Here is a 72089-nt window from a genome sequence, read left to right as displayed (position 1 = left end):
TGAAGTAGAGATTGAACCTGCTGTTTATCTTGATAACCCACAATCAAAGAATCAATGTTATGATAAGAGAGACTTTGTTGCTAGGAAGCACGGTAAAGAAAGAGAACCATGGGTTCAGAAACCCATACCCTTTCCTCCTAAACCATCCAAGACAAAGGATGATGAGGATTTTGAGCGCTTTGCTGAAATGATTAGACCTGTCTTCTTACATATGCGCTTAACTAATATGCTTAAAGTAATTCCTTATGCTAAATATATGAAGGATATCATTACAAATAAAAGATAGATACCGGAAGCTGAAATTTCCACCATGCTTGCTAATTATACTTTTAAAGGTGGAATATCAAAGAAAATTGGAGATCCAGGGGTACCGACTATACCATGCTCCATTAAAAGAAATTATGTTAAAACTGCTTTTTGTGATCTTGGAGCCGGTGTTATTGTTATGCCTCTCTCTTTATATCGTAGACTTGAATTGAATAGTTAACACCTACTGAAATATCTTTGCAAATGGCTGATAAATCAACTGCCATACCTGTCGGTATTTGTGAGGATGTGCCTGTTGTGGTTGCAAATGTCACTATCTTAACAGACTTTGTTATTCTTGATATTCCCGAGGACGATAGTATGTCGATTATCCTTGGTAGACCCTTTTTGAATACTATAGGAGATGTTATTGATTGCGACAAAGGCAACGTCACTTTTCATGTTAATGGTATTGAGCATACGGTACACTTTCCGAGGAAACAACCTCAAGTTCATAGCATCAATTCTATTGGAAAAGTTCAAACTATTATTATTGGAGGTTTTGAATTTCCTCTTCCTGTTGTCAAGAAAAAATATGATGTTCTTATTGTTGGGGATGTTCATATCCCCGTTGAGGTAACCTAGTGTTATTCGAAATTTCTCCGGTTCCATGTTATTCGGAATGAGTTTGTTAACAAGACTTGATCAACCTTGTTAGTGGATTCATTTTGAAGATCATGAGATGGATGAAACTAGAAGGCACAACCTTCTGTACCCTCTTTTTACTTTTTGTTATTTAGAATAAATAAAGCAAAAATAGTATTATCTGTCTATTTTCTGAATTATCCGTGCAATAAAAAATATCCCAAAAATAAAAGTGCTCCAAATGCCCGGCAAATTTAGTATGCTTTTTTATGAAATATTTGAGGATATTAGGCACTGAGAACATAGCAGGAGGGGCAAGCACCTGGCCACGAGGGTGGAGGGCGTGCCCACTCCCCCTGGGGGCGCCCCCCTGTCTCGTGGGCCCATAGTGGGCCCCCTCCACTTATTCCTGCACCCACACACTCCATCTTCCTGCCAAAGAAAATCCCCATCCAGCTCAAGCACGAGTTCTAGCTCATTTTGTTGCGATTTTAGATCTCCTTGCTCAAAGCTCCATTCACAAAACTGCTTTGGGAGATTGTTGCTTGGTATGTGACTCCTCCATTGGTCCAATTAGTTTTTGTTCTAGTGCTTTATTCATTGCAAATTTTTGCTGCATAGGTGACCCTGTTCTTGAGCTTGCATGTCAAATTATGAGGTCCCAAGTAATTCTAATGCATGATATAGGCTCTAGGAACTTGTGGGAGTAGTTGCTATCAATCTTGTTTAGTTTGATTCACTTTTATTTTGATGTTACTAAAAATTTCGGAAATTTTTCAGCGGAAGAAATATGTCCAGGAAAATGTACCAAGGTGGGTCCTCAACAAGGAGAGGACCCAGGCGTGCTATGTGTGAGCAAGACGATGAACCACCAAGGGAAGCTGAGGTGCGGTCTTGTGTGTGGCCGTCAGAAGAGTTCATGGTTAATGCAGGCATCAAGGATGAATTTGACGCATATGTGCGTAATGCCGAGCTTGAGGACTTCATACAAGATAAGTGTCCTTAGTACTACAAATCGACTGATTCATTTGTGAGAAGATTTAAATATACATCTTCGTGTAATTCTCAGAATGTCCTGTTTGATATTTATGATCAATCTTATACCATGGACTTAGAAGATTTTACTACTGCTTGCAAACTTCCATAGTGGGGTAATGTTAATGAACCCCACAAATCTGAATATAAAGACTTCCTTGCTAGTATCAGTGTGGGAGAATCTAGGGATATAGCACAAGCTACCATAGGGAGCATTCATTTTCCTGCTATACATTATTTTGCTCTCTTCATTGGTAGATGCATTAACGGTAAAGATGAAGCATGTCACATGTCTGTCCCTGATCTTTGTGTCCTCAAGAGTGTTGTGTTAGGTAATAAAGATTACACCTTGGGGGCAATAGTTGCGCATAGGTTGCATAATAATGGTATATCTAGAGATTTATTTGGAGGGATTTATGCGACCCGTGTTGCTAATTATCTTGGTATATCCCCAGGTGAGGGTGATATTGAGTTGCCTGCTGCTTATTTAGATTTTGATGCGATGGTCAGGCACCATTTTCTTGTGAGGAACGAAAAATTCCTCCAGTATCGACTAATCTTTGACAGACGTTGCGTTGTCCATGTTACTCTTCCTGCTCCTTCCGTTTTTGATTACCAGGCAAAACAAAGATATGTTGTTACCAGGGAGGAGGCAGCCGAACACGAGAGGAGAGTAGAGGCAGCTCGCCAACATGCCGCAGCTCAGGAGGCATTGGCTGCTGCATCTCAGTACGACCCCGGTTATAACTTTGGATATCAGTCAGGCTATCCTTGGCATTAGACCAACGTAGGCCAAAAGCCTAAGCTTGGGGGAGTACGTATTTCTCACCGACTTTACATTCATGTTCCCACACTATTCTAGTTGTCTGTGCTCATACTCTTTCATTGTACTATCCATGATAGTTTAATATATTTTTCTATCTTTCTTCTTGTGTGTTTGATAAACCTTATGAAAAACCAAAAAAATTTAGTTAGTTTAATTTCCACGCTTGTAGTAGTAATTAAAAGAAAACCCAAAAATATTTCTTGTTCTTCTTTTGCTTGTTGGGAGCTTTCCTGTGTAAATAGTTTTATTTTCTTTTCTTTCCTTTGGGGGTCAAGAGTAGAATACCATAATGAAAATATTTAGTGGCTCTCATATGCATGATTGTTGATTTAACCTAGAGCCCATATTACTTTGTCTTCTCTCTTGAATTGAATGCTTGCAGATTCCAGCTTAGTCCAATGCACGTGCACTATTATTATTATACACACCGTTCGGTCGTGCAAGTGAAAGGCAATAATGACGATATATGGTGGACTGATTGAGATGAGAGAAGCTGGTATGAACTCGACCTCTTTTGTTTTTGTAAATATGATGAGTTCATCGTTCCTGATTCAGCCTATTATGAATAAACATGTTTGCAGTGACATTTAGAGATTATAGTTGCTTATGCCATGCTTAATTAGCTACGAGCTTATAATGGTTTACCTTGCGTGCCAACATGCTATTAAAATGGTTATGATGTGGTATAATGGGATGGTATCCTCCTGTGAATGATTCGAGTGACTTGACTTGCCACATGTTCACGCATGTAGTTGAAACAAAATCAACATAGCCTTCATGATATTTATGTTCATGGTAGATTATATCCTACTCATGCTTGCACTCGGTGTTGATTAATTTTAATGCATGTTCATGATTGCTGTCGCTCTCTCAGTTGGTTGCTTCCCAGTCTTTTGCTAGCCTTCACCTGTACTAAGCGGGAATACTGCTTGTGCATCCAAACTCCATAAACCCCAAAGTTATTCCATATGAGCCCACCATACCTTCCTATATGCGGTATCTACCTGCCGTTCCAAGTAAATTTGTATGTGCCAAACTCTAAACATTCAAAAGAAATTCTGTTTTGTATGCTCGAGCAGCTCCTGTTTCAACTAGGGATGTCTGTATCTTCCATGCTAGGTGGGTTATTCTCAAGGGGAGTGGACTCCGCTCCTCATTCACGAGAAAATGGCTGGTAATCGGGATGCCCAGTCCCAGGATCAAAAAGATCAAAGCAAATCAAAATAATTAAAACAAAACTCCCCCAGGACTGTTGTTGGTATGGACGGTACCCCGTTGTTTCGGATGGCCGTGGAGTGTGCTTGTTGGTGGTGGGGGAGTATAAACTTTACCATTCTGTTTGGGAACCGCCTATAATGTAGATAGCATGGAAGATATCCCCATGTCATAGTTGTTGCATTGACAGTGAAAGTATACCGCTCAAAATGTTATTTATGTCTATTTCAAAATCGAGGTCTGGCACCTCTACAAATCCATGCTTCCCTCTGCGAAGGGCCTATCCATTTACTTTTATGTTGAGTCATCACCTTCTTATGAAAAAGCACCCGCTGGAGAGCACACTGTCATTTGCATTCATTACTAGTAGTTTATATTGGGTATGACTTGACTGGATCTCTTTTACCATGAATTACAATGTTTAGTCAGTCCTTGATCTTTAAAGGTGCTCTACATTTATGTTTTGCAGTCTCAGAAAGGGCTAGCGAGATACCATCTTGTTATATCATATTATGATTGTTTTGAGAAAGTGTTGTCATCCGAGATTTATTATTATTGCTCGCTAGTTGACTATGCCATTGATATGTGTAAACATGAGACCTAAGTGTTATTGTGAATATGGTTAGTTCATAATCTTTGCTGAAAACTTGAATGCTCGCTTTACATATTTACAACAACAAGATCAAACAGAGTTTGTAAAATTTTTTCTTTATCACTTTTAGTTTATCAACTGAATTGCTTGAGGACAAGCAAAGGTTTAAGCTTGGGGGAGTTGATACGTCTCCAACGTATCTACTTTTCCAAACACTTTTGCCCTTGTTTTGGACACTAACTTGCATGATTTGAATGAAACTAACCCGGACTGACGTTGTTTTTAGCAGAACTGCCATGGTGTTCTTTATTGTGCAGAAAACAAAAGTTCTCGGAACGACCTAAAAATCCACGGAGATAACTTTTGCAAAATATAAAAAATACTGGCGAAAGAATCAAGGCCAGGGGGCCCACACCCTGTCCACGAGGGTGGGGGCGCGCCACCTCCCCCTGGGTGCGCCCCCTGTCTCGTGGGCCCCCTAATGCTCCACCGACCTCAACTCCAACTCTATATATTCCGTTTCATGGAGAAAAAAATCAGAGAGAAAGTTTCATCATGTTTTACGATACGGAGCCACCGCCAGGCCCTAATCTCTCTTGGGAGGGCTGATCATGAGTCCATTTGGGGCTCCGGAGAGGGGGATTCATCGTCATCATCATCATCAACCATCCTCCATCACCAATTTCATGATGCTCACCGCCGTGCGTGAGTAATTCCATCGTAGGCTTGCTGGACGGTGATGGGTTGGATGAGATTTACTATGTAATCAAGTTAGTTTTGTTAGGGTTTGATCCCTAGTATTCACTATGTTTTGAGATTGATGTTGTTATGACTTTGCTATGCTTAATGCTTGTCACTAGGGCCAGAGTGCCCTGATTTCAGATGTGAACCTATTATGTTTTCATCAATATGTGTGAGTTCTGGATCCTATCTTGCAAGTCTATAGTCACCTACTATGTGTTATGATCCGACAACCCCGAAGTGACAATAATCGGGATACTTCTCAGTGATGACCGTAGTTTGAGGAGTTCATGTATTCACTATGTGTTAATGCTTTGGTTCAGTACTCCATTAAAGGAGGCCTTAATATCCGTTAGTTTCCACTAGGACCCGGCTGCCACGGGAGGGTAGGACAAAAGATGTCATGCAAGTTCTTTTTCATAAGCATGTATGACTATATTCGAAATAAATGCCTACATTACATTGATGAACTAGAGCTAGTTCTGTGTCACCCTATGTTATAACTATTACATGAGGAATCGCATCCGACATAATTATCCATCACTGATCCAATGCCTATGAGCTTTTCATATATTGTGCTTCGCTTATTTACTTTTCCGTTGCTATTGTTACAATTACAACAAAACTTCTATCTTTACTTTTGCCACGGTTACCATTACTATCATACTACTTTGCTACTAAACACTTTGCTACATATACTAAGTTATCCAAGTGTGGTTGAATTGACAACTCAACTTCTAATACTTGAGAATATTCTTTGGCTCCCCTTGTGTCGAATCAATAAATTTGGGTTGAATACTCTACCCTCAAAAACTGTTGCGATCCCCTATACTTGTGGGTTATCACTACCATACTCTCATAATCTAGAAAAATAGTGGGCAGCAACTTTTCCTCTTTCTCATAATGCCTAATAGGTATCCTACAGTGTTTAGCAAGGCATGAAGGAAAGATGCTTCCGAAGATGGGGCCCTTTGTACGATTCAGACTTAATCATTTAGCAATAATAGCGCCTAAACTAACAGTGTTATCGCAAAACAAAGCATGGCACATAATAACAATATCAGGGGCACTAAGATTTCCATAGTTCCCGCGACCAATTAAGCATCTACTAGCAAATATTGCAAAGTAACGCAGGACAGGAAAGTGTATGCTAGTAATTCTTGCATTGGAAACCTTCCTCGTTTCCCCTATAGTAATCATATCAATAAATCCATCCACATCACTACGATATGGTTCCTCTAAGCTGCCCTCAAAGGGTATCTTGCAAACCCCACAAAAATCATCTAATGACATCTCCCTAACCTCATCATATAAATGAAACTCCATCGAAGGTGGTGATTTCCTAGCATGAAAGTAAATTTTTTGCACGAAAGTATTAGTGAGTAGGAGATACTGTTCGAGCTGGTCGTGGAGGAAGTCTGTGAGGCCTGCATTGTCAGCCAAATGGTAAAAGTCATCATGAATCCCGGCTGCTCCTCAGGAACTCATCACAAGGCCATTCACACGGCCGAACCTGCGCAACGCAAGGGAGATTGTACTTGGGCTTTTTATTCTCCTTATTTTGTTTATCCTTCGAGCTTTGGCTCGAAGAGCCCCTCAAAAATCTCTTCATCATTTTCTGAAATTTTTAGTAACTCAAAATAAAAGTGAACCAAGCTCAACAAAATTGATAGCAACTACTCTCACAAGTGCCTGGAGACTATATCATGCATTAGAACTACTTGGGACCATATAAATTTGACATGCAAGCTCAAGAATAGGGTCACCTTGGCAGCAAAAATTTGCAATAAATAAAGCACTAGAACAAAAACTAATTCGACTATTGGAGGAGTCACATACCAAAGAACAATCCCCCAAAGTAGTTTTGTGAGTGGAGCTTTGAGCAAGGAGATCGAAAATGGCAGCAAGATGAGCTAGAACTCGTTCTTGAGCTGGATGGTGATTTTTGTTGGAGGAAGAAGAAGTGTGTGGGTGCAGGAATGACTGCAAGGGGGCTACCAGGGGGCCACGAGGTAGGGGCGTGCCCTAGGGGGTGGGCGCGCCCTGGACCCTCGTCGCCAGGTGCTTGCCCTCTCTGCTCTGTTCTCAGTGCCAGATATTCTCAAATATTCTAGAAAATATCATATTTCATTTTCAGGGTATTTGGAGAACTTTTATTTTCCGGGTATTTTTTATATTGCAAGGATAATTCAGAAAACAGACAGAAAATACTATTTTTGCTTTATTTAATCTAAAAGACAGAAAGTAAAAGGAGGGTACAGAAGGTTGTGCCTTCTAACTTCATCCATCTCATACTCATCAAAAGGAATCCACTAACAAGGTTGATCAAGTCTTGTTAACAAACTCATCCCGAATCGCATGAAACCGGAGAAATTTCGAATATCACTAGGTTACCTCAACGAGGATATGTACATCCCCAATAATAAGAATATCAAATTTCTTATTAACAGTTGGAAGAGGAAATCAAAACCTCCAATAATAATCAATGGAATTTTTCCAATAGAATTGATACTGTGAACTTGAGGTTGTTTCCTCGGAAAGTGTACCGTATGCTCATTACCATTAACATGAAAAGTGACATTGCCTTTTTTGCAATCAATAACAGTCCCTGCAGTATTTAAAAAGTGTCTACCAAGGATAATCGACATACTATCGTCCTCGGGAATATCAAGAATAACAAAGTCCGTTAAAATAGTAACGTTTGCAACCACAACAGGCACATCCTCACAAATACCGATAGGTATAGCGGTTGGTTTATCGTCCATTTGCAAAGATATTTCAGTAGGTGTCAACTTATTCAATTCAAGTCTACGATATAAAGAGAGAGGCATAACACTAACACTAGCTCCAAGGTCACATAATGCAATTTTAACATAGTTTCTTTTAATGGAACATGGTATAGTTGGTACTCCTGGATCTCCATGTTTCTTAGGTATTCCACCTTTAAAAGAATAATAAGCAAGCATGGTGGAAATCTCATCTTCCGGTATCTTTCTTTTATGTACTTAGCATAAGGATTCATTTTAAGCATATCAGTCAAACGCATACGCAAAAAGATAGGTCTAATCATTTCAACAAAGCGCTCAAAATCCTCATCATCCTTTTTCTTGGATGGTTTATGAGGAAAAGGCATGGGTTTCTGAACCCATGGTTCTCTTTCTTTACCGTGCTTCCTAGCAACAAAGTCTCTCTTTTCATAACGTTGATTCTTTGATTATGGGTTATCAAGATTTAACAGCAGGTTCAATCTCTACATCATTGTTTTTGCTAGGTTGAGCATCAACATGAACATTATCATTAACATTATCACTAGGTTCATGTTCATCACCAGATTGTGTTTCAGCATCAGAAATAGAAATATCATTGGGACTCTCAGGTGTGTCTACAATAGGTTCACTAGAAGCATGCAAAGTCCTATCATTTTTCTTCTTCTTCTTTTTAGAAGGACTATGTGCATCAACATTATTTCTCTAATCTTGCTCAATCCTCTTAGGGTGGCGTTCAGGATACAAAGGTTCCTGAGTCATTTTACCCCCTCTAGTCATAACTCTAACAGCATTATCATTTTTCTTATTATTTAATTCATTGAGCAAATCATTTTGTGCTTTAAGCACTTGTTCTACTTGAGTGGTAACCATAGAAGCATGTTTACCAATGATTTTAAGTTCACTCTTAACTCTAGACATATAATCACTCAAGTGTTCAATTATATAAGCATTACTTTTCAATTGTCTACCAACTCAAGCACTGAAGTTTTCTTGTTTAGTCATAAAGTCATCAAATTCATCCAAGCATTGGCTACCAAACTTAGTAGACGGGATTTCAACTTTATCATATCTACAGAGAGAATTTACCTTTACTACCTGTGTCGGGTTATCAAGACCATGTATTTCTTCAATAGGTGGTATATTAAGGCCATGTATTTCTTCAACGGGAGGTAAATTCTTAGCATCTTCAGCTTTAATACCTTTTTCTTTCATAGATTCCTTTGCCTCTTGCATATCTTCTAGACTGAGAAATAGAACACATCTTTTCTTCGGAGTTGGCTTAGGAGTTGGTTCAGGAAGTGTCCAATTGTTTTCATTAGTCAACATATTATTCAATAGCAATTCAGCTTGATCGACAGTTCTTTCCCTGAAAACACAACCATCACAACTATCCAGGTGGTCTCTGGAAGCATCAGTTTGTCCATTATAAAATATATCAAGTATTTCATTTTTCTTGAGAGGATGATCAAGCAAAGCATTAAGTAATTGGAGAAGCCTCCCCAAAGCTTGTGGGAGACTCTCTTCTTCAATTTGCACAAAATTATATATTTCCCTCAAAGCAGCTTGTTTCTTATGAGCAGGGAAATATTTAGCAGAGAAGTAATAAATCATATCTTGGGGACAACGCACACAACCATGATCAAGAGAATTAAACCATGTTTTAGCATCACCCTTTAATGAGAACGAAAATAACTTAAGGATATAGTAGTAACGAGTTTTCTCATCATTAGTGAATAGGGTGGCTATATCATTTAACTTAGTAAGATGTGCCACAACATTTTTAGATTCATAGCCATAAAAAGGATCAGATTCAACCAAAGTAATTATCTCAGGATCGATAGAGAAATCATAATCCTTATCAGTAACATAGATAGCTGAAGTAGCAAAAGCAGGGTCATATTTCATTCTAGCATTCAGAGACTTTTCTTTCAGGTTAGCTAATAATTTCTTAAGATCAGATCTATCATTGCAAGCAAGAAAATCTCTAGCAGTTTCTCCATCCATAACATAACCCTTAGGTACAACATGCAATTCATATCTAGGGGGAGAATCTTCATCATCACTTTCATCAATATTATTAGTTTCAAAAATTTCATTCTCTCTAGCCCTAGCAAGTTGTTCATCAAGAAATTCACCTAATGGCACAATATTATCAAGCATAGAAGTAGTTTCATCATAAGTACCATGCATAGCAGAAGTGGCATCATCAATAACATCCGACATATCAGAATTAATAGCAGAAGCAGGTTTAGGTGTCACAAGCTTACTTAAAACAGAAGGTGAATCAAGTGCAGAGCTAGACGGCAGTTCCTTACCTCCCCTCGTAGTTCAGGGAAAAATCTTAGTTCTTTCGTCTTTCAAGTTCCTCATAGTGATCAGCAGATATAAATCCCAAGTGACTCAAAGAATAGAGCTATGCTCCCCGACAACGGCACCAGAAAAAAGTCTTGATAGCCCACGAGAATAGGGGATCGCAACAGTTTATGAGGGTAGAGTATTCAACCCAAATTTATTGATTCGACACAAGGGGAGCCAAAGAATATTCTCAAGTATTAGCAGTTGAGTTGTCAATTCAATCACACCTAGATAACTTAGTATCTATAGCAAAGTATTTAGTAGCAAAGTAGTATGGAAGTAATGGTAACAGCAGCCAAAGTAACAGTAGCAGTTTTGTAGTAATTCTAGCAGTGACAACGGTAAAGTAACTAAGCAAAGAGCAATATGTGAAAAGCTCGGAGGCATTGGCTCAGTGATGGATAATTATGTTGGATGTGATTCCGTATGTAATAGTTATAACATAGGGTGGCACAGAACTAGCTGCAATTCATCAATGTAATGTAGGCATGTATTCCGAATATAGTCATACATGCTTATGGAAAAGAACTTGCATGACATCTTTTTCCTACCCTCCTGTGGCAGCGGGGTCCTATTGGAAACTGAGGGGTATTAAGGCCTCCTTTTAATAGAGTACCGGACCAAAGCATTAACACTTAGTGAATACATGAACTACTCAAACTACGGTCATCACCGGTAAGTATCCCGATTATTGTCACTTCGGGGTTGTCGGATCATAACACATAATAGGTGACTATAGACTTGCAAGATAGAATCAAGAACTCACATATATTCATGAAAACATAATAGGTTCAGATCTGAAATCGTGGCACTCGGGCCCTAGTGACAAGATTTAAGCATAGCAAAGTCATAGCAACATCAATCTCAGAACATAGTGGATACTAGGGATCAAAACCCTAACAAAACTAACTCGATTACATGGTAAATCTCATCCAACCCATCACCGTCCAGCAAGCCTATGATGGAATTACTCACCCATGGTGGTGAGGATCATGAAATTGGTGATGGAGGATGGTTGATGATGATGACGGCGACGGATCCCCCTCTCCGGAGCCCCGAACGGACTCCAGATCAGCCCTCCTGAGAGAGTTTAGGGCTAGGTGGCGGCTCCGTATCATAAAACGCGATGAATCCTTCTCTCTGATTTTTTTCTCCCCGAATGTGAATCTATGGAGTTGGAGTTAAGGTTGGTGGAGCTCCAGGGGGCCCACGAGGCAGGAGGGTGCGCCCTGGGGGGCGCCCCCACCCTTGTGGATAGGGTGTGGGCCCCCTGACGTTGATTCTTTCACCAATATTTTTTATTAATTCCAAAAAGTTGCTCCGTGGATTTTCAGGTCATTCCGAGAACTTTTATTTCTGCACAAAAATAACACCATGGCAGTTCTGCTGAAAACAACATCAGTCCAGGTTAGTTCCATTCAAATCATGCAAGTTAGAGTCCAAAACAAGGGCAAAAGTGTTTGGAAAAGTAGATGCGATGGTGATGTATCAAGGTAATACCCTACTTCCTGCTTGATTGACTTTGATGAGCATAGGGGTTACAAGAGTTGATCTACCTCGAGATCGTAATGTCTAAACCCTAGATGTCTAGCCTGTATGATAATGATTGCCTCTATGGACTAAACCCTTCAGTTTATATAGGCACTGGAGGGAACTAGGGGTGTACAAAGTCGGTTTACAAAGGAAGGAAACTAGACATCCAGATGCCAAGCTTGCTATTGTAGCGACCAGACCTCAAACAGTCTGATCTCCGTGCATAAGTGGTACTTGAAGGATTTATAATAGAGTAGCAATCACATACTTATTACACCGAATGTCTCGAAAGAGAACTTATTGAAATAAATATGGCTTAAGGCCATCTAACGACGATAACAGCGGAAGGCTTGGAAGATAAAGTGAGTCCATCAACTCCAACGGCATCACCGAGTAAAAGATCACGACCTAAGGCACCTTACTCGTCGTCTCAAAAGTCTGCAACATGAATGTTGCAGCCCGAAACAGGTCAGCACATGGAATATGCTGGCAATGTAACACATAGAGAGTAATGAACAGAATAATGCTATCACTACATGCATATATGGCTGGTGGAAAGCTCTATGGTTACAGTTTTGCATAAAGCCAATTTTTCCCTACCACAAAGGAATGAATTTATTTAACTATCATGGTGGTTGTTAAACATTGAGAAGGTTCCTCCAACTCAATCCCAATTAAGCATCATCATTAAACCCAATCAAAATTAAATTAAATAACATGATGAGATCCACATGATAATCAAGAACTAGATACTCAAAACGTCCATAACCGGGGACACAGCTAACCATGATTAGTTTGTACACTCTGCAGAGGTTTGCACACTTTTCCCCACAAGACTCGATCTCCTCCGTTGGATTTCTCACACTACATGATGTTTGAGAAACGGATGACCGAGACACAGTCTTTCAGAAACAATAACTCTTTACTTTGGATGGACAGTTACACCTACTTTCCCCTACATCTGCTAGCCCACCACTAAAAGAGGTATTGCAATGTACTCAACTATGCTAGAGCCCATAATAGCTTGTGGCTACACACAGAAGTTTCTAGCATGAATAATCTTATGATCCCTTTGAGCCTGGGTGGCGGTCCATAGGAGAATCACACGGTACCCCGGGATTTCCAAAAATACAGGCAACACTGGGTTCCCCAGGTGCCTCAGTCCACCCAGATGTGAATTAAAGTAGCCACCTTAAGTTAACCATTAATTAACAACACTCACATCCATTATAGATACACTCACCCAATCCATGTCTACAAGCATAGCATAGCAAAATAAGCAAAGGTAGAAGTAACTCCCAAAGGTTTGATAACTAAATAGGACAATAGGTACTACCTCATCTACTTCCCAAAACCCACATATTAATCAGATCCTAATCATGCAATTGTTTGAGGATTGATCTAATGCAATAAAACTAGGTAGTACAGAGATATGATCGAAGTGTTACTTGCCTTGCTGATGATCCGTGAAACCTAGAGACTCGTGGTAGCACGCTTCGCACTCCGGATACTCTATCGCAAACAAACAAGCATACAATAAACACTCAACTAGAACCACAGGTAAAACTCAAATAAGAGATCTAACCAGAAAGTTCAACTTAAAAACTCCGGTTTGCAAAAAGAATCAAACCGAACGAAACAACGAAACTCAAATTGCGGAAGAAACAAGCTTCATTTACTAATCTGTACTTAAGTCAAATTTTACAGTAGCAAAATCATGTTTAAATTGGTTAAAAAGAAAGAGGGTTTCGAGACGAAACTCTAGGCATTTGAATCGCCTGATTCCGATAAACGAGCGAAGAGAAAAACTAAAACGAAAATCAGGGCAGAAATCGCGATCGAAAATTAATCGCGGAAAACCGTGGAAAAAGAAAAACTGACGAACAGGCTAACGAACGGACGTTTGCTGTCTGCGGCTAAACGGTGAAACTCGTTCGTTAAAACGAATGAATGAGCGGCCGCTCACTAAGTAAATAAACCAGAAAAAATAAACTGATCTAAAAATAAAACCTAGGGTTTTCAAAAAAAAACGAATCAGTTTTCTCTAGAAAACCGCAGCGGCGGGCGGCTACCACGGCGGGGCTCCGGCGAGATCCGGCGGCTTCGGCAGGGTCTGGTGGGGCGCCTGGCGATGGCGGGGCGGCAGCGGCGAGCGGCAGCGGCGCTGGGCGCGCGGGGTGGTTCGGGTGGTGGTGGGGCTCGACGGCGGCGGTATTTAAGAGGGGGAGGGGGCGGCGCTGGCTTGGAGGAGCGGGCGCCCGGTCGGGATCGGACTCGGGAGGCATGCCCCGGCCGGACTCGGCATCGGCGGCGAGGTGGACTCCCTCCCGCGGGGGAAGGCGGCGGCGGCGCGGGCTTGGCCTGGCTCGGTTGGGCCTTCGGCCCAGTCGGACGCGCGGAGATTTTTTTAAACATTCCTCCATAAATAAATCCTAGAAAAATAAATAAAAATCTAAAAATGCCAAAACAAATTTTCATCGTCTAAATAAAATATTTATAACAAGATGAACATTTTCTTGGCCCTAAAATGCAATTTTAAAATACGTGCAATTTTTCTAATTCGAATAAAATTGGAATAAAAACCAAATAAAATAAATAAATTGATTTTAACATTTTTTCCTCTAATATTTCATTTATTTTGGAGAAGTCATTTTATCCCCACTCATATATTTTTGTTTTAGAAATATTAGGAAGAAAAATAATCAAAACCAATTGATCCCCTTTTCAAAATTTGAGAAAAACTCAAATATGAAAATAACAAAATCCCCAACTCTCTCCGTAGGTCCTTGAGTTGCTTAGAATTTCTAGGATCAAGCCAAAATGCAATTAAAATATGACATGCAATGATGATCTAATGTATAACATTCCAAATTGAAAATTTGGGATGTTACAAACCTACACCCCTTAAGATGAATCTCGCCCTCGAGATTCTGGTTGGCTAGAAAATAGGTGAGAGTGGTCCTTCCATAGGTCTTCCTCTCATTCCCAAGTGGCTTCATATTCGGTATGGTGGCTCCACTGAACTTTGCAGAACTTGATAACCTTGCTGCATGTGACTCGGCTGGCAAACTCGAGAATCTTCACTTGTTTCTCTTCATAGGTCAAGTCGATATCCAACTGAATCGCTTCCAGTGGCACTGTATCTCTTAAAGGAACTTTGGCCATCTCTGTGTGGCACTTCTTCAGCTGTGAAACGTAGAACATATCGTGAACTCCTGACAGTCCTTTAGGTAATTCCAACTTGTAAGAAACTTCTCCCATACGTTCCAAAACTTTGTATGGTCCCACAAAACGTGGTGCTAACTTTCCCTTAACTCCAAAACGCTTAACTCCTCGAAGTGGGGACACACGAAGATAAACTCTGTCTCCAGCTTTATACACTGTCTCCTTGCATTTAGACTCCGCATAGCTCTTCTGCCGGGACTGGGCTACCTTGAGTCTATCGTGAATTAGCTTAACCTTCTCTTCAGACTCTCTGATCAAATCTTGTCCAAAAAACTGACGGTCTCCAACTTCGTCCCACAACAATGAGGTCCTACACCTCCTTCCGTACAAAGCTTCGAAAGGGGACATCTTCAAACTGGATTGATAACTGTTGTTGTAAGAGAACTCTGCATATGGCAAATTGTCGTCCGAACTAGATCCATAATCTAGCGCACAAGTTCTCAACATGTCCTCCAGAATCTAATTGACTCTCTCGGTCTGTCCATCTGTCTGTGCATGAAAGGTTGTACTGAACTCTAGCCTGGTACCCAAAGTTTCGTGCAACTGATTCCAGAACTATGGGGGTAAATTGGGTTCCTCTATCTGATACAATGGTCCTCGGAACTCCATGCAGACATACGATCCTGGTCATTGATACGTCCCCAACGTATCTATAATTTTTTGATTGTTCCATGCTTTTATATTACCCTTTTTGGATGTTTATGGGCTTTATTTTACACATTTATATCATTTTTGGGACTAACCTACTAATCGGAGGCCCAACCCATATTGCTGCTTTTTTGCCTATTTCAGTATTTCGAAGAAAAGGAATATCAAACGGAGTCCAAATGGAATGAAACCTTCAGGAGTGTCATTTTTGGAACGAACGTGATCCAGAGGACTTGGAGTGCAAGCCAAGAAGCAGCCGAGGCAGCCACGAGGGTGGAGGATCCGCCCACCCCTACAAGGCGTGCCCCCTATCTCGTGGGCCCCTCGGGCGGCTACCGACATGCTTCTTCCTCCTATATATACCCACATACCCTGAAAACATCCAGGGAGCCAACGGAAAACAATTTCCACCACCATAACCTTCTGTATCCGCGAGATCCCATCTTGGAGCCTTTGCCGGCACTCTGTCAGAGGGGGAATCGACTCGATAGCCCCTCCGATGAGTTGTGAGTAGTTTTACCACAGACCTTCGGGTCCATAGTTATTAGCTAGATGGCTTCTTCTCTCCTTTTGGATCTCAATACCATGTTCTCCCCTCTCTTGTGGAGATCTATTCGATGTAACTCTTTTTGCGGCGTGTTTGTCGAGATCCGATGAATTGTGGGTTTATGATCAAGTTTATCTATGAGAAATATTTGAATCTCCTCTGAATTCGTTTATGTAAGATTGAGTTATCTTTGCAAGTCTCTTCAAATTATCAGTTTGGTTTGGCCTACTAGATTGATCTTTCTTGCCATGGGAGAAGTGCTTAGATTTGGGTTCAATCTTCCGGTGTCCTTTCCCAGTGACAGCAGGGGCAACAAGGCACGTATTGTATTGTTGCCATCGAGGAGAAAAAGATGGGGTTTATATCATATTGCATGAGTTTATCCCTCTACATCATGTCATCTTTCTTAATGTGTTACTTTGTTCTTATGAACTTAATACTCTAGATGCATGCTGGATAACGGTCGATGTGTGGAGTAATAGTAGTAGATGCAGGCAGGAGTCGGTCTACTTGTCACGAACGTGATGCCTATATACATGATCATGCCTAGATAATCTCATAATTAATCGCTTTTGTAACAATTGCTCGACAGTAATTTGTTCACCCACCGTAATACTTATGCTATCTTGAGAGAAGCCAGTAGTGAAACTGGTGCGGAGCATCCCATGATCATCCCCACGGACGCAACTAAATCCCCTACAACACCACTTGGACCCATGACTCGAGCACGTGCAAGAGCTCTTGAAACCGAGGTGACATCACTCCTCTCACAATTCCCTTTTGATTCCCATGAGACATGGTTACTACCTCAAAAGGAAACGCTATGCATACTCAGGTACCAAGGAGTTAACCATGAAGAAGCTAGGAAGCAAGGAGAACCGGAAGCGGAAGACGTGCGTGAAGATGGAGAGGAAAAGCACCAAGTCCCAGACTGACTGGACGATCCGGACAGCGGCTCGGACGATTCGGACAGAGCCCGGACGATCCGGACCACGACTCGGACGATCCGGCTAACTCACCCGAAGGCACCAGAAGCTCCCACCTGAAGCCGGATCATCCGGACCCTGTCCCGGATCATCCGGACCCTGCCCGGACGTCCGGACCCCCAGCCGGACATCCGGCCCTGCACCGCCACCAGCCGCGCGTCCAGCTCATCCGGGCCTCCACCCGGACCATTCGGACCAGCCCGGATCATCCGGCTCCACCCCCGGATCATCCGGCCAGCGCCTGCTCGCGTGAGTTGGGCTGAGCCCATGTACCCCTTCGCCCCCTAGCCTATATATAGGACTCCTCCTCCTCACTTTGAGACTTAGCATTGGATTAGCTCATATTTGTGTGAGAGCCTTTGCTCATCCACTTGGATACTTCTCCTCGGAGTTCACGACCTCTTCGGAGAAGATCCCCCAAGCGGATTCAAGACCCCTTCTAGGGACGAACATCATGGCCTCCTCACGGAGAAGAACGGTTCCTTTGTATCCTTACCTTTGTTGATTGTGGATCTTGAGTTACTCTTTGTGTTTGGTGATCTAGCACTTGTGTGATTGATTCCTTGTCGGTTTAGTGATTCTTTCTCGTTTTCCCCGTGTTTCCCCTTGTGCTTCCGCGTGTTCTTCGTGATTCCCTGTAGGATCCACTCCAAATGTGAAAGATCGGCCCCTAGGGTTCTGCCCTACATCATCTTGGTATCGTGAACCACGTTGATCACGTTTTTGGAGCCCCTACCCTTCGTTTTCTAGCTTGATTTTGTTGTTTTCGTCCTAAATCCGAAAATCCCCACCAAAACTAGCCCCAATTTTTTTTTGTGATTTGTTGGTTTTGATGATGATTTGTTGATTTTGATCCGTGGATTTGGTGTGTAACTTGTGGATCTTGCTTTTCCCCAACTTCTTCCCCTCGAAATCCATCCAAAATCCGCGGATTCGTCGAAATTCTCACCCTTTTCGAGTTCATCCCGAGCAGTTCCCGACCGCGATTGACCTGCCCGGATCTTCCGGACCCTGACCCGGATCATCTGGATGTGCCCGGATCATCCGGCTCCTGGCCCGGATCATCCGGCTTCCTCTGCCGAAACTGCATTTGTGCAGTTCTCCACCACCACCACCTATGTCTACATACTTCCCCACTTGAACCACCACCACCTCCACCTGCCAAAATCCCACGACACAACCTCCGTACCACCATTCGACTTTGGGTGAGAATTTGAGTTGTGACTTCCCGTGTCCTATTGTGTTTTGGCTATCTAGGTACGGTGCAACATCAATATAACCAACGCTCATCTTCATCGACTACTCATCTTCGCTACGGACGGTAACTTCGACGACATATTTGTCATACCTTGCAATTGCATTGATAACCATCATAACCCATCTTTGGCGTAGCTTACCCATCGAGACTAGCCATTGAGTATTGCCGACGACGTGACTTGTGCAGATTAGTGATCATACTCCATAGCATACATACCATACCACCGTGGTGCATATCTTGGAATCAATTTGTGTGTCACAAAGTTGTCATAGCATACAAAATTGCTATCTTGGTTCGTGAAGTATTGCATGAGAAAAGAGCTCAAAATTCAAAGATCCACCCAAGCTTTTAAGCAAAGAGGAAAGATAAGCAAACAGCTTATAAGCAAGAACCATAGCATCATACTACATTAAGATTGTCATATAAGATCATCTTGGATCATAGCACCAAAATACCATACATATAGCATACTTGGGATAGAGATCGTTGCATTTTTGCCTAGTAGGTTGTGCACAAGCTCCGTATCCGCCTATTGTGCAATTGTGCTAGCGTCTCTCTAGTATGGTGCAACAAGAGCATTTTCGTGGATTCCACATTTTTGCTCATTTTTGGTTTGCACAATCCCATTATTCTATTTGCGTGTGTGTTTCCGTGTTCAACTACTTGCTTGGTCTACTTGTTGCATTTGCGAATTTGTGAATCTTTTTCAACATCTTTGAGTCCAACTAACGATTGAAATCAATTTTGTGCCACTATCCTAACCAAGCTCCACCATAAGCTTTTACTTGTGTGGGTGTGAGAACCGACAAGAATTGATACCAATAGTGCTATTTCATTGTCCACATTTGAGTGAACTTGATTCATCATCAACATCGGTCAAAGGTACATTGGTATAAGTTCTTCTCTTTCTACCACTCACATTTTGCTTGAAATGATGGATAGGCCAAGTACTTCTACCAACCCACTCTTCATCGAGCAAGACGACGACATGTCATCATACGTCACCAAGAGCCACCTCTTTGGTGCACAACGAGCGTTGCATCAAGAGCAACAAGCAATGAACGACCGCATCGACAACCTCGCCACTGACTTGAGACTCTCTCAGCAACGTACAACAGACTACTTCGACAACAAGCTCGACGCGCACAAGCAAGAGAACAATGCAAGAATGGACGAGATCCGCGCCTTGTTGGTGAACCGGCCTCCTTCTACATCGTCATACTCAAGACGGAGCCACTCAAGTTGACACTCCGACGACTCCTTCTCTGGCTCAAGTACACCGTCATCGAACACTCTTCGACGAGCCGCGCGTCAAGACTGTCAAGCATCTCGCAACCCACGACACGTCAAGCATTCACAAGAGCAAGTCAATGAGCAAGTCCCTCGTCCTCAATCAAACCAAGTAGCGTTTGCTCAAGCTCAAGAACGACAACGTCTTCGTCGCCAAGAAGAAGAAGAACGAGCGCGTCTACACCAAGAGCAACAAGACGCCGAGGCTCAACGTCTTCAACAACAACAACGAGAAGCACAAGCTCTTGAGGCGAAACGTGACCTTCAAGCATCAAGTCGAGCTATCGCCAACCGCAATCGCGAACGGCGAAATCAAGAGGAAGCCCTTCGAGAAGAAATCCAAGAGAGAACTACCATCCGCGTGTCCAACGTCAAGCTACACAAGCTCCCTCACAAGCTCGTCAAGCTCCACCTCAACCTCAAGGTCAACAAGAGCAATTTGATCATAGAATTCCTCCACGCCAAGAGCAACATGAGGATGATTACCCTCCATGTCAAGGGCGTCATCATCACCATCGGCCACAAAACAATGAAGAGCAATGCTATGGCAAGCTCAAAATCACAATGCCCAAGTTCAATGGAAGCAATGATCCCGAAGAATACCTATCATGGGCATTGAAGGTCGACAAAATCTTTCGTTTGAACAACTATGAGCAAGAGAAGAAGATCGCTATGGCATCACTTGAGTTCCAAGACTATGTGCTCATATGGTGGGAACAAGTCCTTGAGCGCCGACAAGCAAGAGGTGAACCTCCAATCACCACTTGGGCTCAAATGAAGGATGTCATGCGAGCATGTTTTGTGCCAACCTACTACAACAGTGATCTCTTCAAGAAGCTACAACTCCTCAAGCAAGGAACAAAGAGTGTTGAAGAATACTACAAGGAAATGGAGATTGCCATGATTCGAGCCAATGTCACGGAGGATGATGAGCAAACAATGGCACGATTATTGAATGGACTCAATCATCCCATCAAGAAGATTGCCGACTTCCAACCCTACTCCAACCTCATTGAGCTCGTGCATCAAGCTACAAAGGCGGAACGCCAAGTGCAAGATGACTTCAAGTACGCCAAGTACTCCTCCAAGACCTATGGCTTCTCCAATAACCAAGCTTCAACAACTACTCCAACTTCGACATCAACCAAGCCTTCTCCAAGCAACGACGACAAGTCAAGTTACAAGAAAACTTTCACAAGTTCAAGTCGCCTTCCTCCTACTACAAGCAACTTCAAGCCGCATGCTTCGTCATCTACTCCAACCGATGAGACCGTCAAGACAAGCTCCTTCAAGTGTTTCACTTGCGGCGGCTGAGGCCACAAGTCCTATGAATGCATAAACAAGCGCACCATGATCCTCAACGACAATGGCACCTACGACTCAATGAGTGAAGATGAAATGGAAGCTCTTGAGCAAGTGGCCATGCACCGACGCGTGAACGAGGATGAAGATGATCAAGTCTTTTGTGATGAAGAAACGAGCCCCGCTCTTGTTGTCTCCAAGGTCTTGACTCTTCAACATTAACAAGAAGAAGACCAACGATGCCACATCTTCCACACAAAGGTCGGCATCAATGGACGATCCGTCAAGGTCATCATCGACGGAGGTAGTTGCCACAACTTGGCAAGTGAAGAACTATGCTCCAAGCTTCAATTGGTCAAGAAGAAGCACCCGCACCCCTACAAAGTTCAATGGCTAAGTGACTATGGCACTATACGAGTTGAGCATACGGTCCAAGTATCCTTCAAAATTGGTGCATATGAGGACACTTTGGAGTGTGATGTGGTCCCAATGACCGTTTGCCACCTCCTTCTTGGTCGACCATGGCAATTCGACCGTGGTGTCTTCCACAACGGGTGTACCAACCACTATAGCTTCAAGATGAAAGGGAAGGAATATGTGCTACGACCTATGTCTCCTAGTCAAGTGATAGCCGTCAAGCAAGCCACCCACCATAGAGAGAAGAGCGGAAAAGAGATCCACCAAAAAGTGAGTGAGAGCCACAAGACAAACTTGAGCGCCTCTTCGCCTAGAGAGAAAAACCTCATACTATTTGCCACAAAAAGTGAGATGAGAGAAGTGCGTGAGAACCCATCGCGTGTGATGCACTTTATCCTTGTGTGCAAGGATGGAGAACCAAAAACTAACACCATTCACGAGCTACCTTTGGTGTTTCAATCTCTTTTGCAGGAATTTCAAGATGTTTTCCCCGATGAGCTACCTCCGGGTCTACCTCCTCTACGAGGCATTGAGCATCGAATCGACCTCATCCCCGGAGCGCCACTTCCAAACAAAGCTCCATACCGTGTCAATCCCGAAGAAACCAAGGAGATTCAACGGCAAGTACAACAACTAATCGACAACGGTCATGTACGTGAAAGCTTAAGCCCTTGTGCCGTTCCGTTATACTTGTGCCTAAGCCCGATGGAAGTTTCCGCTTGTGTTCCGATTGTAGACCTATAAATGCTATCACCGTTCGCTATAGGCATCCCATTCCTCGCTTAGATGATATGCTTGATGAACTTAGTGGAGCCAACTTTTTCTCAAAAATTGATCTTAAAAGTGGCTATTATCAAATACGCATTCACAAGGGTGATGAATGGAAAACTGCTTTCAAAACCAAATTTGGCTTATATGAGTGGTTAGTTATGCCTATGGGTTTATCGGAGGCTCCCGGTACTTTTGTGCGTCTGATGCATCATGTACTTCGACCTTATATTGGAGTCTTTGTTGTGGTTTACTTCGATGATATTCTTGTGTTTAGCAAAACCATGAAAGAGCATCTTGATCATGTTAAGCTTGTCTTGCAAACACTTCGCAAGGAAAGTCTTTATGCCAACGTGAAAAAGTGCACATTTGGTGTTGACAAAGTGGTTTTCTTGGGTTTCGTTGTCTCTTCCAAGGGTTTCCATGTTGATGAAACTAAAATTGAAGCAATTAAAAGTTGGCCCCAACCCACCAATTTGCAACAAGTGCGTAGTTTTCTTGGTCTTGCGGGTTCTTATCGCCGCTTTGTGAAAGATTTTAGCACAATTGCCGCTCCTTTGCATGCTTTGAGTAAGAAGAATGCTCCTTTTGTTTGGGGATCTTTGCAATCCACCGCTTTTGATGAGCTCAAATCTTTGCTTACTCATGCTTCGATTCTTGCTTTGCCCAATTTTGACAAAACTTTTGAGGTTCATTGTGATGCAAGTGGTACCGGAATTGGCGGAGTTTTGATGCAAGAAAAACGGGCCATTGCATATTTTAGTGAAAAACTCTCCGGTGCTCAACTTAACTATCCCATATATGACAAAGAATTGTATGCTTTAGTGCGTGTACTACATGTTTGGGAACACTATCTTAGACCTCATGAGTTTGTCATCCATACCGATCATGAAATGCTTAAATACTTGAAAGTCCAAACTAAGTTGAATAAGCGTCATGCCAAATGGAGTGAATTTATCTAATCTTTCCCCTATGTGATCAAATACATTAAGGGTAAGGAAAATGTAGTTGCGGATGCGCTTTCACGCATATGTACGCTTGTGACTAAACTTGATTTGAATGTTATTGGCTTTGAGCACATAAAAGACTTGTATGCTAATGATCCATCTTTTGCAACTCCTTATGCTAAATGTTTGATGCATACATCTTGGGAACAAAATTACATCAAGGATGGCTATCTTATGAGAGCTAACAAACTATGCATTCCCGAGTCTTCTCCTCGTTTGCTCCTTTTGCAAGAGGCTCATGGAGGCGGACTCATGGGACATTTCGAACGCGAAAAGACATTCGCCACGCTCTCCAAGAACTACTTTTGGCCCAAGATGTTCCGTGACGTCTCACGCTTCACCACCAGATGCTCTACATGTCGCAAAGCTAACTCTAAAGCTCAATCCCATGGTCTTTACATGCCTCTTCCTATTCCTTATCAACCTTGGGAAGACATTAGCATGGACTTTGTACTTGGTTTGCCTAGAACTCAAAATGGAAAGGATTCCGTGTTTGTTGTTGTGGAAAGATTTTCGAAGATGGCACATTTCATCCCTTGCAACAAGATAGACGATGCTTCACATGTTGCAAATCTCTTTTGTAGGGAAATCTTGCGTCTCCATGGAGTACCAAAGACAATCGTCTCCGACCGCGACGTCAAGTTCTTGAGTTACATTTGGAAGACCCTATGCGCCAAGCTTGGAATCAAGCTCTTGTTCTCATCCGCATACCATCCTCAAACCGACGGCCAAACGGAGGTGACGAACCGGACTCTCTCCACTCTACTTCGCGTGTTGATCAAGAAGAACATCAAGGAGTGGGAAGCATGTCTACCCATCGCCGAGTACGCCTACAACCGTGCAAGACATTCGACGACCGGCAAGTCCCCCTTCGAGGTCGTCTACGGCTTCAACCCGTTGTCACCATTGGACATCCTACCTCTTCCTCTACAAGAGCGCACCAACATGGATGCGATTGCACGAGCAAGCTACATCAAGAAGATACATGAGGATACAAGAAACACCATCGAGCGCCAAGTACAACGACTAGCGACCAAGCTCAAAACATCAACAAGCAACCCATGATCTTCAACATAGGCGATCTCGTGTGGCTACACCTTCGCAAGGACCGCTTCCCCAACGAACGCAAGTCCAAACTTCTCCCTCGAGCCGATGGACCCTTCAAGGTGTTAGCACGCTACAACAACAACGCTTACAAGATCGACCTACCAAGAGACAAGTACAACGTGAGCGACATCTTCAACGTCAAAGACCTCTCACCTTACCATGGTGATGAAGATCTTGATCCGAGGTCGGATCTCTCCCAAGGGGGGGGGAGGGGGAGATAATGTGGAGCATCCCATGATCATCCCCATGGACGCATCTACATCCCCTACAACACCACTTGGACCCATGACTCGAGCACGTGCAAGAGCTCTTGAAACCGAGGTGACATCACTCCTCTCACAATTCCCTTTTGATTCCCATGAGACATGGTTACTACCTCAAACGGAAACGCTATGCATACTCAGGTACCAAGGAGTTAACCATGAAGAAGCTAGGAAGCAAGGAGAACCGGAAGCGGAAAACGTGCGTGAAGATGGAGAGGAAAAGCACCAAGTCCCAGACTGGCCGGACGATCCGAACGGCGGCCCGGACGATCCGGACAGAGCCCGGACGATCTGGACCACGACCCGGACGATCCGGCTAACTCACCCTGAAGGCACCCGAAGCTCCCACCTGAAGCCGGATCATCGGAACCCTGTCCCGGATCATCCGGACCCTGCCCGGACGTCCGGACCCCCAGCCGGACATCCGGCCCTGCACCGCCACCAGCCGCGCCTCCAGCTCATCCGGGCCTCCACCCGGACCATCCGGACCAGCCCGGATCATCCGGCTCCACCCCCGAATCATCTGGCCAGCGGCTGCGCGCGCGTGTTGGGCTGAGCCCATGTACCCCTTCGCCCCCTAGCCTATATATAGGACTCCTGCTCCTCACTTTGAGACTTAGCATTGGATTAGCTCATATTGTGTGAGAGCCTTTGCTCATCCACTTGGATACTTCTCCTCGGAGTTCACGACCTCTTCGGAGAAGATCCCCCAAGCGGATTCAAGACCTCTTCTAGGGAAGAACATCAAGGCCTCCTCATGGAGAAGAACGGTTCCTTTGTATCCTTACCTTTGTTAATTGTGGATCTTGAGTTACTCTTTGTGTTTGGTGATCTAGAACTTGTGTGATTGATTCCTTGTCGGTTTAGTGATTCTCTCTCGTTTTCCCCGTGTTTCCCCTTGTGCTTCCGCGTGTTCTTCGTGATTCCCCGTAGGATCCACTCCAAACGTGAAAGATCGGCCCCTAGGGTTCCGCCCTACATCAGAAACCTATGGCCCCCGGGTCTATCTTTTATCATATAAGCTTTCAATCTACTTTTATTTGCATCTTTACTTTCCCAATCTATATTATGAAATACCAAAAATATATTTATCTTATCATACTATCTCTATCAGATCTCACTTTCACAAGTGTCCGTGAAGGGATTGACAACCCCTTTATTGCGTTGGTTGCGAGTTCTTTGTTTGTTTGTGTAGGTGCGTGGGACTTTTGAGGAGCCTCCTACTGGATTGATACCTTGGTTCTCAAAAACTGAGGGAAATACTTACGCTACTATTGCTGCATCACCCTTTTCCTCTTCAAGGAAAACCCACGCAAGCTCAAGACGTAGAAAGAAGGATTTCTGGCACCGTTATCGGGGAGGTCTTCTCTCAAGTCATGACATACCAAGTACCCATCACAAACTCATCTCCCTCGCATTTACATTATTTGCCATTTGCCTCTCGTTTTCCCCTCCCCCACTTCACCCTTGCCGTTTTATTTGCCCTCTCTTTCCCAATCTTCTCCTCTCTCTTTCGCTTGCCTTTTTCTGTTTGCTTGTGTGTTGGATTACTTGTTGCCATGGCGCAAGATAATACCAAATTGTGTGATTTCTCCAACACCAATAATAATGATTTCCTTAGTACTCCGATTGCTCCTCTTAATGATGTTGAGTCTTGTGAAGTCCATACTGCTTTGCTGAATCTTGTTATGAAAGATCAATTCGCCGGCCTTTCTAGTGAAGATGTCGCTACCCATCTAAACAACTTTGTTGATTTGTGTGATATGCAAAAGAAGAAAGATACAGATAATGATATTGTTAAATTGAAGTTATTTTCATTTTCACTTAGAGATCGTGCTAAAGTTTGGTTTTCGTCTTTGCTAAAAATAGTATTGATTCATGGAATAAGTGCAAAGATGCTTTCAATTCTAAGTATTTTCCTCCCGCTAAGATTATCACTCTTAGAAACGATATTATGAATTTTAAACAACTTGATCATGAGCATGTTTCCCAATCTTGGGAAATAATGAAATTGATGATTCGCAATTGCCCTACTCATGGTTTGAATTTATGGATGATCATACAAATTTTTTATGTCGGATTGAACTTTGCTTGAAATCTTTTAGATTCGGCCGCGGGAGGAATGTTCATGCAAATCACTTTAGGAGATGCTACAAAACTTCTTGATATTATTATGGCTAATTATTCTCAATGGCACACCGAAAGATCTACTAGTAAAAAAGTGCATGCTATAGAAGAAATTAATGTTTTGAGTGGAAAGATGGATGAGCTTATGAAATTGTTTGCTACTAAGAATGCTCCTCTTGATCCCAATGATATGCCTTTGTCTACTTTTATTGAGAATAATAATGAATCTATGGATGTGAATTTTGTTGGTAGGAATAGTTTTGGAAACAATGCTAATAGAGGAAACTTTAATCCTTGACCGTTCCCTAGTAATTCCTCTAATAATTATGGAAATTCCTACAATAATTCTTATGGTAATTTTAATAAGATGCCCTCTAATTTTGAAAATAGTGTGAAAGAATTTATGATCTCTCAAAAGCATTTTAATGCCTTGCTTGAAGAAAAATTGCTCAAAGTTGGTGATTTTGGCTAGGAACATTGATAGACTTTCACTTGATGTTGATTCTTTGAAACTTAGATCTACTCCTCCTAAGCATGATATCAATGAGTCTCTCAAAGCAATGAGAATTTCCATTGATGAGTGCAAGGAAAGAACTGCTAGATTGCGTGCTAAGAAAGATTGCTTTGTAAGGGCGTGTTCTTCTAGTTTCCGTGAAAATAATGATGAAGATCTTAAAGTTATTGATGTGTCTCCTATTAGATCTTTATTTTGCAATATGAATATTAATAATAATAGGACTGGAGATGATTCAACTTTAGTTAGAAGGCGTCCCAATAGTTCGGAGTTTTTTGATCTTGATGCTAAATTTCGTAAAAGTGGGATTGAAGAGGTCATGACTTTAAATAGCATTGAACCCACTATCTCGGATTTCAAGGAATTTAATTATGATAATTGTTCTTTAGAAGGTTGTATTTCCTTGTTGCAATCCATTATGAATTCTCCTCATGCTTATAGTCAGAATAAAGCCTTTACCAAACATATCATTGATGCCTTGATGCAATCTTATGATGAAAAACTTAATTTGGAAGTTTCTATACCTAGAAAACTTAATGATGAGTGGGAACCTACTGTAAAGATTAAAATTAGAGATCATGAGTGTTTTGCTTTGTGTGATTTGGGTGCTAGTGTTTCCACAATTATGAAAACTTTATGTGATATTCTAGGTTTCCATGATCTTGATGATTGCTCTTTAAATTTGCACTTTGCGGATTCCACCATTAAAAAGCCAATGGGAAGGATCAATGATGTTCCCATTGTCGCAAATAGAAATTTGGTGCCCGTAGATTTTATCGTTCTTGATATAGATTGCAATCTTTCTTGCCCTATTATTCTTGGTAGACCTTTCCTTAGAACGATTGGTGCAATTATTGATATGAAGGAAGGGAATATTAGATTCCAATTTCCATTAAGGAAAGGCATGGAACACTTTCCAAGAAAGAAAATTAAATTACCTTATGAATCTATCACGCGGGCTACTTATGAATTGAGTGCCAAAGATGGCACTACGTAGATCTATCTTTGCTTTCATGCCTAACTAGGGGCGTTAAACGATAGCGCTAGTTGGGAGGCAACCCAATTTTATTTATGTTTTTTGTTTTTGTTTCTGTTTAGTAATAAATTTTGCATCTACCTTCTGTTTAGATGTCTTTTATGTTTTAATTAGTGTTTGTGCCAAGTAGAACCTATAGGATAACCTATGGTGATAGTTAATTTGATTCTGCTGAAAAACAGAAACTTTGCACGCACGAAATTAGTTTTGTTAAATCACAGAAACGTGCTTTGGCATTGATTCTTTTTGCTGCTGATCAATAGAAAAATTTCCCAGGACTTCCTATTGTTGTAGGATTTTTAAAGTTCCAGAAGTTTGCATTAGTTACAGATTTCTGCAGACTGTTCTTTTTTGACAGATTCTATTTTTCACGTGTTGTTTGCCTATTTTGATGCATTGGCTAGTATTAAGTGGTATGAACCATAGAGAACTTGGAATACAGTAGGTTTAACACCAAAATAAATAAAGAATGGGTTCATTACAGTACCTTATGTTGTGGTTTTTCTTTCTTTCATTAACGGAGCTTATGAGTTTTCCTGTTGAGTTTTGTGTTGTGAAGTTTTCAAGTTTTGGGTAAAGATTTGATGGACTGTGGAATAAGGAGTGGCAAGAGCCTAAGCTTGGGGATGCCTATGGCACCCCAAGATATTCAAGAATAGCCAAACGCCTAAGCTTGGGGATGCCCCGGGAAGGCATCCGCTCTTTCGTCTTCATTCATTGGTAACTTTACTTGGAGCTATATTTTTATTCACCACATGATATGTGTTTTGCTTGGAGTGTCGTGTATAATATTAGTATTTTAGTTTTAGTTTTCCACAATCATCCTTGCTGTACACACCTTTTGGGAGAAGCCCACTTGATTGGAATTTATTAGAATACTCTATGTGCTTCACTTATATCTTTTGAGCTAGATAGTTTTTGCTCTAGTGCTTCACTTATATCTTTTAGAGCACGGTGTTGGTTTAATTTTGTAGAAATTGCTAGTCTCGCATGCTTCACTTATATTATTTTGAGAGTCTCTTAGAACAGCATGGTATTTGCTATAGTTATAAAATTGGTCCTAGAATGGTAGGCATCCAAGTTGGGTATAATAAAAACTAACATAGGAAGTGAATTGGATGCTATGATCAATTTGATACTTGATAATTATTTTGAGATATGGAGGTAGTGATATTAAAGTCATGCTAGTTGGGTGATTATAAATTTAAAGAATGCTTGTGTTGAAATTGGCAAGTCCCGTAGCATGCACGTATGGTTAAAGTTGTGTAACAAATTTGAAACATGAAGTGTCCTTGGATTGTGCATCCTTATAAGTGGTGGTCGGGGACGAGCGATGGTCTTTTTCTACCAATCTATCCCTCTAGGAGCATGCGCGTAGTGCTTAGTTTTTGATGACTTCTAAATTTTTGCAATAAGTATATGAGTTTTTTGACTAATGTTGAGTACATGGATTATACCACTTTTACCTTTCCATCATTGCTAGCCTCTTCGGTACCGTGCATTTCCCTTTCTCACCTTGAGAGTTGGTGCGAACTTCGCCGGTGCATCCAAACCTCGTGATACGATATGCTCTATCACACATAAACCTCCTTATATCTTCCTCAAAACAGCCACCATACCTACCTATTATGGCATTTCCCTAGCCATTCCGAGATATATTGCCATGCAACTTTCCACCGTTCTGTTTATCATCATCACACGTATTACTTTTGTCATATTTCCATTGCATGATCATGTAGTTGACATCGTATTTGTGGCAAAGCCACCATGCATAACTTTTCATACATGTCACTCTTGATTCATTGCCCATCCCGGTACACCGCCGGAGGTATTCATATAGAGTCATATCTTGTTCTAGTTTCGAGTTGTAATTCATGTGTTGTAAATCAATAAAAGTGTGATGATCATCATTATTAGAGCATTGTCCCAAAGAAAAAAAAGATGAAAAAAAAGAAGAAAGGCCAAAAAGAAAAAAAAGAAAGGCCAAAGAAAAAAAAGAAAAAAAAAGAAAAAAAAGAAAAAAAAAGAAGAGAAAAAAGAAAATAAATAAAAAAGGGGCAATGTTACTATCTTTTTTTCCACACTTGTGCTTCAAAGTAGCACCATGTCCTTCATATAGCGAGTCTCATATATTGTGCTTCAAAGTAGCACCATGTTCTTCATATAGCGAGTCTCATATGTTGTCACTTTCATATACTAGTGGGAATTTTTCATTATAGAACTTGGATTGTATATTCCTATGATGGGCTTCCTCAAAATGCCCTAGGTCTTCGTGAGCAAGCAAGTTGGATGCACACCCGCTAGTTTTATTTTGTTAAGCTTTAGCTCTAGTGCATCCGTTGCATGGCAATCCCTACTCCTCATGTTGACATCAATTGATGGGCATCTCCATAGCCCGTTGATTATCCTCGTCAATGTGAGTCTTTCTCCTTTTTTGTCTTCTCCACACAATCCACATCATCATATTCTATACCACCCATAGTGCTATATCCATGGCTCACGCTCATGTATTGAGTGAAAGTTGAAAAGTTTGAGATTATTTAAGTACGAAACAATTGCTTGGCTTATCATCGGGGGTGTAGAATTTTGGAACATTTTTATGTGACGAAAATGAAGCATAGCCTAACTATATGATTTTGTAGGGATGAACTTTCTTTAGCCATGTTATTTTGAGAAGACATGATTGCTTTTATTGGTATGCTTGAAGTATTACTGTTTCTTATGTCAATATGAACTTTTATTTTGAATCATTTGGATATGAACATTCATGCCACAATAATGAAAATTACATTGAGAAATATGCTAGGTAGCATTCCACATCAAAAATTCTGTTTTTATCATTTACCTACTCGAGGACGAGCAGGAATTAAGCTTGGGGATGCTTGATACATCTCCAATGTATCTATAATTTTTGATTGTTCCATGCCATTATATTACCCTTTCTGGATGTTTATGGGCTTTATTTTACAGATTTATATCATTTTTGGGACTACCACCTAACCACAGGCCCAGCCCGTATTGCTGGGTTTTTTTTTGCCTATTTCAGTATTTCGAAGAAAAGGCATATCAAACTGAGTGCAAACAGAATGAAACCTTCGGGAGCGTGATTTTTGGAATGAACGTCATCCAGAGGACTTGGAGTGCAAGCCAAGAAGCAGCCGAGGAGGCCACGAGGGTGGAGGGCGCGCCCCCTGTATCGTGGGCCCCTCGGGCGGCCACCGACCTACTTCTTCCTCCTATATATACCCACGTACCCCGCAAACATCCAGGGAGCCAATGGAAAACAATTTTCACCACCGTAACCTTCTGTATCCGCGAGATCCCATCTTGGAGCCTTCGTTGGCGCTCCGCCGGAGGGGGAATCGACCACGGAGGGCCTTTACATCAACACCATAGCCCCTCCGATGAGTTGTGAGTAGTTTTACCACAGACCTTCGGGTCCATATTTATTAGGTAGATGGCTTCTTCTCTCTTTTTGGATCTCAATACCATGTTCTCCCCCTCTCTTGTGGAGATCTATTCGATGTAACTCTTTTTGCGGTGTGTTTGTCGTGATCCGATGAATTGTGGGTTTATGATCAAGTTTATCTATGAGAAATATTTGAATCTCCTCTGATTTCTTTTATGTATGATTGAGTTATCTTTGCAAGTCTCTTCGAATTATCAGTTTGGTTTGGCCTACTAGATTGATCTTTCTTGCCATGGGAGAAGTGCTTAGCTTTGGGTTCAATCTTACGTGTCCTTTCCCAGTGACAGCAGGGGCAGTAAGGCACGTATTGTATTGTTGCCATCAAGGATAAAAAGATGGGGTTTATATCATATTGCATGAGTTTATCCCTCTACATCATGTCATCTTTCTTAATGCATTACTCTATTCTTATGAACTTAATACTCTAGATGCATGCTGGATAGCGGTCGATGTGTGGAGTAATAGTAGTAGATGCAGGCAGGAGTCGGTCTACTTGTCACGGACGTGATGCCTATATACATGATCATGCCTAGATAATCTCATAATTATTCACTTTTCTATCAATTGCTCGACAGTAATTTGTTCACCCACTGTAATACTTATGATATCTTGAGAGAAGCCACTAGTGAAACCTACGGCCCCCGGGTCTATCTTTTATCATATACGCTTTCAATCTATTTTTATTTGCATCTTTACTTCTCCAATCTATATTATAAAATACCAAAAATATATTTATCTTATCATACTATCTCTATCAGATCTCACTTTCGCAAGTGGCCGTGAAGGGATTGACAACCCCTTTATTGCGTTGGTTGCGAGTTCTTTGTTTGTTTGTGTAGGTGCGTTGGACTTTTGAGGAGCCTCCTACTGGATTGATACCTTGGTTCTCAAAAACTATTGCTGCATCACCCTTTCCTCTTCAAGAAAAACCAACGCAAGCTCAAGACATAGCAGTCATGTATATCTTTGCCAACTTAGCACTGGTGTAAGTGGTCTTCACTGGGATGAAATGAGCTACCTTCGTCAAACGATTGACTACAACCCATATCGAGTCGTAGCCTGAACGAGTCCTGGGCAATCCCGTGATAAAAATGCCTAGCTTATCCCACTTCCATTCGGGTATCGGCAATGGCTGTAGCAATCCAGCTGGCTTCTAATGCTCTGCCTTCACTCTCTGACATACATCACAAACTGCTACATACTCCACAATATCCTTCTTCATTCCGGTCCACCAGAAACTGTCCTTCAATTCCAGATACATCTTGGTATTACCTGGGTGGATCGAATACGGCGAATCATGGGCCTGTTGCAGAATCAACTTCCTGATCTCCGGGTCATTAGGCACATATACGCGGTCCTCAAACCATAAGGTATCATGCTCATCCTCATGAAATCCCTTAGCTTTTCTTTTGCTCATCCTTTCCTTTATCTCGGCAATCTCCTTGTCCGCCTTTTGAGCTTCTCTGATCTTATCCATCAAGGTAGACTGAATCTCCAGTGCTGCTACATAGCCTCTCGGAACTATCTCCAAACATAGCTCGCGAAGATCCTCTACTAACTCCTTGGGTAACTCTCCGGTCATGAGCGTGTTGACATGGCTCTTGCGGCTCAATGCATCAGCTACTATGTTAGCCTTTCCAGGGTGATAATGCAATCTCATATCATAATCCTTAATGAGCTACAACCATCTCCTTTGCCTGAGATTCAATTCCTTCTGCGTAAAGATATATTTCGAATTCTTGTGATCTATGTACACCTCACAATGGTTTCCGATGAGAAAATGTCTCCATGTCTTCAACTAACTCCAAATCATGTGTCGCATAATTCAACTCATCGGGTCCAAGCTGTCATGAGGCATAAGAAACAACTCTTCCCTCCTGCATAAGCACTGCTCCAAGTCCTCGATGAGAAGCGTTGCAGTATACTTCGCAATCCTTGCATTGATCTGGCAGAATCAACACTGGTGATGTAACCAAACGTCTCTTCAACTCCTGGAAACTGGCCTCACATTCCTCAGTCCATTTGAACTTAGTGTCCTTCTTCAACAACTCCGTCATGGGCTTTGCAATCTTCGAGAAATTCTCAGTGAATCTCTGGTAGTATCCTGCGAGTCCAAGAAAACTCCGGATCTCTCCAACTGACGTGGGTGCTTCCCAATTTGTCACAGTGACAACTTTGGTGGGGTCTACTGCTATTCCTTCTCCGGATATAACATGTCCGAGGAATCCAACTTCCTTCAACCAAAACTCACACTTACTATACTTGGCATATAACTGATGTTCTCTGAGCTTTCCAAGTACCAAACGCAAATGCTACTTATGCTCCTCTTCATTCTTTGAGTAGACCAGAATATGATCAATGAACACTATGACAAACTTATCCAAAAACTCCATAAACACCTTGTTCATCATGTTCATGAAATAGGCAGGTGCGTTAGTCAGTCCAAATGACATAACAGTATACTCATATAGCCCGTACCTTGTGGTAAAAGTTGTCTTGGGTATATCCTGCTCTCGAATTTTCAACTGGTGGTATCCTGATCGCAGATCGATCTTGGAAAATACTTTAGCTCCTTGCAACTGGTCAAACAAATCATTGATCATCGGTAGTGGGTACTTGTTCTTGATTGTCACTTCATTCAATCCTCGATAATCAACAACCATCCTCAATGATCCATCCTTCTTCTCCACGAGAAGCACGGGTGATCCCAAAGGTGACGAACTTGGGCGAATATAACATTTATCCAGTAACTCCTTAATTTGCTTCTTAATTTCCTCCGAATCCTTTGCGAGCATCCTGTATGATCTCTTAGATATTGGCTCTGTGTCTGGCAAAAGCTCAATCAAAAACTCAATGTCTCTATCCGGTGGCATGCCTGGCAACTCTTCTGGAAATACATCGGGGAAATCCTTCACCACTGGTACTTCCTCCTGTACCACTCCTGATAAGGAATTCACTTGAGTCCACTTCGGCACATGCCGGGATACGTACTTGATCCTTCTTCCTTCTGGGGTGATGAGTAAAGTCGACTTACTGGCACAATCGATGTTTCCTCCATACATCGATAGCCAATCCATACCCAGAATCACATCCAAACCTTGCGACTCCAAAATTATCAGGTCTAAGGGGAAAACATGCCTACCTATTGTCAATGGCATCTGAAAACATCCTTGGCTTGCCATATACTCCGCTCCTGGCGAGCTCACTAACATAGGTGTACTATGAACTTTGGTGGGCAGTTTACACTTATCCACAAATCCCCTTGATATGTATGAATGCGATGCACCAGTATCGAAAAGAACGATTGCAGTAAATGACTTAACTAAAAACTTACCTATTACTGCATCTGGCTGGGCTTCTACCTCCTCCACGTTAACGTGGTTCACCTGTCCCCTATTAAAAGGGTTGGGCTTCTTCCCAGAGCTTCCATTGCCATTTCCATTCTTTGCTTCAGGACATTCAGTGGCATAATGTCCAGTCTTCTGGCACTTGAAACAGGTAATGTGGCTTAGATCCCTCTTTGCTGGTGTTGATGGGTTGGTACGGTTCTGACTGTTGCTTCCTCCATTCCCATTGCCATTCTTGGGGCCACTATGGTTGTGCGAACTCCCTCCATTGTGATTGTGACCTCCATGGTTATGTTGGAGGTGTCCTCCCGAGTTTGGGGTAAAGCGAGGCCTCTGCTGAGCTCCAGAATTGTATTTCCCTTATCCATACTTCCTCTTGCGGTTGTCAATCTGCTGCTGCTTCCCTTCAATCATGAGAGCTCTATCTACCAACTCCTGGTAGTTGTTGAAGGTTGCCACCGTCAACTGCATGCTCAGCTCATCATTTAGTCCTTCCAGAAACTTCTCCTGCTTAGCTGCATCCGTAGCAACGTCATCTGGGGCATAACGTACTAACGTACTAAAATTGTCCACACACTAGCCAACTGTGCGTCCTCCTTGGTGCAGGTTGCGAAACTCGCGCTTCTTCATGGCCATAGCTCCTGCTGAAGCATGGGCAGTACGGAAAGCCTACTGAAACTTGTCCCATGTGTCAGGACCTGTTTTCCAATAAGACATTCATTGAAAATCCATCCTTAGCATAAGACCAGTATAGGAAAATCTTCATTACTAGTAGACAAATCCTTGATACAGAAATCCAATAGTACTAAATATTATACAAGATTGAGCTGAGGCTGCTCAACAATTTATTACAAGCCTGTCGATATTATACAGAAAGGCGGATATGACACACGGGATATGGTGGCATAAGTACTGACTCATAATAAAAGTGGTGGTGGGTATGTCACAATGATGTGGGTGACATGACTCCTAAATCTTAAATCTCATCGAGCGCCGGAGTGAGGCTAGATGATTTTATTTGGGTAGCGGAAGCGTATATGATACACGTGACCAATTCCAGGATCGCACGGGACTGACTAGGACTCCTTTAGGCGTTGGACTCGCTATCGTACTCTTCATCCATAAGATCGCCTTCGTCGATATCTGGCCAAATCAACAGGCCAGGTGAGTACTTTGAATGTACTCGCGAGACAGTTTGGACATAAGATATGACAAATGCAAACATGATGCACATGAGCAGATTAGTAATGCACACTCAGATAATAACTTTGCACGACATGTTAAATAAAAAGGAAGTCAAGCGGTAGTCCTCCCGAAATCCCAATGAAATAACTGAAGACCGATCGGGTGTCTGAAGCGACGCCTTGAAAGGTAAAAATAAATTAACATGCCGCAGTCGGGCGTCAGAGCGACACCACATAAAGGGCTTATATTGAAATGTAAATGACAGTGCGTGCCACAGTCGGACGTCTACGCGACATCTCAAAAAGGGCTTATAATAAAAGTAAATAACATGGATGCCACAGTCGGACGTCTGAGCGACATCACATAAAGAGGTTATATCGAAAGTAAGTAACGAGAATGCCACAGTCGGACGTCTGGGCAACATCACATAAAGGGCTTATAACAAAAATAAACAACAAGAATGCCACAGTCGGACGTCTGAGCGACATCACAAAAAGGGCTTATAACAAAAATAAACAACAAGAATGCCACAGTCGGACGTCTGAGCGTCATCACATAAAGGGCTTATATTTCACCATTCGAATTCCAGTTGCTCATGAATTTAAATCGTCCCAAGGAAATACTCAGTACATCATAATAAATGGGTTAGTCCATCCACAGGAATAACATGTTTACCACTCATGTTTATTCGCCGGAGACTGTCACTGAAACTGACACTGAGACTGACGATGAGACGGACGTTGAGACTGACACAGACACTAATATGTTGATCATAGTCCTTGACCATGGACACGGTTAATCGAATTGTTTTGACTCTGCAGAGTTTGTACTCTTTACCCACAGCCAACGGATTTCCGTAGTCACAAAGGACTAGTTCCATTTATGGTATTTTAGAAGAAACTCATCTAACCAGTACACACCCATTCCACATTCCGCTGCCAGGAATCACCCTAGGCAACATTCAAGAAAAACTTTGAGACGGGGAGGCTACAACCTCGAGTAGCATGGGATCAAATTTATATCACGCGCTCTAAGGGGTGCTCCCTTCTTGGTCCCAACCGGAAACACCCATGCCCCCTGACCGAATGACGGGATTTAATCCAGGGCCATGGAACCCTCATCACGGCCCCTCTATTTGGCGTGTACAAGGAAAGAGGTTTGCAATTGACTAGACCGCATTCTTTGCAGAAGACACGTGGTAGCACGAAAAAGGGGACGACCGGGAACAAGACTTGATCCACGTTAGTACCGGAGTTAAACGGTTGTCATAAGCCTGGCATGCTTCAACAATACCAGCTTGCAACCTATCATGCCACCACATGATCAGGTTATCTCACCATCTTATGGACACATCAAACTTCGAAGCTCACTTGTAGCTTACCTTGCATGCAATATAACATTCACTAATGCATATGAAGACATGCCACGAGAACACTACTCAAGCACACATGAAAAACATTCATCATATCAAAGGTTCAAACATGCTTGCCTGGTTCAGAGTAGTCGGAGTCTAGCTCGGTGAAGTTTGCGGCTCCGTCACCTCCTTTGGTATCTAGGTTATAAAAAAATCGGATACAAACTAAATACCGTGTGTGCATAAAAGTTGTTCCAAATAATTTTCAAATAAATATGAGAAAAAACTAGATAGAAAAATAAATATGACAGAAAAAGAATCAACTCAAAATCATCTTTTGTTTAAAAGTTATTAAGGTTTTAGTCCAGGGACTAATCTGTAATGAAACAGAAACTTTCCAGGGGCTAGTTTAGAAAAAACAGAAAACGCTTCGGCTGGAAATACGTCAACCCAAAGGGAACACGCACTTTGCCCGAAGGCGTTTTCAGAAAATGTTTCAAAAAAAAGAAAAAGCTTACGAGGGGGTCCCACCCGTCAGGTTTGAAAACCAGAGTCCCGCCGGCGCCCGATGCTTGCGGTGGCCACCGGCGTCGATCCATGGCGAGGTAGAGGAAATGGAGGGTACCTACGGACTCACTGAGATCTCCCACGTCTGTAGGTGGTGGAGTTGGTCGTTGGCGAGCACCACGTCAATGACGGCCTCTTCTCCGGCGGATGGCGGTTCGGTCGACGATGGATCTCACCGGGGAGGGTTGCAGACTCCAAATTGAAGCGCGGGTTAGAGGAGTGGGTGCACTAGGAGGCTACTGACGCCGTTTGGGAGGTGGGGGTGCTCTCACTTGAGAGGATCTTGCCGAAGCCCGAGGCGGATCGGGGCGGCCGGAGTCGAGGAAGAAGGCCTCCTCGAGGTCCTCCTAGTGGCTGGGCGCAGTCCTGGTGAGGTGGAGGTGTAGTGCTGGGTCGAGAACGAGCTCGAGGCCTCCTTTTATAGCCGGTCTGAGGCGGTTGCCAAGAACGGATATCTCTGGCGAGCGATTACAGTGAGGCAGGGTTTGAACGGAAGGTTTAGGTGACTGGGCAGCTTCGTGTTGGTCCACTGGCTTCATCCAACGCCTAATCTTGGCACACTTGGGCGATACTCCAAGTTTCTCGACGGAACGGCCTTCCGGCCTCGTTGGCGGCAGAGAGCATGCTTTGTGCCTCTCAGGCCACGGCGACAGTGCTGCAGCATGCACAGAGGAGGGGACAGCCACGCGGAGGCTTCTGGTTGTGCGGGCGGTGCTGGGCAGCGCCGAAAGGTAGGGCTGGCCCCTGTTGGCCGCCATGGGTGGTTCTGCCACCGCGAAAAACGCCGGCGTTGGCGAGACACGTCGCCACCGACGCTCGTGCCCGTCCAAATGACCCTGTGGCGCGATGGATAAGAAGGAGGAGCAGGGAGCAAGAGGCCAGAGTGAGCACTCGCGAGATTGACGCCGTGGCTCTGAAGAAAACGACGCTGTCTCTGACTGAACTGAACTTTTCTGAATTTTGAACAGAAACAGTGCACGCCAACTGTTCGACGAAATGATTTTGGCATGTGGAAAATTTTCCTTGAGCTGATCTTTGGTGAGGTGACCTCTTGATGCATCTAGAGGCTGCCTGATTTATCTCAGATTTTTAGGAGATGAAAAAGAATGAATTTCACCAAAAATAGCAAATCTGGTTCAAACTTGCAGCAAGCATATTTTGAAAAATTTGAACTTTGGACTAGTGGATGTTGATGGATCTAGGTTGAGGGTACTAAGGACTAGCCAGAGGAGTTTATTTGGGACCAAGACTCAAAGGGATTCTGGTGGTTCCTTTGTAAATCATCAAGGCCCAAATAAATGACAGAAAATGCTTTTGAGGGAAGAATAAATAATAAAAAATTAAAGGAGGTAGAGACTTGCTGGAATGGGATGCTTGGTTTGATCCAAAGTGGGGACGTGGGTTTGGAAGAAAATTTTCAACATGGGTCATGGCAAGATAAATTATTTTTGAGTGGGAAGAAATAAACCCATAATTTTATAGAAACTCTTTTTTATAAAAGAAAATATTAAAACAACCCAAGATAATTTGTGTTGACCCTAACTCATGTTGAAGAACCCTCAAGGCCAAAAATCAATATTGAGAAGAGCTCCAAAAAAATCTGTCATAATAGGTTTTGAGAAGGAGAGCCCTTCTTTTAGCAAAAATTCAAATAACCCCCTTTAAATCAAATAAAGGGTTTTGTAAAAACCAAATCAATTTTTTTTGGAGTGTTACAACACCTACCCCCTTAGGAAAAATCTCGTCCCCGAGATTTCAGCTGATCCTCAAATAAGTGTGGTGCTCTGTCCGAAGGAAATCCTCTCTTTCCCACGTTGCTTCATCCTCGGTGTGATTGCTCCACTGAACCTTGAAAAATTTAATTGTTTTCTGCCGGGTCCTCAAACTCCTCCAATATTTTGATGGGACGCTCTCTGTAGGTGAGGTCTGGTTGCACGTCAATGCTCTCATGAGACACATGCTTCTCTGGGTTGCTTACACATTTCCTCAATTGTGAGATGTGGAACACATCGTGGACGTCTGACAGTTCTTTGGGTAGGTCTAGCTGGTAGGCTACTATGCCACATTGTGCAGTCACACAGAAGGGTCCAATAAACCGTGGAGCTAGCTTTCCTTTAACTTTGAATCGTTGCAGGCCCCTCATAGGAGATACTCGCAGATACATGTATTCTCCTGGTTCAAAGCCGACTTCACAATGTTTTTGATCGTAATAACTCTTTTGTCGGCTCTGGGCTATGTTGAGTCGATCCCTGATCAGTCTAACTTTCTCTTCAGCTTCCTTGAGTATGTCGGGGCCGAAGATACGACTGTCTCCTGTTTCTGACCAATTTAATGGGGTACGACATCTTCGCCCGTACAAGGCTTCAAAAGGTGCGATTTGTAGACTGGCTTGGTAACTGTTGTTGTATGCGAACTCGGCATACGGCAAGCTTTCTTCCCAACTGGTTCCATAAGTGAGAACACATGCTCTCAGCATGTCCTCTAGAATTTGGTTCACACGTTTGGTTTGTCCTCCAGTCTGGGGGTGGTATGATGTACTGAATACTAGTTGAGTCCCCAGAGCTTGTTGTAAATGATCCCAAAATTTAGAGACGAATTGAGTGGCTCTGTTGGATATTATAGTCTTTGGAATCCCATGCAGACAAACTATACGGGTGAGATAAAGCTTAGCAAGCTTCTGAGTGGTGTGGGTTGTCTTTACTGGGATGAAATGTGCCACTTTAGTTAATCTATCTGTGATGACCCATATGGCATCATTTCCGTGTCGTGACCGAGGTAGTCCGACAATAAAATCCATTCCAATTTCGTCCCATTTCCACTCAGGTATCTTGTTTGGCTGTAATAGTCCTGCTGGTTTTTGGTGCTCGGCCTTAATGCGCTGACATGAATCACAACATGCAATGAATGTGGCTATATCCCTTTTCATACCGTGCCACCAAAAAATTTCCTGAATGTCCTTGTACATCTTGGTTCCTCCAGGGTGGATTGAATATGGGGCGGTGTGACCTTCGTCTAGGATTTGCTGTTTGAGGTCTTCTATATTTGGTACGCAAAGTCTGTCTCCGTACCATAATATACCCGTATCGTCTATGACGAATTCTGAGGCCTTGCCCAGACTCACTTTTCTTTTTATGCCTTCGATGCTGGGGTGTCTAGGCTGAGCCTTCTTAATCTGTTCCATTAGGGTGGGCTGTATTTCCAAATTTGACACGTCGCCTCCAGTGACCATCACTAAGTTGAGTTTGGCGAACTCCCGCTGAAATTCAGGTCTCAGGTTTTGTAGACTGTCGTTGCCCGAGTTGGGGTTTCGACTAAGAGCATCAGCCACTACATTCGCCTTTCCTGGATAGTAGTGAATGTCAACATCATAATCTTTCACTAGTTCCAACCAGCGCCATTGTTGAATATTGAGTTCTGGTTGCGTGAAAATATACTTGAGCTTTTATGGTCCTTATATATTTCACAACGATTTCTGAGCAAAAAGTGCCTCCACTCTTTGAGTGCATGAATGACTGCTGCCAGCTCCAAGTCATGAGTAGGATAATTTTCTTCATTCTTTCGTAGTTGCCTGGAAGCGTATGCGACTACTTTGCCTTCTTGCATTAATACGCATCCGAGGCCCTTCCGGGATGCGTCACAATACACTTCAACACTTTTGTGTATGTCTGGCACAACCAATACTGGTGCTGTTGTTAATTTCCTTTTGAGTTCTTGGAAACTTTTCTCGCAAGCTTCAGCCCATATAAATTTCTTATCCTTCTTGAGTAACTGTGTCATTGGTTTTGCTATGGTGGAGAACCCTTCAATAAACCTTCGGTAATATCCTGCCATTCCCAGGAAACTCCGTACATCCGTTACGTTGGCTGGTGGTTTCCAGCCATGTACAGCCTTGACCTTTTCTGGGTCTACGGCAACACCTTCTTGGGTCAATACATGGCCTAGAAAACCAACTGTCTTAACCAAAATTTACATTAGCTAAATTTGGCGTATAATTGATGTTTCCTTAATTCTCCCAGTACAATCCTGAGATGTTCAGCATGCTCTTCTGGTGTCTTGGAGTATACCAGAATATCATCAATGAACACCACAACAAATTTGTCCATAAATTTCATAAACACTTTGTTCATGAGGTGGACAAAATATGCGGGGGCGTTCGTCAGTCCGAATGGCATTATTGTAAACTCATATAGTCCGTATCTGGAGGTGAATGATGTCTTGGGGATATCTTATGTCCGTACTTTTAATTGATGATACCCCGACCTTAAATCAATTTTTGGGAAAACCTTAGCTTGTGCGGGCTGGTCAAATAAATCATTTATCCATGGCATCGGATATTTGTTTTTTATGGTAACCATGTTGAGTGCTCGATAGTCGATACATAATCTCAGTGTCCCATCCTTTTTCTTGGCAAATAATACTGGTGAACCCCAAGGTGAGGAGCTGGCTCATATAAATCCTTTGTACAGTAATTCTTTTATTTGCTTCTTTAATTCTACCAACTCAGAGGGTGCCATTCTATAGGGTTTCTTGTAAATGGGGGTGGTTCCGGGTGCTAGTTCAATGATGAACTCTATCTCCCGGTCTGGTGGCATGCCTGGTAGTTCTTTGGGAAATACGTCGGGGAACTCACATACCACTGGAACTTTTCTTAACTCTGAAACGTCCACCTTATTCAACCTTGGTTGCCATGACATTGGTCTTTCTTGAGCTGCAATTTTTATCGTCTTCCCGTGATGATGGGTAAGAATTACAGTCCGATTGAAGTAGTCAATAAATCCCTTGTTGGTGGTTAACCAGTCCATTCCTAGGATAACATCCAGTCCCTTATTTTCCAATACAATGAGGTTTGCCTGAAACTTTAGTCCCTCAAACTCAATAACCACACCTTGGCAGTAACTTTGAGTGATTTGCTTAATCCCGCGGGACTTGATGATCATGGATTTTTCCAAGGGAAGCATCGAAAAATCATGTTGCAAAGCAAATTTCTTTGAAATGAACGAGTGAGAAGCTCTAGAATCAAACAAAACTGTGGCAGGTATTGTGTTGACAGGGAACGTACCGAGTACGATATCCGGGGCATTCTGTGCTTCTTCCTTGCTCACATGGTTCAAGTGACCCTTTTTGTGATTGTTATTGGGGTTGAAGTTGTTTCGCTTGGGTGTTGAATTATTTCCATTGTTGTTCGGCTTCGGGGCCAGGTTTCTTGGCTTTGGGCACTGTTTGGCATAGTGTCCTTCCTCTCCACAAGCGTAGCAAGTAACACCTGGGCGATATGTAAAATCCTTGTCTCTTGCATGAAATTTTTTGTTTGGGCGTGGAACATTGGTCGTGGATTTGTTTGCTCCACTTTTCTGAAAATCAGTCTTGTTCTGGTTGTTGCGAGCATGAGTAGTCTTGTCCCTTTTGCGCTTGCGAAAATCCTCCAAGCTGCGGTGCTCATTTTCCAATGTAATGGCTTTGTCCACAAGTGTTTTGAAATCCAGAAAGGTGTGTACGACCAGCTGGCATTTAAGTGCTGGTGCCAGACCGTCCAGGAATTTTTCCATCTTTTTATTTTCAGTCATATGGCATAACGAGATAATTGAGTAAACTGACTGTTGTACTCAGTCACTGTCATGCTTCTATTATTGAGGTCATCAAACTCCCTTTTCTTGATCTTCATAATGCTTCTGGGAATGTGCACCCCACGAAAACCTTCTTTAAATTCTTCCCAGGTGATGTTATTTTCATTGGGGTGCATGTGTAGGAAATTTTCCCACCATGATGCAGCTGCTCCAGTGAGGTAGTGAGGTGCATATAGTACCTTCTCACAGTCCGAACATTGTGCAACAATTAATTTCCTCTCAATGTCTCGAAGCCAATCATCGGCCTCAAGAGGTCTATCAGTGTGAGAGAACGTTGGGGGACGTGTCTTTTGTAGTTCAGACAATTTGGATTGCTGCTGATACGGTCCACCGTGATTTCCCATATTGATGACATGGTTCATCATTTCTTGATGCTGCTGCTGGCTTTGCTCATAAAGGTAGCATACTTGAGAAAATGCTTCTTCACTGCCTTGCTGACTTGACTGCCCCTGTGTGAAATTGTTACTCGTCTGGGTACCATAATTTTCTTCTGGCGGACTTGGCATGGAACGAGTCCAGGGACGAGGCATTTTCCACTCTAGGGTATTTTTGCAGAACCAATGAGAAAAACTGAGTGGTAAAATTAAATAATATTGCAAAGGTGAAACTCCAAGATTTTTCAAGAAAATACTTGATTGCGCATGGAGAAGGACCGCTTAGTACATATCTTACATGCAAGCAGTAATTATACATTACATCACTCAGGATGTGCGTACACATTCCTGACATGTTATTTAGGCTAGTGCACTTCTCCGAGGTCCTACATGATGTGCACACAAACTACTTCTCACCAAACCTATATACATATAAACATATCATACAAGCTGGTACATCGCTCGACTGCTAGGCGCACTTAGTCGGAAATGGTAAGAACTTCCCTCGGCCTGCCAAGGGTAAGACCAAGTGATGCTGGAGACTCAACCTCCTCCTCACTAATAGGCTTCAGGCGTGAAGTACTGAGTTGAGGAACTGGTGCGGGTGCGGTAGGTGGTGCATCTCTGACTGGAGTAGGAGCAATGACTTGGTCAAACTCTTCAGGGGTAGGCAGGCGGCGAGCGTTGGCAAAGATGGCAGGTGCATAGGATGCTGAGGACGAGACGTAAGTCAGTGGTGGTGCTGTATGGAGGAGCTCCCTCCTGTTGGCGAAACAGCCCTGCACGAAGTCCATATGAGCAGCCGCAAAGTCGTCCACGAGGTTATCAAAAGCTGCCTCAAGAGCTTTGAGATATTCTACCAACATCTCAATAGCCTCATCTCTCTCCCCCCTAGCGCAAGCGAACGCATAGTGATATGTGTATGGCACGTGGCATGGGAGGTAGTGGTAGCGACGAGTATTCATCGAAGGAAGAGCATCTCGGAGATGAGCTATCGCCTCACGGGCAGCCATCTACATGGCATGCCTCTCCTTAGGCATGGCCCTTCCAACAAATCGGAAGCGGCGTGACTCAGCACGTCCTCCCTTGAATTGCACCGCGGCCTGGTGCATGGACACGCTATCACTGATCTTGTGCTGGTAGAGTGTGAACTCCGGATGAGCCGATGACCCGATCGCGACTTTGGTGATGGAGACGAGAAGCTTGATAAACCCCTCAGGTACATTGGCGAATACCCGTGACTCACAACCGCTGCCAGCCATCTACAAAAGTAGACAAAAATTCCGAATAGTCAAATCATAAATTTATGATGACTAACAGAAAATTGTTACAATTGCAGAATGATAAATAAAAGCACTTATTATGCTAATAATCGATTAGCGATCGCACCTAGTGGCTTCCTATAGTCAGCCTGGCTCTGGTACCAAGGTTGTCAGGACCGGTTTTCCAATAAGACATTCATTGAAAAACTGTCCTTAGCATAAGACCAGTATAGGAAAATCTTCCTTACTAGTAGACAAATCCTTGATACAGAAATCCAGTGGTACTAAATATTATACAAGATTGAGCTGAGGCTGCTCAACAATTTATTACAAGCCTGTCGATATTATATAGAAAGGTGGATACGAAACAAGGGATACGGTGGCATAACTACTGACTCGTAATAAAAGTGGTGGTGGGTATGTCACAATGACGTGGGTGACATGACTCCTCAATCTTACAGCTCATCGAGCGCGGGAGTGAGGCTCAATGATTTTATTTGGGTAGCAGAAGCGTATATGATACAAGTGACCAATTCCAGGATCGCACGGGACTGACTGGGACTCCGCTAGGCGTCGGACTCGCTATCGTACTCTTCATCCATAAGATCGCCTTCGTCGATATCTGGCCAACAACAAGCCAGGTGAGTACTTTGAATGTACTCGCAAGACAGTTTGGACATAAGATATGACAAATGCAAACATGATGCACATCAGCAGATTAGTAATGCACACTCAGATAATAACTCTGCACGGATAAAAAGGGCTTATATTGAAATGTAAATGACAGTGCGTGCCACAGTCGGACGTCTACGCGACATCTCAAAAAGGGCTTATAAGAAAAGTAAATAACATGGATGCCACAGCTGGACGTCTGAGAGACATCACATAAAGGGCTTATATCGAAAGTAAGTAACGAGAATGCCACAGTCGGACGTCTGAGCGACATCACATAAAGGGCTTATAACAAAAATAAACAACAAGAATGCCATAGTCGGACGTGTGAGCGACATCACAAAAAGGGCTTATAACAAAAATAAACAACAAGAATGCCATAGTCGGACGTCTGAGCGACATCACATAAATGGCTTATATTTCACCATTCAAATTCTAGTTGCTCATGAATTTAAATCATCCCAAGGAAATACTCAGTACATAATAATAAACGGGTTAGTCCATCCACAGGAATAACATTCAGCCGGGTTTACCACTCATGTTTATTCACCAGAGATTGTCACTGAAACTGACATTGAGACTGACGATGAGACAGACGTTGAGACTTGACACAGACACTGATATGTTGATCATAGTCCTTGACCATGGACACGGTTACTCGAATGGTTTTGACTCTACAGAGTTTGTACTCTTTACCCATAGCCAACGGATTTCCGTAGTCAAAAAGGACTAGTTCCGTTTATGGTATTTTAGAAGAAACTCATCTAACCAGTACACACCCATTCCACATTCCGCTGCCAGGAATCACCCTAGGCAACGTTCAAGAAAAACTTTGAGACGGGGAGGCTACAACCTCGAGTAGCATGGGATCAAATTTATATCGCACGCTCAAAGGGGTGCCCCCCTCTCGGTCCCAACCGGAAACACCCATGCCCCCTGACCGGATGACGGGCTTTAATCCAGGGCCATGGAACCCTCATCACGGCCCCTCTATTTTGTGTGCACAAGGAAAGAGGTTTGCAACTGACTAGACTGCATTCTTTGCAGAAGACACGTGGTAGCACGAAAAAGGGGACGAACGGGAACAAGACTTGATCCACGTTAGTACCGGAGTTAAACGGTTGACATAAGCCTGGCATGCTTCAACAATACCAGCTTTACACCTATCATGCCACCACATGATCAGGTTATCTCACCATCTTATGGACACATCAAACTTCGAAGCTCACTTGTAGCTTACCTTGCATGCAATATAACACTCACTAATGCATATAAAGACATGCCACGAGAACACTACTCAGGCAAACATGCAAAACACTCATCATATCAAAGGTTCAAACATGCTTGCCTAGTTCAGAGTAGTCGGAGTCTAGCTCGGTGAAGTTTGCGGCTCCGTCACCTCCTTCGGTATCTAGGTTATAAAAAACGGATACTAACGTAAATACCGTGTGTGCATAAAAGTTGTTCCAAATAATTTTCAAATAAATATGATAAAAAACTAGATAGAGAAACAAAGATGACAGAAAAAGAATCAACTCAAAATCATCTTTTGTTTAAAAGTTATTAAGGTTTTAGTACAGGGACTAATCTATAATGAAACAGAAACTTTCCAGGGGCTAGTTTAGAAAAACAGAAAATGCTTCGGCTGGAAATACGTCAACCCAAAGGGAACATGCACTTTGCTCGAATGCGTTTTTAGAAAACGTTTCAAAAAAAACTGACGAGGGGGTCCCACCCGTCAGGTTTGAAAACCAAAACAGAGTCCCGCCGGCGCCCGAGGCTTGTGGTGGCCGCCGGTGTCGATCCACGACGAGGTAGAGGAAACAGAGGGTACCTATGGACTCACTGAGCTCTCCCGCGTCTGTGGGTGGTGGAGTTGGTCGTCGGCGAGCACCATGTCGACGGCGGCCTCTTCTCCGGCGGACGGCGGTTCAGTCGAGGATGGATCTCACCGGGGAGGGCGGCAGACTCCAAATTGAAGCGCGGGTTAGAGGAGTGGGTGCACTAGGAGGCTACTGACACCGTTTGGGAGGTGGGGGTGCTCTCACCAGAGAGGATCTCGCTGGAGCCCGAGGCGGATCGGGGCGGCCGGAGTCGAGGAAGAAGGCCTCCTCGAGGTCCTCCTAGTGGCTGGGCGTAGTCCTGGTGAGGTGGAGGGGTAGTGCTGGGTCGAGAACGAGCTCGAGGCCTCCTTTTATAGCTGGTCCGAGGCAGTTGCCGAGAACGGTTATCTCCGGCAAGCGATTACGGCGAGGCAGGGTTTGAACGGAAGCTTTAGGTGACTAGGCAGCTTCGTGTTGGTCCAGTGGCTTCATTCAACGCCTAATCTTGGCACACTTGGGCGATACTCCAAGTTTCTCGACGGAACGGCCTTACGGCCTCGTCGGCGGCAGAGAGCGCGCTCTGCGCCTCTCAAGGCACGGCGACGGTGCTGCAGCGTGCGCAAAGGAGGGGACGGCCACGCGGAGGCTTCTGGTGGTGCGAGCGGTGCTGGGCAGCGCCGAAAGGCAGGGCTGGCCCATGTTGGCCGCCACGGGTGGTTCTGCCACCATGGAAAACACCGGCGTTGGCGAGACACGTCGCCACCGACGCTCGTGCCCGTCCAAATGACCGTGCGGCGCAATGGATAAGAAGGAGGAGCATGGAGCAAGAGGCCAGAGCGAGCACTAGCGAGATTGACACCGCGGCTCCGAAGAAAACGACGATGTCTCTGACTGAACTGAACTTTTCTGAATTTTGAACAGAAACAGTGCACGCCAACTGTTTGACGAAATGATTTTGGCATGTGAAATTTTTTCCTTGAGCTCATCTTTGGTGAGGTGACCTCTTGATGCATCTAGAGGCTGTCTGATTTATCTCAGATTTTTAGGAGATGAAAAAGAATGAATTTCACCAAAAATAGCAAATCTGGTTCAAACTTGCAGCAAGCATATTTTGAAAAATTTGAACTGTGGACTAGTGGATCTTGATGGATCTAGGTTGAGGGTACTAAGGACTAGCCAGAGGAGTTTATTTGGGACCAAGACTCAAAGGGATTCTGGTGGTTCCTTTGTAAATCATCAAGGCCCAAATAAATGACAGGAAATGGTTTTGAGGGAAGAATAAATAAAAAAAGAATTTAAAGGAGGTAGAGACTTGTTGGAACGGGATGCTTGGTTTGATCCAAAGTGGGGAGGTGGGTTTGGAAGAAAATTTTCAACATGGGTCATGGCAAGATAAATTATTTTTGAGTGGGAAGAAATAAACCCATAATTTTATAGAAACTCTTTTTTATAAAAGAAAATATTAAACAACCCAAGATAATTTGTGTTGACCCTAACTCATGTTGAAGAACCCTCAAGACCAAAAATCAATATTGATAAGAGCTCCAAAAAAAATCTGTCATAAAGGGTTTTGAGAAGGAGAGCCCTTCTTTTAGCAAAAATTCAAATAACCCCCTTTAAATCAAATAAAGGGTTTTGTAAAAACCAAATCAATTTTTTTTGGAGTTTTACACCATGTGACTGTGTCGATGGGGTACGTGGTTGTGAAATTGTCCCACCATGATGTTGTGGGTCCATCAAGCTGATGTGCGGCAAAATGCACCCTCTCCGCATCTGTGCATCCTGCAATGGTCAACTCCCTTCCAATCTTGCGGATCCAATCATCTGCAACTATTGGCTCGGTGCTACTGGAGAACACCGGCACATTTAGCTTAAGAAACGGGCTAAGTGGTCAGCTGGTGGTGCTGGTGGTGGGTTGTTTTTGTTGTTGTTGTTGTTCTCCTGATTCTGGTTCTGGACTAGTATCTGCATCAATGCATTCTGCTGCTGGATCAAATGAGTGAGCTCCTGTGGGAAAGCAAATCCATTGTCACGTCTCGGAGGCATCTGATGGGTTTAGAAAAGATGAGAAAATAGAATAGGATGAGGTATAGAGAGAAAAAGACTACCCATATGCACATGAGACAAACACAATCATATCACTTCAATCAATTCACACAAGGACATACATCGGTCTAACTATCGTTACAAAAGTGCTCGGACTAAGCTATATACATGGGGGAATTCACTACTGATATGGTGGTCGACTAGAAAATTTGATCGGTCGAAGACTCCATGATATCTGCTCCAGCTTCATCAACATAGTCATCATCACTATCGTCGGGGTCTGAGTCGATGTCGTCGATGATGATGTAGTTCTCCGGACAGGTAGAATCGTCGTCTTCACCTCCAGGCACGGAGTCTCCCATGAATACTCCGATCTTTTTAATCAGGTCGTCATTCTTCTCCAGTAATTTTGCAATTTCCTCCTCATATCCATCGCGGGTAGACTTGAGTTCTTCTTACAGCTCCGTGATCCTGGTCATTGCCTTATTCAGATCTATCATGCCTGCGCACATCTGGTTCTACTGGCGACGAATGTGCTAGTTTAACTCCTGGATGAAAGCTGCAATAGATCTATCCTTCTGGGTGCTGATCATCTCCCATTGCTCTTCTCGGCACCCACAAATCTGGTAGATAGTATCCCTAAGATCCTTATGGTACACTTCTCCAATGCGTCCCCTGGTGATGTGGGCTGCCATGCTTTTTCCTAGACTCTAGGTTGGTGCATCAAAGGAAAACTCTATGGGCTCGGTGATTGTCATGAACGTCCTTCTTGGAACTTGAACTCGAATCATCCAACGCTCCTCTTCTGGTAAAGTGGCGATGTAGGTCCCGGTGAAGCTTGGTATTCCGATGTTCAGGTATCTAGTAACTTCCTTCAAGTTGCGTCCAAAAGGTGTATCTTCATCCGGTTGCGTGAACTTGTTCCTTGCATCCGCCATCCTAAAGAGTAGAAAAGGGAGAGGAGTTAGAAATGAGAAGAGAGTAGTGATCTAGGACTTTAGCTTAGTGGTCGTGTCCTACAGTCAGCATGTGCTCTGATACCATCTTGTAGCGAACAGACCTCAAACAATCTGATCTCTGTGCATCAGTGTCATCCCTGGATCGGTAATGCTGACACGCACAGTACTTGAAGGCTTTATAACAGAGTAGCAATCACACATTTATTACATCGAATGTCTCAAAAGAGAACTTATTACAATAAATATGACTTAAGACCATCTAATGACGATAATAGCGGAAGGCTTGGAAGATAATATGAGTCCATCAACTCCAACGGCATCACTAAGTGAAACATCACGACCTCAGGCACCTTACTCGTCGTCTGAAAAGTCTGCAACATGAACGTTGCAGTCCGAAATGGGTCAGCACATGGAATATGCTGGCAATGTAACACATAGAGAGTAATGAAAAGAATAATGCTATCACTACATGCATATATGGCTGGTGGAAAGCTCTATGGTTACAGTTTTGCATAAAGCCAATTTTTCCCTACAACAAAGGAATGAATTTTATTTAACTATCATGGTGGTTGTTAAACATTGAGAAGGTTCCTCCAACTCAATCCCAATTAAGCATCATCATTAAACCCAATAAAAATTAAACTAACTAACATGATGAGATCCACATGATAATCCAAGAACTATATACTCAAAACGTCCATAACCGGGGACACGGCTAACCATGATTAGTTTGTACACTCTGCAGAGGTTTGTGCACTTTTCCCCACAAGACTCGATCTCCTCCGTTGGATTTCTCGCACTACATGATGTTTGAGAAACGGATGACTGAGACACAGTCCTTGAGAAACAATAACTCTTTACTCTGGATGGACAGTTACACCTACTTTCCCCTACATCTGCTAGCCCACCACTAAAAGAGGTCTTGCAACGTACTCAACTATGCTAGAGACCATAATAGCTTGTCGCTGCACACGGAAGTTTCTAGCATGAATAATCTTATGATCCCTTTGAGCCTGGGTGGCGGTCCATAGGAGAATCACACGGTACCCCGGGATTTCCAAAAATATAGGCAACACTGGGTTCCCCAGGTGCCTCAACCCACCCAGATGTGAATTAAAGTAGCCACCTTAAGTTAACCATTAGTTAACAACACTCACATCTGTTATGGATACACTCACCCAATCCACGTCTACAAGCATATCATAGCAATATAACCAAATGTAGAAGTAACTCCCAAAGGTTTGATAATTAAACATGACAATAGGTACTACCTCATCTACTTCCCAAAACCCACATATTAATCAGATACTAATCATGCAATTGTTTGAGGATTTATCTAATGCAATAAAACTGTGTAGTACAGAGATATGATCAAAGTGTTACTTTCCTTGCCGATGATCCGTGAAACCTAGAGACTCGTAGTAGCACGCTTCGCACTCCGGGTACTCTATCGCAAACAAACAAGCATGCAATAAGCACTCAACTAGAAGCACGGGTAAAACTCAAATAAGAGATCTAAATAGAAAGTTCAAATTAAAAACTCCGGTTTGCAAAAAGAATCGAACCGAACGAAACAACGAAACTCAAATGGTGGAAGAAACAAGCTTTGTTTACTAATCTGGACTTAAGTCAAATTTTCAGTAGAAAAATTATGTTTAAATTGGTTAAACTGAAAGAGGATTCTGAGACAAAACTCTAGGCGTTTGAATCGCCTGATTCCAATAAATGAGCAAAGAGAAAAACTAAAACGAAAATCAGGGCAAAAATCACGATCGAAAATTAATCACAGAAAACCCTGGAAAAAGAAAATTAGATGAACAGGCTAACGAACGGACGTTCGCTGTCTGCGGCTAAACCGTGAAACTCGTTCTTTAAAACGAACGAACGAGCGGGCGCTCACTAAGTAAATAAACCAGAAAAATAAATAAACCGATCTAAAAATAAAACCTTGGGTTTTTTAAAAAAACTAATCGGTTTTCTCTAGAAAACCGCGGCGGCGGGCGGCTACCTCGGTAGGGCTCCGGTAAGATCCGGCGGCTCCGACGGGGTCCGGTGGGGAGGTGGGGCTCCTGGCGATGGCGGGGCGGCAGCAGCAAGCGACGGCGACGGCGGCGAACGGCGGCGTTGGGCGGCGAGGTGGTTCGGGTGGTGGTGGGGGTCGGCGGCGGCGGTATTTAAGAGGGGGAGGGGGCGGCGCTGGCTTGGAGGAGGTGGCGCCGGGTCGGGGTCGGCCTCGGGAGGCGTGCCCCGATTGTACTCAGCGTTGGCGGCGGGGTGGACTCCCTCCCGCGGGGGAAGGCGGCGGCGGCGCGAGCTTGGCCCGGCTCGGCTGGGCCTTTGGCCCAGTCGGGCGGGCGGAGATTTTTTTTAAACGTTCCATCGTAAATAAATCCTAGAAAAATAAATAAAAAACTAAAAATGCCAAAACAAATTTTCATCGTCTAAATAAAATATTTAGAACAAGATGAGCATTTTCTTTGCCCTAAAACGGAATTTTGAAATACGTGCAATTTTTCTAATTCGAATAAAATTGCAATAGAAACCAAATAAAATAAATAAATTGATTTTAACATTTTCCTCTAATATTTTTTTAATTTTGGAGAAGTCATTTTATCCCCTCTCATATATTTTTATTTTAGAAATATTAGGAAGAAAAATAATCAAAACCAATTGATCCCCTTTTGAAAATTTGAGAAAACTCAAATATGAAAATAACAAAATCTCCAACTCTCTCCGTAGGTCCTTAAGTTGCGTAGAATTTCTAGGATCAAGCCAAAATGCAATTAAAATATGATATGCAATGATGATCTAATGTATAACATTCCAAATTGAAAATTTGGGAGAGTCCACGCAAATTGAAAATTTAAAAATTTGGGATGTTACAACTATCCACGCAAAGGAGAGTCCCATCCGGACGCGGGAGGAGGCCTTCTATTCTTGTTTCTTCACAGCCCATTAGTCTGGCCCATGTCACATAGGCCGGCTCCCCAAGGGCCCCATAATCTAGGACTCCCTCACCTCTTACCATGGCAAGAAAAATCAGTCTAGTTGGTCAAACCAAACCAATGTTTTGGACAAGAAATATGAGGCTATAACAATCATGCGTAAAAGAGTTGAGCAAAGACTGAAATAATATTCATAGATAGATCTGATCATAAACTCACAATTCATCAGACCCCAACAAACACATCGAAAAAAAGTCATTACATAAAATAGATCTTCAAGAACATCAAGGAGAACATTGTATTGAAGATCAAAAAGAGAGAAGAAGCCATCTATGTGACAGCCTGGTTTTGGCCCCTTTCTTTTTCTTTTTGCTTTATTTGATTTTTGCTCTGTTTTTCTTTTTGGAGTGGTTCTGTGGCCATGAAACCTGGGGGATCATCATTTATTATTCTCCCAAGTGGTTCATCCTCCTCCAACTTATCCCAAAATCATGCGATTCCCATTCTAGCCTAACTCCATAATTCTTTTTCTTGGGGAATATTCCTTTTTCTTATTAAAGGAATGACTTCATATGCCCTAGGTTGTGAAGCAACCTATATTTCTGTCCATCCCAAAATTCTCAAATAATTCTCATAATTTCTTTAGGTCATATATTTCTCAAATATGCCCATACATTTCCTTGGCCAGTTCAAAAATAATTCCCAATATTCCTTCTTCTATTCTGTCCTGAATGGCATTTTGTGAAGGAAGTGCCATTTGTCTTATCTTGTTTACTCCCAAACTTTTTGGGCATTCTTTTATGTCCAAATCATTGCCACATGCCAAAATTGAACTTCGTTTGCCTAGTGGATATTCCTCAGTGATTTTTCAAAGTTTCTGTCAGACAGAAGCCAGTGTGAAGGAAGTGATAGCTAGGAGTATCCAAATGAGTTGATATTAGCATGTCTCTTCATGTGCTCATATCATTGCCCTCCTCCAATTTGGAGCTCCATCCAATCATCTATATGAGCACATCTCTCCACCTAATTTGGGACCATTTCATCAAGCCATTTTCTCTCCAAAATTATTCCAAGTTTATGGACAGAGAGGATGTTTGTGAAGCAAGTACTATTTTGGCAAGTCCATTTGGTATGAAATCTTTACAGAATCTTCATATGGCCAAATAACCCTGACTTAACAAATTTCAGCTCAAGTTGATACTCCATGTGACTGCACCATCTTGATGTTGTTTCTGGACCAATTGTGCATTTACAAAGTAACCATGTTGTTTCATGGCCCATTTCCCCTCAAAATGCATAGGATTAGAGTCCTTCCTATCTTGAACACCCCAGACAACTTATTTGGCTCCAAGCTTATCGTTGTTGATCACTGTAACATGATTCAATCTGATACAGCAAAGTTTCAATGAACCCTCACATCTCTCCAGTGCTCCTTTTGTCGATCCATCACCTCTATCAGACTCAATGATGCAGGGACTAGTCACCAGACAACTCCACTACAAAAAAAGACACATCCGTGACATTTTGGGCCGAACGAACTTTTTTCTGTCATACTTATGACACTTCTATGACAATAATTGTGACAAAACCTGGTATCATCATAGATGTGGTGGGCTCCTACTTCTATGACAAAAAATCATGACAGAAAATGGGCTTTTCGTCCTGGGCGGGCCGGAGACGCAGCTGCATGACATTCTTTGGGCCGTCCATGACGGAAAAAACCGTGGTAGAAGCGAGGGCGAGGAAAATTTCGGCGAGTTCCCGGTTACGGTGGGTGGTCGGGGGCCGAGCGATGCGCGTTTCTCTCGTACACGCACGCACGTGTGTGCGAGGCGTTGGCTCTAACTGAACCCGAGTGAGGCGTTGGGCTCTAACTAAACCCGAGCGATTGCACTACAGGCTACGCGTTACTGAAACCGAGCGATCGATCGATGGCTGTTAATTGAACCCGATCGAGCAATTCCTTCGCTACTTCTGCTAACTGAAGCTGATTGATGCTGCCTCTGGATGAACAGTGAGCGTTGCGGGGGGGTGGATGAACAGTGAACGGTGGGGGTGGATGAATAGGACCCCGTGGCATTGCCTTTGGATGAACAGGACCCCGATCGATCGAGCCGGTTGGGGCTGGATGAACAGGACCCCATGGAGGGCCGAATGAGCAGGACGACCCCGTGGAGGGCTGGATGAATAGTAGACGGTGGAGGGGTGGATGAACAGTAGCCCCGTGGAGGGGTGGTTGAATAGGAGCCTGTGGTGAGGGGTGGTTGAACAGTAGCCGGTGGAGTAGCGCGCGGTGGAGGCTGGATGAGCAGGAGCCCCTGGATGAACAATCGCAGGTGGAGGCTGGAGGAGGTCGACGGTGGATGAACAGTAGCCCATGGAGGCTGGAGGAGGTCGACGGTGGAGATGAACAGTATCCCATGAAGTCCCGTTTTGCGGTACGCCACACCCCTCCCAATGAACAGGACCCCCGTTTCGACCGTAGCGCTACAACACAAGTCTGTTTCGTCCATTTTGCGGTACGCCACACCCCTCCCGATCAACAGGACCCCGTTTCGACCGTAGGAGGTCCAACACAAGTCCGTTTCCTCCGTTTTGCGGTACGCCAGACCCCTCCTGATGAACAGGATCCTGTTTCGAATGTGGCCGGTCGAACACAAGGTCGTTTCCTCCGTTCTGTGGTATGGCAGGCCTCGTTTCCATCGCCTGTTCCGTCCAAGCCCTCCCGATGAACACGATTACGCATTCGTTCCGACCCAGCCGGTTGGCTCCCCATGAACACGACGACGATGTTGTTTCTCCATTCCGACCCAGCCATGTACATGAGCCCCTGGCCATACATATGCGCAAGTAGGCGTTCGAGACCCCGCCCGTATGTACGTATGTGGCCTTATTTTCTTTCTTGCACACTGGCCTCTACTACGACACGTGTGCGCCTCTACATCGACCAGTATGTATGTACACATTCGCGACCAGAATGACAACGCTATGTACGCTTCGACCAGGTGGGTCCCGACTGTCAGGCACTTCCTTGCGTGCGAAGATGTAGCTGGTAGGTCCCAGCAGTCAGGGGGCGAATCGTTTTTTTCTCGGATGCACTTCCTTGTGTGCGAAGATGTAGCTGGTGGTTCCTAGCAGTCAGGGGGAAATGTTTTTTTCATGAAATACAGTGGCCCGTCTGGTGGGTCCCAGCTATCAGGTGGAGGAATCATTATTTTCCGCATAATAAGGAGGCACTTCCTTGCTGCGGCCGTGGACCCAGTTGTCAGCCTCTCCACGTACAGTCCACGTCCTATGGAAGTCGTTCCTTGACCACGTTGACCACGCCGCGCCGAGAGCACCATGGCGGTGAACGACGGCGAGTCCTAGGAAGGGGACGACGCGGAGCCGGGGAAGACGCGGAAGTGGATGCCCACGCGGAGAAGAGTATGAGGGTTCACTGGTTCGGCTGCGGTGTGAGGTTGCCGTCGCTGCAGAATAACAGGCGGTGTGGGTGAGTGGAGGGATGGCCTGGCCAACGGTGGGAGTAGTAGGAGGCGGTGAGGCCTCCACGGCAGCATAGCCGACCACGGGAGGCAGGAGTAGCCGGCACGACCGGTGCTGCTTTGGGCGGCTGGAGCAAGAAGACCAGAGGTTGAAGAAGCACGCCGACCGTTGGATGGACATCGTACGGTCACTGCAGCTAGAATCATTTATATTGACTATGTTGACAAAGCCATGTGGTACGCGTCAACTTTGTATGCCCACAGGTCAGCTTCCGAAACAGTGCGCCCCAGATGTCAGGGGGAGGAATCATTTTTTGGGCGAGTGAAGCTAGAATATCCGAGATTGAAGAAGAAGCACAGCATCCTTTGGATGGACATCCAACGTCCACTGCTGCTAGAACCGTGTGTTGACTATAAGTTGACAAAGCCTTGCATACGCGTCAACTCTCTTTTTTTAGGGGACGTGTCAACTTAGTAAGGCCACAAGTGTGTGGCAGAGAACTTATAGCCCATTTGAGATTTGTAAGAATGTGCAGCCCATTTTTGAATTCTAATGGAATTTACTACAACCCATTTATAGTTTGTTAAAAGTACAAGCCATTTCAACCAACCATTCAAAATAGAATTTAATAAAATTTCCCACATTTTGATGGGATCCGAAATATTTTTATCCCGAAATTTCTAGTCAGATTAAATACAATTTCAATATAAATTTATACTACGTAAAAAATCCAACAAAACATTGTGCTCGCAACAATTAATGAAATTAAAATTTTCAATATCCAAAAATAATATTTTATAAAGTAATTACGTGTTTGGTGCAGTTTTTATAGTTACTGCCCAGTTTTAATAACTACATCCCATTTATTATTTCTTAAAGCCCATTTTCTTGTTAAGCCTAATGAATCCGTCTTAGGAAAGATTTGCAGCCCAGCAGGGCGGAGAATAACAACTTGACCTTGCCTGGGTATTCCTAAAGAAAAGTATAGCTGGGCTAGCCATTTTCAGCTTGAAAAAAATTAATATCTCGGCTGGATATCTGGCCTGGGCTAGACGGGCCACAGCCCACCCAGTTAATACCTGCAGCGATGTTTTCGTTGTTGTTCAGAGGAGAAAAATTTATATCTGGGCTAAACATCGAAAAACTCTGCAGCGCTCACACCTCAAAAACACAAATACTGCTCGAGCTACTTGGTCCCAGCTGTCGGCCGCTTCTTGTGCAATTCTCTCGTTTATTGACTATATAGGTTGACAATGGTGTGGGACCGTGATGTCAGGAAACCAGGAGGAAGCAAAAAAATTATAGTTATATATATATAATAAGGAGGCACTTGCGTACATGAGGCTATGGCCCTGGTGGGTTCCCATTGTCATCCTCTCCAAGTAAAGTCATCTCCTCGCCGCGCGCGCTTTTCGCCCGAAACAGTCAGCGCCGCCCGCACTGCTTCCTGGTGCAAGCGATTGCTCCGCCTTCAAACGGCACAAGTGCCATCCGTTCGTCCATCTGCCGCCCACATTAATGATATGCGGTTGCCGAGGCGGCTACTCCGGCGCCACACGTTCGTCCCTCCGCCGCCCACCATTGCTATATATACTGATGCACCGGCCATAGCCGCAGTCATCCACATATGTTCCCTTTCTCCTGTCGACACCACTACTGTCCACCATGGCTTCCTAGCGCTCCAACGCTCTTTGGGACGGGCAGACGATGGACCACAAGGAGATGGCAGCCATTGCTGCTGACCGGTTGGCCGGCAGGCAGCCGAAGGATGACGACGTCCCAATGCAGAACATATATGGTAGTCGACGATCCGACGCCAACCCCATCCTCCACGCCATCCTCGCCGGTGCATTGCACCATGACCATCGGCGAGCCCGTGCCCAATATATGGACACGGTGAAGCAGATCCATGAGGAGCAGTTCCGGGAGGCGCAGGCCGACGCCGCCTACAACCACCATCTCCTCCGGGAGCACCTGCAGGTGGAGGAGAAGATCGCCGTGGAGCGGGCGGAGCAGGAGGTGCTGCCCGACTCATACTGCTACGCCCGCGAGGGCCGCCCCGAGTGCTGGCGGTACCGCATGCGGGTGGCGGAGGCTGCGGCCGCCTACAAAGAGGGCGATGAAGCGGGCGAGGCGCTATTTGGCGAGACCGAGGACAAGGCAGAGGACAATGCCGGCTCCGACGAGTGCCCGCTCCGCTGGCGTCGATGAGGCCCTGCTCCGCCGAGGCTCCGCGGCGCCAACAACGAGGCAGAGGACACTGCCGACTCCGTCGAGGCCCCGCCCTGCCAACAACGAGGCAGAGGACATCACCGGCTCAGCCGAGGCCCCACCTTGTCGGCAACGAGGGGGAGGATTTCCACCGCTCCGCTGAGCCGCCGCCCGCCGGCAACGAGACAGAGGACATCGCCGGCTCCGCCGAGGCCCTGCCCCACTGCCAACGAGGCCGCGCCACACAGAAAACGAGGAAGAGTAGAACACGGTAGGTTGCCGCCGCTCGGGTCCAAGTAAGGCCACCGCCGCTACCCTCTGGTTGAAGCCAAGCTAGGCGGGTTGACCATTGACAGCCGGTTAGCTTCTTGGCGGCAACGTGGAGTCGGAGAGCTGTGTTGGAGAAGAATGATGCGTCTACTTAACTGCTGGTGCAGTTGGCTGACTGACACATGGGCCCAACAGGCCACATGTCAGTTACGCAACTACACCTGCAGTTAAGTCACTGAAGCTTCTGTTCGACTCAGCAGGACACAAGTGGGTATCTTCGGTTAATTAATTGCACCTCCAGCGCACCCCTTTTTAGTTGAAGAATGTATGAAATGTAATGAAATCCGGCATGTTTATATGAAATCCGACCGTGTATGAATGAATTTATTTCGATTAGTTCGAATTCCTGTATCACTGGCATTGGATGAACATGCAAAACAATACGTACTAGCATTATTCCCAGGGTGATCACCTCGTTATAGTAGTTTCACATGTACTCCCTCCGGTCCTTTCTAGTCTGCATACAAGTTTTGTCTGCAGTCAAAGTATCTCTATTTTGACCAATCTTATAGAAAAAAGTATGCACTTTCACAATGTGCAAAGTAAAAAGGAACAGAAGGAGTACAAAGAGTTTGAGCAGCTTTTTAGCGTTTCTGTACATTGCAATCAAACACACAGGGTTGGCAATTCATAGAGAACATTCAAAACAATTGATGATTATGCATCTCAGCGACTCACATGTCAGAGGCAATATTTACTTCACAACTAAAGAATAAAGAAAAAATTGATCGATGCTGCTGACAGCAGAGGGCGTCCCATTCGAAAATATCAAACGCATGTCTTCTTGCTAAAATCAATGAGCAAAATTTGACAAGGTTGTCCCATTCCAAAATATCAAACGCTTACGATTGTGGAATGGGCAGGGTTTGCCATCAGTTCGGACATTGACATGGCACCTCGTGCTAAATAAACCAGCTGTTCTTTTTGTGCAGTTCCACAAAAATCAACCAAATTCGTGCGTAGCTTGTATGATTTCGCCCTTATATGTTGCAACGCCTTGAACTTATCGGCACCTCCTTTCTTGTGGTGGAAATGAATGATTCGATGTATTCATGAACATTTTGTGCAGTTCCCATTGAAATCAAGCTGAGCACCCCTGTTTGCACAAATACAAAAAAAGTGATTAGTATAAAGCAAATTGTACTATGAATTGACAATTTAAACAGGCACCTACATGGTCCATGTAGAGCACACTTTTAGAAAAATGGAACTCACCAGAAAGAATCCTAGAACAACATTGTACTCGCGCATCACAGCAAAAATGGAGATTTGTCAGTCCTTCTGAGCTGAAGTTAGTTTGGTCTTGTGGGGAGTAATGTAACCATCCTTCAACTGCTCCTGCTGATTAGAAGATAGACAGGGCTTCTTCATCCTGGCATAATCGGAACTAGTCACTTCACGTACTCCATATTCTTCTTCAGAGGGAGATGATCCTGTTGTGCAAAGACAAGAGGACAACTAAATGCTAGCATCCCTGTTTGCTCGAGAAAAGGAAAGGAAATATTTAAAACAACACAGATGAAGCACTTCTCAAGGACAATACCACTTTTTCATGATAGTATTTAAACAGTAGCACAACACAAATAGAGATGACAAAGCTCAATCATATGGATGAAATCAGTGGGAGAGTACCAACCTTTGTCAGGAGGCTTATTGTGTAGAGCATACAGATGAAGCACTTCTCCGGAACCATCTGTTGCTATCTACTGTGGTGGCCATGCTTACTACATACTCCTTGATTAGTTTAATGTTTCCAACATCTTCTTATGCAGTTCCACAAAAATATATGGTATCTTCAAAGAAGATTCATGTTTGCACAAGTAGAGATAATTATGTATTACATTAAGAGTGGCATCAAATTAGTGGCAAAACAATTGCTCGTTCCAGCCATAGCAATAAACTAAGATGCAAAACTATATCATTACTTGTGTCATCACAGTTCCAATGCTTCATTACAGCACCGAAAGTTGATTTTTGTTTTTCTTCCGCTTGTTCTTCCCCTTCATCACTTCGTTCAATAACAGACAAGCTTCGCCTTCAATGTAAGATTTGGCATGTCAATTAGGGAGCACAAGTATAGCACTAAACAATGACATTAATTTCTGATGAAAGTGGCAAAATACAGGCCAATAGTTGTGAAATATCCTTATCTTACCTCAATGGGATATTACGGTGCACATACAGATTGGAAGTCTTGTCTCCATTTGTGCAGTTCACTAAAATCAAGCAACATTACCGTACAAGTAGCACAACATATGAAAGCACACTTCAGAATCATGTGAAAGAAGGCTAGTACTGACCTCTCATGATGCGGAATTCAAACAACTCACAAGAAGAAGATCTGAGCCAAATTTGCCAACACGGATAGGAAGTAAGATCTCCCGTTGTGCCGTTCCACTAAGATCAAGCAATCAAGCAACGTTGTCGGTGTGAAATTTTGTGCAGTGCAGCAAAAGGTCACAATGGCAACGAGGTGAAGTAGATAACCCTGTTTACACAGAGGTCCAAAGGAAATAACTAGTGGTCAATAACGATGGATGACACAGAAGCCAACAAAAAGAAGCATCTACCTTATCTAAATGGGAAAGAAAGAAAGACAATAGCATTTATCAAATGGTGGCATTGATTAATATTAATAGAGAGATTATATTAACAATAAAATTCATTAAACATATAATTTGCTTTTAACTGTGGCATTGCATCAATTTTCCAGCGGCATTATTAGAGGGTGTTTGTTTACAGGGACATTTTGGTGTAGGGACTAAAAAAACTCCGTGTCAGTCCCATCTAAACCAAACAGGAGGGACTTTTAGGGACTAAAAGTGGGCATTTGGGACTAAAGAAAGAAGACCCCGAGGGAGAGTCTTTTTGGGACTTTTTCCAATAGTTGCCCCTGCCACGCACCGCACCTTGTCTCTATTAGTTCATTACTAGTGGTAACATGGTCTTTTAGCATGTCATTTAATAACCTCTAGTCCATGTTTAGTTCCTAGAACCAAGCAGGTAGGGACTAGGGAGTTTTTAACCAAACAGGGCCTTAGATTAACAACAGCTAAAGAGTTGCACGGGATAGTGGATGCACCAGCACCATGTGCATCTACCGATGTACTAGGGTGATGCACAGGCTGTTGCAACAAAGAAGAAATAACCAAGAAGCATATATGTGTTGGTCCCAGTTTTGTTATCTTTACACACCTTCCCCTATGTGAGAATCTAGTCCTACTCAAACTCTACAGCCTTGTCCCCCAAAACATAAGATCAGTTTGTTACAGATGTGCGTACTGCGTTTGTCATTGTTTTCCCTTTTCGACCAACGTAGGTGCTGGATAGCCAGTCTGTACTAGTACTTTCGCCCCTTCCTTTCCTCTTTGAACCACGTCCTAGATTTATGCGATACAACTTTCCCCACTACTTTCCCCCATTCCTTTCCTCTTTGAACCACGTCCTAGATTCATGCTATACAACTTTCCCCCTTCCTTTCCTCTTTGAACTACGTCCTATATTCATGCTATACAACTTTTCCCACTATTTTCCCCCACTCCTTTCCTCTTTGAACCACGTCCTAGATTCATGGTATACATGCATCTAGAGCAATGCATGTGGAATAAGTAAATTATACCTTAAGGTTCTTGGGGCGTGGTTCGGTGGGTGACGGGACGACGGCGAAGAAGAAGGGGTCGGAGGCCCTCCCGCGCCGCCGCTGGGTGAAAGTGAATAGCTGTGCTGGTAGTGCATTCCCTCCCTCACCAACGGCGACAGCGTTAAGCCTCCTTCCCTTCCCGGTGGATGGATCCTGACGGCTCTTTGAGCAGCAGTGAGGGGAGAGAGAGGCCAATGAAGTATTGTTTAGATCTAGAGAGGGTGAGAGAGTGTGAAGAGAGCAACTACAAGCGATGAGGCTCCATCGTGTATATATATACTGGAGAGAGAGTGTGAAGCATGCAAACCCTAGAAAACAAGCGCTGATGCTGCATCTTATACGTGATGAGGTGATTATACGGTCACTACGAGATTGTATAGCTCTGTATCCATCCATTTTGACCAGTCAAAGAATCCTACTGGCACAAATTATGCTCAAGTGTAGTTATCGAACCCGAGACCTCAAGTTTGATGAGCAAACAGGCTAACCAGCTACACAACCCTCCTGTTATGTTCAACGAGAGGAAAATAACCTTTTATACATTCCTGGACTCGCGTGACAAGCATGCCGCATTTTTTTGTGTGTGTGGGAGTCATTGGGATTTAAATCATAATCGTGTCATGTGGCTTTGGTGGTAAGACTATCTACAGTGGTGCAGAAATAATACAACCTTAGTCACCTTACCTCTCTCCATGTAGTACTTGGGTCCCACCAGTCAGAGGGTGAAACAAACAAATTAATAAGAAAAATTAAAAGCGCCAACGGTGTATCTTACCTCACACATCTCGCTACTGCTCGGGAACATTGTCCAATTGATCCCTCTGTTTGCTCACGTACTATTTTAAGTGAATCCTTATTATAACATGCACACAATTTTGGGCACTTGTATTCGACCTAAGTCAGTGTGCCACCGTATCTCGTACTTACTACTCCCTCCGTCTAGGTGTAATAAGTCACGTTAGAAGGTGCAGCGGGACCAAGGTGTGTGTGTCTCTGTGTGTGTGTGTGTGTGTGTGTGTGTGTGTGTGTGTGTGTGTGTTTAACAGCATGTGTGTGTTAGAGAGAGCGATAGATCAACCTACTCCTATAGAGAGATGGTGTGTAGTGTATGATTTTAGCCGCGAGAGTCGGTGCATCCTCTCGTTTCTGGGCGTGTCCGGTAGGGACAGGCGGACAGTTGCCACACCCGCTCCTGACCAGCTTGGCCCACCCGAAGCCCCTCCATCGCCTGCGCGCGCTGACCGTTTCAGCTCCAAAGAATCGGTGCCGCATTCATGCCCGGGCAGAGCGGACGCGACCTGTCACTGGCACAAGAGTGATGGTTGCTTCGTCCGTCCAACTTACTGCTGGGTATATGTGATCTGACGGCTCATTGGTCTTTATTACTGAAGTGGTAGGACTGTTGGATGTCCCACGCTTTCGGTGAAAGGAGGTACTACTAGATTACAATTTTCACCATTCTTACAGCGGAGGAGTGCAAGAGCAGTGAAAACACGCAGGCTCAGTGATTACATGGCCCACCTCACACTATCACCATATTTTCTGGACACCGTGCGACACCTAACTCTTTACATACTACTCCCTCCGTTCCTAAATACTAGATGAGTCCCCGCGCGTTGCCGCGTAACAGCCGTATATCTCTCTGCGTAAAATTATCAATTTCATAGAACTAAAAAAACTCTATAACAACATGAAAAATGTGGTAGCCAAACTAAAAAGACTCCCATCATCATTTAGACCATCCCACGTAAGGAAAAAATATCAGCCAACTCCTACTGCATAATGGGATTATATTTTTCTTTTTGACATGTTAATGGGACTTAAAAGCTCATTTACATGCATGCTACCTGTGCATGCTTGCGTGCAGACATGTTGATGTGATTTAAAACCCACTCACATGCATGCCATGGTATTTCTGCATGCTTGCATGTGGCTTAGTGCGAAGCCTCTTAATGTCTAGATCACACGGCTATTATGGACTGATTTAGTTCATCTAATGGCTACACTAATTTTGATGATGTGGCTCAAGGAGAGGATAGAGAATTCCTAGTAGTGGGGGCTAGCTATTACTAGTAGATAAGTCTTTGTAGAGATTCCACTAGGTGAACTTCATAAGGAACAAAATGAATGAATCTACACTTAAAATGCATCTATATACATCCGCATGTGGTTCATGGTGAAATCTCTACAAAGGCTTATATTTAGGAACGGAGGAAGTACTAGTATAGTACATACTGTAATTTATCAGCGAGATAAATTGTAAAATGCTATGAAGCTTCCAGCTTCTATTACATGTATCTTGCGTCCAAGGTTGCCCGTTGCAACATTTCATCAAATACAAAGGAGACTAACATGCATGCTATTGCATCTCAATGATTGACAGATCATACAAATATGTACTCCCTCTGTTCCAAAATAAGTGTCTCAATAGTACAAAGTTGTACTACTTCTAAAGTTGACACTTATTTTGGAACAGAGGAAGCTAAAGAAAAAAAATGATCCATGCAGTCCCTAGCCCTTGAACAGTGAACCCTAACCAGGCTTCAATTTGCTGGCAACGTTCAAGCTTCCTAAGAAATGAAGTTTGCAACCTTTTGACCATCGGATCATTTTGTGCAGTTTCACCAAAATCGAGATGAGCATCCCTGTGGCAAAGAAATTGAAGAAGCGTGATTAGAATAAGATTACTGGGACTAGTTGATGAGACATAAACTCATCATAAATACAGTACGTAGAAGCCAATAGAGGTATGTGCGGGGCAAAGAAGTAGAGAAATATCCACATGGAGTGATGTGGGCAGCTGGAGCAGTGGTGTAAGCCGGCTATAAAGGGAGTTGTACCTGAGGGATGTCGGGACATAGCTCAACCTTGAGGAGGGCGGCGGGAGGCGGCAACTGCACACGTTGCGGCAGTGATCAAGGGACGAAGGCAACCTCACTGGCTTTGTGAGAGAGAACGGTGGGGACCCCTGATCGGGATGTGCCTACAGTGGGTTTTCGCTGTCGGCGACGGCGACCGTATCTATACTAAGCATCCACCCCTTCCGCTGAGATGTGGCCACAGTCGATTTGTGCGAGAGAGTGTGAAGGGAGCAACCCCAGCAAGCAACCGTGTAGGCTGGCCCGTCCTGACTATGTATATAGTGGAGCGGTTTCCTTTTCTCTCCATATGAACCTATCATATTGCGTACGTGCCACTGAAGAAAAAAACTTTATTTATAAATGACGCGGCACCAACTACTCGTTCTCCTATAACCTTGTGCTTGGCATCTCCAAAATATTAACCTTGTGATTGTCTCTTCGCCTCTTTGGGAAGTCGAGCAATAATGGTAGTGCAGTATATATCCTTCTGGCTATATGAGACCGAATGAATTGCTGCACGTACACCACGTGTCCGAGGGTCGAGGGGCGAGGGAGAGTGCTACATACGGAGCAAAATTAGTGAATCTACACTCTAAAATACGTCTATATACATCAGTGTTTGGAGTATGTACTAGTAGTTCATATTGAAATCTACTAAAGGACATATATATTCCACACAATATGGTATAATCTCTGTAACCAAGGTAGTAGGGACGAGGAGTAAACGGAGGGAGTAGTAAATTTTTCTCCTCGTCCTGCGAGCCACTACACGCATGGGCGAGGGAGCGAGCGTAAGGCGGACAGTACTAAGCAAGCTTCACCTCATCCTGCAAGCCACCACGCCCGTGGGCGAGGGAGATGGCGTACTAAGAAAGCTTCTCCTCGTTCTGCGAGTTGACGGGACACATCAAAAGTACTCCAGTGTATAGAGCCTTGCCTCTAAGGTAAGCCCCACATGGTTTGCCTCTTTTTTTAACATAACGCGTCAAGTCACAATTTGTTTGTTCACTCGTGGTAGACGATCCTCCCTCCACCAAGTGGAAAACCAGTACACATGCCAAATTACCACGTGGGCTGCCTATTTCATACAGAAATGAGCTCCACCGTGTATCCGCGCGGGTGTGGTTGGGAAAGGGACGGGAGTACGTGCGCCGTGCATGTACCTCTTCTCTTCTCGCACACCCCCACCTACGTGGGTGTGTGTGAGAGATACAAACCGCGTTCCTGAGTGTTTTTTGTTTTGGGGTGGGGGTGGGAGGTTGATTTCGTGAATGTATTTATGGGAATATGTGTCGATGACATCTCAAACAAAATTTTGCATGCATTGTGTGTGAAAATGGAGGCCTATCCATATCGTATATAGAGGGTTGGGCAATCCACGAGAAGAGAGGGAGGGGTCATAGATATCGATAGAGTCGAAGAGAGGATCAAGTGGGTGCGTGCGAGATCGATGAAGAGAGCCATCGAAATTGTGTGTGTGTGCAAGTCAAAGATATTGGGCGACTGACCTACCGGAACATCAGAGGGCACATGTCAAGTTTCTGTGTGGCAGGCAGACATGACTAGAGCGCTTGATGTATCAGTGTGTGTGGGGGGAGGGGGTGGGGGAGGGGTATGTAGAGGCCTTACTATAGAGGTAGAACGAATCATATATGTGTTGAGAAGGAGAGACCCAGCTATGTCTTGAGGGAGATCGGTCAACATCCATACATAACTGAAGGACGAGAAATATGATGGGACAGAGACAGAGAGAGAGAGAGGAGAGAGAGAGGGAGGGAGAGGGGTAGAGTGTTGGATGGGTGATGGAGTTGCTTCTCGAAGATGGTGGGAGAGGCCTACTAGACAAACTGAGGGTGGAACTGCAATGTTATCAATAAGAGTGGGGATGTGTTTCTATGTGTGCCTGTGCGTGATAGATCTGTCGGGATGCATCCATGGATGATGAAGCGGAACCATGTGTTTGGTAAGCAAACCTAACTAGATCGGTAGATAAATTGTTGTTTTTCGGAGGAAGGGAGAGACATAACTAATGAGGTAGATCGATCGACGCGTGGGTAAAAACGAGTTATAAGGACCTAGCTAGCTATATGTATAGCGGGAGATCGGTCGGTGTATGTCCATTTGTTAGAGCCAAATAAGGCCTAGCGAGACGGATAGACAGAGAGAATGGAGCTAGGAGGTGGTGCGAGAGGCCCAGCAACTAGCTAGATAGGGGGAGGAGTGTGCGGTTGTGAGGTCGATGAAAAGAGGGGCGAGAGTTTACACGTGTGTGTGACCGTATGAGACACACGAGGCAAGGACACATAAAGGAGGAGATTGAAGGTGCGTGTGTATGTTGAAGATAGGCATCGCTGGAGAGGTTTATCGATCGGTGTGTGTCGGAAAGGAGTTGTGGAGACTCTGGGAGAACGACCTAAAGAAAAAAAATGAATGTGCCCGATGGATAGAATGTCGAGGGAGGGGGAGGGCAAGGAGGGCGTGTGCATGCATGAGAGAAAGTTAGTGGTAGCTACAAAGGTTAGAGGATTGTGTGGGTGTAAGAGTCTAACAAAGATCATAATTTGATATGAAAGTGGATTCATATATTTGAATAGGAGATCATAGTGTTTTAAACATATGCATGCATGAATATAGCGGTGATACACGTGTTGTGCACATGTTATACCATAATGTGATAATGCATGGAGTTTGCAACTCATAGCTAAATGTCGAACAATGTAAATCATACTATACATCAAACAATCTCACATTTTAAGAATCAGCCCTCTAACAATGGCTCCCTCTCCCACCCCCTCCCCCTCCACGGCGATCTCCACCACCTCCGGCGATCTCCACCCCTAGCCACCAAATTTTAGTTTCTCTCCAATAGATCTCTTCGGCGTCTTGAGATCTACTCGTCCATACCCATCTTTCATGGGTTCCAATGATGGTTCCACCCTTGGCTTGGACTTCTCCAAGGGTTTGGTTTTTGCTGAGAAGGTTTTTCAATCTACGGGCTTTACGGTGCATCCCATGGAAGACTTGGAGATCTTCACCATGGTGGTCTCTTTTGGACGTCCTTCTTTCCGTTTGAATGAAGATTCGGTGGCGGCAGCTCTTGAGGCAGCAATTGGCAGCTCGAGCATTGATTTCATGGTTTTCTTGATCAAGGATAAGGTATTTGGCTTTCAGGTATCTTGCAAGGCTGTCGCCATGATCATTATTAGTCTTAGATCTTTTGCTTGTGATCATTTCAAATGTTACTTTCATCTTTGGAGTAACGGTGGCCCGAATTGGAGTTGTGAGTTTAGGATTTGGAATTTGGAATGTGATGCCGAGTGGATCCTCGTTAGTCCTTCTAAGCGGCGTGCAGCTCTGGGGGTTTTAGCCATGCATTCTAGGCCATCAAAATCCTCATTCAAATCCTCAAGCACTGTTGGCAAGAAATTATCATTTGCGGTTTTTCAAAATTATAATGCTTGTCGAGGTTATCGGTATCCGACTACGGAAAATTGTATTCAGACTACTGAAGACACTGGTTATTCTATCCCTCCACATGAGAGAGTTGTCATCCATCCTGCGCCGCCGGTGTGCCTACGGTGGACGTCGACGAGGCCATCTATCTCGTTTGGTATGGTTCAAGATCTCCTGCTGTTATCTGATCGCTCGCCGACTATCTCGGGCAGGAATTCGGGTGCTTTGAATGTGGACGTGCCAACACGTGCCACGGGCCATGGGCTGCTCTCTGTTGGGTCCAACCAGGCTGGCCCGGCTTCTTCTGCAGATAATTTGGATATTCCTTCTTCTCAGCAAGCCAGGGATGATTTTGAGGATTTAATTTCTAATATGGTTGATGAGGTTCTCACGTGTCAAAAGTGTTTGAGGAAGGGACACTTTGCGGCCGCTTGCACGTCCAAATTGTGGTGTATCTCCTGCCTTAGGATGGGTCACATCAGGAAGGATTGCAACAAATTTGCACAGGTTTTGGGGCTTGTTTGGCAACCCAAATCCACTAACGCTATGACTTCCGAGGCGCGCTGCGAGAATATCTCTCTGACAACGCTTTTACCAAACTTGGACCTCCCTTCCACTTCTGCATTTACTCCCTCGTCCAGTTCCATCAGCCCTGGTCCCAAGACTCCCTCAGCCTCGCCGCCTGAAACCCCTCCTCCGTTGTTGCACTCGCCGTCGTTGGAGGCCGAGCCTTCGGTTCCAATGGCGAACTTTCATCTGGATCCTCAGCTTTACGTCCCCGCGGGCCACCATGTCATTGACGGTGGTGAAGATCGCCTTCCAAGAACCTTCGTCTCGCCGCATATCCCAATTGTGCGCCGCCATGAGGAGTTTATGCTTGCTGAGGTAATGCCTATCCCCCAGCCAGATGAGATAGGTGTTGCTAGAGAGGTTGTAGTTCAATGGTTGCAAAAGCATGGAGTTTTAGTCAGATCGGCTCAGCCCTGGATTCGTTCTGTGGGGCTTTTTGAGCTTCGCGATGCTGCTGTTCGCTTCCATCTGCTGCAGCTCCCGCCGCAGCCCCTGGGTAATGATCTCTTTGTGCGCTTTTATGAAGCATGATGAGGGAGAGTCCTTCCGCGGCGTCCAGGGTTTTCGTCAGGGCCTCCTCATGTTCCTTGGCATTCCCTTGGATCTTCACAATACAGACTGTATCAGGGCTGCTGTCAACACTTTTGGGAAATTTCATCATTGGGTTAGCGAGGACCCCTACTTGGTCAGGTCTCTGGTGTTTTCCTCCTTCCCTGAAGACATTCTGGTGCCACGTGATGTGGTGTTTATGGATTTTGCACCCTATGGAGGTGCAAGAGTTTCTTGGACTGGTCCCCTGTATATCTTGGGGGCAAACTTTGTTGAGCAGATGCCTCAAGATGAGGATTGGATGCCCATCAATGGCAATCCTCAGCCGGTGCCTGGTGTTCCATTCCCTGAGATGCCCCCTTTCAATTTGCCTGCTTTTCCTGCTTTGGGATGGAACGCAGTGCCCCCACCTGCACCTGTGGTCAATGAGATAGCTGATGAGAATTGGGGAAACTGGGATGACAATGTAGCCCCTGATCCTGTGCAGGACCAGGAGTCCATGGTGGTAGATTTGACTGCACAACCAAGCTGTTGTAATTCTTGATGATGAGCAGCCGGAGTTTGCTCCTGATCATTGGGCCATTGTGGTCTATCAGCCTCCTGTGATTAGGGAGGAATTTGTTCTGCCTGCGGTGCCTTATGGGCCTCCTCTACCTCCTGACATGATTTGGAGAAGATCTTTTGAAAGTTTGCTACAAGCCCCTATGGTTTTTTCTGTTCCCAAGCCAGTTTCAATGCAGCCTCTGTCGCCTGTTGTTCTGTCTAAGAGAAGCTGGGATTCCGCTTTCTCTAATCTGGATTTTCCATGTCTCACTTGGAAGGACCAGGAAGTGGCTAGGCCGGTCGCTAGAGCTCTGTTTGTTGATTCTGCTCCTGATCAGGTGATTCCTTCTGTGGGTGTGGTGACTGCA

Source organism: Triticum aestivum, chromosome 7B (genome assembly GCF_018294505.1).
Source record: "Triticum aestivum cultivar Chinese Spring chromosome 7B, IWGSC CS RefSeq v2.1, whole genome shotgun sequence".
Classification (NCBI taxonomy): Eukaryota; Viridiplantae; Streptophyta; class Magnoliopsida; order Poales; family Poaceae; genus Triticum; species Triticum aestivum.
Note: the sequence above shows the minus strand (reverse complement) of the source record.